General features: G+C 46.4%; 2 protein-coding genes across 9 annotated transcripts in view; both read right to left on the minus strand.

Annotated features, from left to right (window-relative positions):
- Window positions 1-18,057, minus strand: part of TYRO3 (TYRO3 protein tyrosine kinase) — a 77,251-nt gene extending 59,194 nt beyond the window's left edge. For 3 of the 8 annotated variants that reach the window (XM_032793869.2, XM_032793871.2, XM_032793870.2), the window contains exons 1-3: window positions 17,538-17,798; window positions 12,754-12,937; window positions 7,422-7,522 (exon numbers count right to left, since the gene is read on the minus strand). In XM_032793869.2, coding sequence (XP_032649760.1) covers window positions 7,422-7,522; window positions 12,754-12,937; window positions 17,538-17,631 — 379 coding nt within the window. In that variant the 5' untranslated portion in view covers window positions 17,632-17,798. Of the gene's footprint in view, window positions 1-7,421; window positions 7,523-12,753; window positions 12,938-17,537 lie in introns of those variants that run through there. The other 5 variants (XM_075065459.1, XM_032793872.2, XM_032793874.2 and 2 more) reach the window with 3 other exon arrangements.
- Window positions 18,058-26,032: 7,975 nt separating this feature from the next.
- LOC116832816 (transmembrane protein 151B-like) lies at window positions 26,033-57,721 on the minus strand. Its single transcript, XM_032793880.2, has 2 exons — window positions 56,764-57,721; window positions 26,033-29,556 (listed from the first exon to the last, which is right to left on the minus strand). The coding sequence occupies exons 1-2, from the start codon at window positions 56,854-56,856 to the stop codon at window positions 28,126-28,128; spliced, it is 1,524 nt and encodes a 507-aa protein (XP_032649771.1). The 5' UTR covers window positions 56,857-57,721; the 3' UTR covers window positions 26,033-28,125.
- Between the last annotated feature and the right edge of the window lie 14,033 nt (window positions 57,722-71,754).

A 71,754-nucleotide genomic window follows, 5' to 3' on the forward strand; every position in this document is an offset into this window, starting at 1 on the left:
TTCTCCAGGGGTCCCACTAGGTCCATGGCTATTCGCTCAAAGGAGACTTCTATGATGGGAAGGGGTACTAAAGGTGCCCTCAGGTGGGAACGGGGACTGTGCAGCTGACACTCCGGGCAGGATGCACAGTACCTCCACACTTCTTCATGTACTCCGGACCGGAAGAACCGTCATAGGACTCGTGTCCGGGTCTTCTCTACCCCCAAATGCCCCCCAAAAAGATGACTATGAGCAAGACTTAATACAGCATTCTGGTGTTTGTGAGGTACTAGGATCTGCTGTACCTTCTGCCCCTGTACTGGTGCTACCTGTTGTAAGAGATTCTTCTTCATTATGAAGTAGGGTCCTGGTCCCTGGGTTTTCCCTTTCGCGGGGACCCCATCTATTTCAGTCATCTCCTTCCTAATGTTATCGTGCCTTGGGTCTTCGGCCTAGTCTCGTCCAAAATTTCCTCTTCCGGGACTAATCTGCCCAAGATCTAGGGGCCTAGTCTCTGTTGCTACTGGTTCAGAAGCGTTAGGGTGGGGTCAGACTCAGGTGCTTCTCCTCTCCTGGGTGGCCTCCTTTTCAGCTGCTCGGTCCGCCTACCTACGAGAGCGACCCTCTGGCTTTGGTCCAGTATTCGGGTTCCAAGGCCTTAGCTGCCTCCTTTCCCTTTTCGACTTTCTACATGTCTGGGAATGGAAAATAAATCTGGGGATATTTCAGAGAAGACTGGGGGTTGACAGTCTACTGTGGATGCCTCACTAACTTCAGGGTTCCCCTCTTTCTCCAATCCTCCTACTGGGAGTAAGTCTCCAAACCCTGGGAAGTCCCTCCCTATGAGCACCAGGTATGGGAGTTTAGGGACTACACCTGCTGCTACCTCAGTAGTGTCCCCTGAATCTCGATTTTTACTGGGATGGTGGGTAATAACCAACTGTCCCATGGACGCATGTTATCCCCGTACGCTTAGCCCGCAGCAGCTGACTACACTTCACAAGCTTCCCCGAGACAAGCGTGATAGCACTCCCCGAATCAACCAGTGCTGTGGTCTCTACCCCATTTAGCTTTACTGGTCTGGTGTACATATGTGGGGTTAGTGAGACCCCACAAGGTGGATTAGGGAGCATGGGTCTGCCCAGTTCCCCAGGTTACACTGCATAGGCTCCTCAGCATTGGGACACTGTGCAGCTATATGTCCCCACTCCCCGCAGGCATAACATCTGTATGGGGCCTTAGGCATTCCCCGGTCTCTTGGTTTGGGCAGTCTAACATCATGATCCTCTCTCTCTCTCTCAGTGCTCTGACTCTTTGTGGCTTCTGGTGGGCCTTCAGCCCCTCTCTTTTTCCACCTGGGCTCTCCTGGTGGCCCAGTCACCGAGCTCTTAGGGCTTGGTGCTGCTAGTTTAACCTGGGGTGCCTCTTCCTTAACTGGTCGGGTCAGCTCCCTCGCCATCCTTCGCCTCTCTACCAGTGCAACAACCTCATCATAGGTGGAGGGTTCGTTCTGGTTTACCCAGGCACAAAGGTCTGGTGGTAGTCCCCTCATGTATCGGTCGATGACCAGAACCTCTTCTGGACTCTGGGACTCCGTTCGCAACCACTTTCGTGCGAGACGGATGAGGTCATACAATTGGGACTGTGGGGTTTTGTTTTCCTGGTACCTCTACTCGTGATACCGTTAGGCCCGCACTGCGGTCGTTACCCTAGATCTGGCCAGGATCTCTGCTTTCAGCTGTGGGTAGTCTGCTGCAGCCTCTTCAGGCAGATCATAGTAAGCCTTCTGGGCCTCCTCACACAGGAATGGGGCAAGGATGCCAGACCACTGTTTGCGAGGCCTGGCCTCCCATAGGGCTGTCCTCTCAAAGGCCAGAAGGTATGCCTCTACATCATCCTCCCGCGTAATTTTCTGCAGCCAATGGCTGGCCCGTATGATCTGCGTCCCATCATGGCCACGGTTCAGCTCTGTAAGGGTCTTTACCTGGTTTACCAGTTCCCGCAACATAGCCCGGTCTTGAGAAGCCTGGTCCATCAGCAGGTGATTACTCTCTTGCTGCAACTGCACTGCCTCCTGTTGGGCAGCTGCCTGGACACAGGTAGCCTCCTGCTGGGCTGCCACAGCTTGTATCAATGCCCACACTAAGTCATCCATTGTGGTGAAAAAAAAATAAATATAAACCCTCTACCATTTTTTTTTAAATCACCCTCCTTCTTCTGCTACGCTGTGCACACCAAATCCCACTCCTAACACCAGCTGTGACAAAGTTCCTCCTCTACCTTGGTGGGTCCTGCGCTTACTGGCAGAGTTGCTCACCTCAGTAATCTTCCCCACAGTCTGGGTCAACTTCTCCTATGTCTGATCAGGAGTTGGGAGGAACCCGGGCCCGCCCTCTACTCCGGGTTCCAGCCCAGGGCTCTGTGGATTGCAGCTGTCTATAGTGCCTCTTGTAAAAGCTGCATGACAGCTACAACTCCCTGGGCTACTTCCCCATGGCCTCCTCCAAACACCTTCTTTATCCTCACCACAGGACCTTCCTCCTGGTGTCTGATAACGCTTGTACTCCTTAGTCCTCCAGCAGCACACCCTCTCACTCTCAGCTCCTTGTGCCTCTTGCTCCCAGCTCCTCACACGCACTTCCTCTCCTCTAGCTCCTCCTCCCCTGACTGAATTGAGCTCCTTTTTAAACCCAGGTGCCCTGATTAGCCTGCCTTGATTGGCTGCAGGTGATCTAATCAGCCTGTCTGCCTTAATTGGTTCTAGCAGGTTCCTGATTACTCTAGTGCAGCCCCTGCTCTGGTCACTCAGGGAACAGAAAACTACTCATCCAGTGACCAGTATATTTGCCCTCTACCAGACTCCTGTACCCCACGGGGTCTGGGTCTGTCACACAACATTATGTGCAAAGTTAAGATATCTCCCTGGTATGATGCTATAGGCACATGTTCAAACTCAGGTAGCTCCAGCAGAACCGGTCTTAAACAAAGGTATGTGCCTTTACCTCAATTTGCGTATAAGCTGTAAACAGATAGTGAGAGGGGGAAGACGACAAAGAAAAGCTGTATTTCAGTATACATAGTTGAAAGGAAACAGCATGAAGCCCCCTTCCTCTGTCAGGCTCCATGTCACCTTGCTCTCAGCTGGAAAGAACTTTAAATAGAGGTCACGCTCAGGAAAATGTTTTCAAAAGATGACTGAGCTATAAAAATCATGTGCAAAACCACCTCAAGTTCTCTCTCCTTACACACCTTTCTCTGTTCACCTAAGGCAAGAAAAGCAGCTGTTGGACTTGGAGAGCAGATCCTGGCCTGAGAGTTTGGTCAGCAATGTATTGAAAACGTGGGGGGAAAACTTCACCTTGAACCAAATCAAATTTGTTATGTTTAGAAAGAGTGTTATCTTTATTTTTCTTGCAGCCATGGCTGACTTTAATGCCTCGTTACTTATACTCACTTAAAACCTCTCTTTTTATAATTAACTAAACTTGTTTTATTCTTTAATTAAACTAATCCAGTGTTGTGGATTGTTTGGGTAACTCCATTTAAGGCAGCAGATTGCTGTATGTTGATCCCCTTATGGGGCAAAGGATCTAATATAACTGGACTGCCCAGGAGAGGGCTGGACAGTGCAGAACACAAGTTTTTAGGGGACGATCTGGGACGGAGAGTGTGTTGGCATCACCCTGCAATTAGTAACCAGCATTGCTGGAAGCCAGAGTGTGAAGGTTTCTCGCTGACAGGCTGCTGGGGTCAGAGCTGCTGGAGCAGGGCTGTGGCTATACACAGACACTCAGGATGTGACCTGCATGCTGTTTGTAAGAAGCCCAGGTTGGAAGCTAGAGCAGCAAAGCATTGTGAGGCACCCTAGGTTGCAGGGCAAGGCTGACACAGGTCCTCACTGGTGTGGATTGCACCCTGGAATGTCATACCCACCAGAAATGATTAAGCCTCAACACAACCATCTGAGGTGGCTTTTAATGGCAATGTTAGCTCCATTTTACAGATGGAGAAACTGAGGCCCAGAGATCCCATGGCCCACATTTCTGGATGCATGCACTGAAATTTTTTATACGTATAAAAAGGTGCCTGGCCTAGGTTCTAGGTTTCTTTGTCATACATTAAAAATTCAGTTTCAACATTCTTATGGAACAACAGCTGCACTCAACCACAAACCAGAAAAGATTCAGCCAAAGATGAAATTGTCACAGTTCAGGGCAACTGCACCTGTATCCCCTCCCCGCCCACCTGACCAGGGTTTTTCCAGGCTGCACAGCTCCCTGCCTGCACTGTGAATTCCCCAGCAAGCCTGACTGCTTTGCCTCCTCAGAGGCTACAAACAGTTGTAGTTGTCCACAATTAAATTACTGCACAGCCCTTTCTAAGCAAGCACACGTATTCTTAAGGTGAAAGCATTCCAGAGAAACGTTAAAACAATAAAAGAATCTTCACACCAGCCAATAAGCTTACTAGAAACCACTCCAACCAAGGCTCTGATAGGGATCAGTACGACAAACCCACATAGGGGGTTTTCTGTGGTTACAAGTTCATAACAGCTGTTAGCTAAGAACAAGCACCCATGAATCTATAGGAGTTCCTCCTTTACACAGATTGGGCCTGGGATCACATAAATCAGCAGACTATCAATCTTTCCTCAGGATGTAGCTTTAAAGAGCTGGGATTCTGCAAAACCATAGGCAGTGAAGAGCAGGGGAATTTGCATTCACCTCCCCCATGATATTTCCCAGGAAATCCACTTCATGTGCATTGTCCCAAAAATTCATTCTTGGCTTAGACTTCATTCAATAAAGTCCTCTGATCATCCAGTGCCACTACTGTGATAATATGTAACCTTTGCATTTAATACAATGGACTCCAAAGACACTTGAACTTAACATCTCCCAAAGAGACTGCAGGAACTTGCCATATCTGTCCCAGAAATAAAACAAAAAGCAGCCCTTACTGTGCCCCTCTCCACAAGCCTGGCTGAACAGACAGCCTTGTAGCTGTCCTGAAAGACAAGAGTCAGGCTCTCTCACACCAATGGGGAAAGTCTGTCCCACAGCTGAGGGCCCCTCACGCAGACCCGCTCTGCTGTCAGCTCTCTCTCACACAGTCTGATCCAAAGCCCGTTAAAGTCAGTGGAAAGATTCCCATTAATTTTAAAAGGGCTTTGGAGCAGGCCCATACCAGCATCTCAGCGGACTGCAACTGTGTCTTTGGGTTTCATACTGCTGTCCATGATTACAGTATCTAAGTGCAAGGAGAAAGGTGGTCACCCACATACATAGGTCCCAAACCATTCAGCTTTCTAGATCCAAACCAACTAAAACTTTACCCGGGTACCAATAAGGACTCAGTGCAGATCCTGGAGCATTGGTGACACATGCTTCTAGTGAGATACACTGCTTAAAAAGATGGATGCCACATCCTGCATCAGCTTCAGTTTCCAGGTTGATTTATGATGCAGCCCAGTGTAGAGCACATTTCAGTAGTCAAATCTTGAAATTACAAGAGTCATGACAGTTGTTATGAATGGATGGGGTTGGCAAAATCTGTGTCCAAAAGGAAAGGTCACACTCTCCTAGCTGGACAAAATTGAAAAAAGGCTTCTCTGGAAGTTGCTACGGTATGATCATGTAACAGCGGTGAGGAGCCAGTGAGAGCCACAGGCAGAACTTATATGCTTAAATGAAAGCACTGAAATCTGACCTAAGTAAATGGCCTGACTGACTTCAGCAGGAGCTGCCAGTGTTCAGCATCTCAGAAAAGCAAACCATTTATTTTTGTCTAGGTGCTTAAATATGGATTGAGATGCCTAGCTTCAAACCCATGCAAGTTTGGAAATTGTGGTTTAAAGTCTTTTGACTCTAAGGGTATGTCTACCCTACAAGCGCTACAGCGGCGCAGCTATGCCCCTGGAGTGTAGACACTTACTACAGGGACGAAAGGGCTCACAGAGTCATTTCAAAGTGACAAAGTGCTAGAGGAACCTTAGCTTTTCTTTTTAAAAAACTCATGTTTACCATAGTGCACCTATCGTGTTACCTCCCCAGGTATCACCTACTGTTGTATTTTACAAAAGACGGACTCTGTTTTCTAAACTGGAACCAGTTTCAAAGTAATTTTGCTTTCTTAAATTCTTGGATAAAGAGTTTCTCAAAAGGCCACATCTTGTAATCCTAATTTAGGCAAAATCCCCACTACAGGCAATAAGATTTCTGCCTGAATATAGACTATGAGATTTTGTCTTAGATTTTAGATAAATTGATGCATAAGAACTTATTCAAGTTCACCCTGGCTAGATAATTCTAATAACCTATATCTGTATAGTGTTTTCTCCTGAAGGATGTCAAAGCTCACCAAAACTGGATATACAGGGATCACACACTCACCACTCTACTGCAGCCACTTCTGGAGTGAAACATGGTAGCCGCTGTGAACCAACAACACTACACAATTGGGGATATTTTTATCTAGAACATTTTTTCTCCAATTGAAGCTGTAGAAGAAATGTTACATTGACAAAACACTGGAATTGAGTCAGGACAGATAGCAGGATGAACACCCTATTATTGTGAAGACCGCTATGAAAGCTTTAATAACTATGAAAGACTAGGACCTTGGTTTCATATTTCCATCCAAAACACAGTATCCCCAGCAGCACAATACACCCTAGGGACACTCATTCAGCTCTGGCCTAGAGAGACAAGTACCACTTACTAAAGAAACAGTTCAACTTCTTGATGAAAATCGGTTGTTTTTGCAGATCTCCTGTTCAAATACTAAGCAGCCTTAATGCTTGATACCTAATATGATCATAACCTAAGGAGGTATGGCTGCAGGCTATACGGTGCTACCTATCCACTCTGGCTTGGGTAACTATTGAACAAATGTGTAGAAGCTTTACATTTACCAGGCCAGATTGCTGTGCAAAATGCATCAAAGATTATACACTTAACTTGAGTAAACTCTGCTCCAAAAAGCTTCCATTTGAAGCAACACTGGTCATGGAAATTCTAAAGGAAAGTGCTTCTCGTGGAACTAAGAGAATGGTACTAAAACTATGGTCTGTGGATTAGCAATGGTCCATGGAGCTCTTCTTGGTGACCTGCAGAATGAGCCATCTGAAGACTCAAGGAACGCAGGATTAGGAGGTTGGAGGGGATGTTTGTCCATGAAACGATCCTTCACTTATTTCCTGGCCTGCAGAATTTAAAACTGAGAACCCGTGAACTAATACACACGCTTCCAGTGCAGCGGCCGCCTCTATCACTTCCTATTCCTGCGCCTTAATTAGTTCACTGTGGTACTTTACAGATCCTACTACTGTCCCCAGCTGTGAAAAGACTGGAGAGCCTGGCGCAATCTCCTCTGACCAGTCCTACTAGTGTGATCCCAACATGAGAGAGCCCTAAAGGGAAGCTAGCACTCTTCCTCCTTACCTTCCACTATGAGCCACACTTGTTGTGATTCTTCCTTCTTCCCCTTGTTCTCAATCTGGCACCAGTACTTCCCAGAATCCGTCCGCTCAACAGATTTCAAACTGAAAAGAGTGAAGAACCACACTGGATATTTTACATTTATAATGCAACTTTCATCCCACAGAATCCTAAAGCACTAAGAAAACTAGATACACACACAACACCACTGATAATGTAGCCACCTCTGGGGAGGAGGGCAGTAGCTAACCAGCACAAAGCATGCGGCATAAGAGTGGATAGAAAACAGAGATACTTTGGGTCAAGCCCCACTTCTGTGAAAGGTGTTGGGGGATTTTTAGTACCCACACAGAGCAGAGAGGCCCTCATCTGAAATATCTCCCAACAGGAAACAGCATGGCACTTAATTCACCTATCTTGAAATATAAAGGGGCTACTTAACCCACTTGATTCTGAACTTGTGATTCCAGAGAGTCTACTTGAACTACTAAATCATCCCTAGCCAGCAGCGCCAATTCACACGCCTGCTGAGAATGCAAATGCTGTGCTTTTGTTAGGGACAGGATTGACTGCACAAACCCTCACGCAAGGACTGATGGATCAGAATTGGCACTCCTTCACTCTGCCCCTACTCAGCATTGTTCTTATCGGAGGAACACTTCTAGCTAACTGATCTGTTCATACTGCAAACCACCTAGGGCTAGTGTTTTCAGTGGAGCCATGCTGATTTACACCAGCTGAGGATCTGACCCTGAGAGCCCATGTCTGGTCTCACTCACTCAGGTGCAGCTCCCATTGACTTCCAAGAGAGGTGGCCCATGCAAGTGAGGGCAGAACTGGGGCCTAAGTGGTATCAGAGTTTTAGACCTCAAGGGGGGAATTCTGCCCTCAGTTATAGGGCAGAATTTGCTCCAGGAGTTGAGGTTTCAGGGTCTCAGGTACCAAAGACCTCAGAGAACGTGAGAGTGCCCTTTGATTATACAAATGCAAAATGCACCCTTGTGATGTTGCAGCCATGCATCTGCTGCCATGCAGGGACCCCGAGCAGATCTGATCCTCCCTTTTTTTAATGCCAACAGTTGGTTTTGGTGATGGGGTGAATGTGCAGGGTGGAAGAAAGGAAGGGGAGAGTGCTTGCTGAAATGCACAAAATGCTCCCACTACAGCCTGATTTTCAGAGCTGTACCTTCAGATGAAACCAGCTGTCCTGCCCATCCAGCTGCTTGTTCTGAAACACAGTGACTGTAGGAGAAAGTCATAAAACAGTGGGTGGTTGAAATGATTACTTTAGGAGGAAGAAGGAAACAGAAAAAGAAAATGGCCATATCTAGATCCAGCATCCAGAGTCAGCTCTGATGCTGTGGAGCTATTGTCAGTGGAGGAGTATGAGGGGTGAGAAAGGGCTATGGAGATCAGACCAGGAGAACAAGGGAGTGTGGTGAGACAAAAAAGTCCTTAATCTGGGGACGGGGAAGGGGTATATAATGGAGATGGTATATGATGCAGCGCTGCAGGGTGGATTACTGCACACAGATTTTTCCTATCAGAGAAAGGTTCATTGCAGCTTATTCATCTATAATTAAGTCTCATGCTTCAAAGTTTCAGACAGTTCACTGCAGGGGTCAGGAAGAAGTTCCCCCCTCCCATGCACAATTGGCTAGATGTATTCTGTTTGAGGGATTTTTAGCAACAGAGATTGACCACAGCTGAAGATGGGACCCTGGACAGGGTGGATGACTGCTGTGAAGTGGTACAGAGAATCCTGTGTCTAGATGCCTGGCTGGAGGGGTCTTGCTCAGATGCTCAGGGTCAGGCTAGTTGCCAGGTTTGGGGTCGGGAAGGAATTTTTCCCCTAGATCAGATTAATTGGGACTTTGGGGTTTTTGTTTTGCTGGCCTCTGCACCATGATGCATAGTTCACTTGCTGGGATCACCTGGGCATATCCTACCTAATCACTTCCCTGCCATTGCAGGGACATTGGTGGCATCTTGGTCTCTCCTGTTCTCTGCTTGCGGCAAACAACAACTTAGTCTCCTGAGAACTGAAATGCTTTAGCCTATTAGGCTCATTCAACATAGGGGCAACTGAGTAAAATGTGATAGCCTGTGTTATACAAGAAGTCAGACTAGATCATCTACTGGTTCCTTTTGAATGAATCTATGAAATCCCAGCGACTTGTCTATGGTTGCCAACCCTACTGATTTCACCGTGAGTCTCCCGGAATCGGGCTCTATCTCCCAGAGACTACTGAGGCCAAACTGGGAAATTTTAGGCCACTAAAAGTCCAGCCCCGAGTGCCAACTCCACAGCTCCCATTGGCCGGCAACTATGGCCAATGGGAGCAGTGCCTGCAGGCAGGGGCAGAGCTCCCTGCCCCCCGCCCAGGGGCTGCAGGGACGTGCCGCTTCTGGAGTGATGCAGGGGCAGGGCAAGCAGGGTGCCTGCCTTAGCTCCATTGTGCTGCCAACTGGGAGCCGCCCAAGGTATGTGCTGCCCAGCCAGAGACTGAACCCCTCGCCCCCTCCTACACCTCAACCCTCTGCCCCAGCCCTGAGCCCCCCTCCGAGCACCCAAACTCCCCCTGACCCCTCCAACCCTTCATCCCACACCTCACCCTCTGCCCAGCCCTGAGCCCCTCCAACACCCAAACTCCCCCCGGACCCTTTTCACCCTTTCCTACACCTCAACCCTCTGCCCCAGCCCTGAGCCCCCTCCTGCACCCAAACTCCCCCCCCAGACCCCTCACCCTCTCCCACACCTCAACCCTCTGCCCCAGCCCTGAGCCCCCTCCAACATCCAAATTCCACCCTGTACCCCGCACCCCCTCCCACACCTCAACCCCCTGCCCCAGCCCTGACCCCGCCCGCATCCTCCCCCCCCAGACCCCTCACCCTCTCCCACACCTCAACCCTCTGCCCCAGCCCTGAGCCCCCTCCAACACCCAAATTCCACCCTGTACCCCGCACCCCCTCCCACACCTCAACCCCCTGCCCCAGCCCTGACCCCCTCCTCCTGCACCCAACCCCCCCCGACCCCTCACCCTCTCCCACACCTCAACCCTCTGCCCCAGCCCTGAGTCCCCTCCAACACCCAAATTCCAGCCTGTACCCCGCACCCCCTCCTACACCTCAACCCTCTGCCCCAGCCCTGAGCCCCCTCCTGCACCCAAACTCCCCCCTAGACCCCTCACCCTCTCCCACACCTCAACCCTCTGCCCCAGCCCTGAGCCCCCTCCAACACCCAAATTCCCAGCCTGTACCCTGCATCCCCTTCCACACCTCAACTCCCTGCCCTGGCCCTGAACCCCCTCCGGGAGTCTGCACCCCTTCCTGCAGTCCAATCTCCCTCCCAGTGCCTGCACCCCCTCCTACACCCCAATCCCCTGTCCCAGCCCAGAGCCCCCTCCTGCACCCAAACTCCCTCCCAGAGCCCACACCCTGCACTCTCTCCTGCACCCCAACCCCCTGCCCCAGGCTCAGCCTGGAGCGCCCTCCCACACTTGGAATCCCTCAGCCCCAGCTCAGAGCCCACACTCTCTCCTGCACCCCAACCCCCTGCCCCAGCCCAGTGAAAGTAAGTGAGGGTGGTGGGGGAATGAGTGACAGATGGAAGGGGGATGGAGTGGGACAGGGCCTTAGAGAAGGGGCAGGACCTCGGGGCAGGGGCAGGGTGTTTGGGTTTGTGTGATTAGACAGTTGGCAACCCTATTAGTGACAGGTATTAAACCCCAAAATATGCTAATCCAAAGGAGGCGAGGAGGCTTGTGTTTGCGAATAGGTGATCCTAGACTGAGCCTGGCAGTTCCAAGTACATTCTCTCTCAGAGCATGCTGTTTGTAACAAGCTCCCTTTATGCATGGGGGAAGGATAGCTCAGAGGTTTGAGCACTGGCCTGCTAAACCCAGGGTTGTGAGCCCAACCCTTGAGGGGGTCATGAACCCAACCCTTGAGGGGGTCACTTAGGGATCTAGGGCAAAACCAGTACTTGGTCCTGCTAATGAAGGCAGGGGGCTGGACTCAGTGACCTGCCAGGGTCCCTTCCAGCTCTGTGAGATAGGTATATCTCCATATATTATATTATTATTATGCATGGAGAAAGGAGTCTGAGATGGAGCATGGGCCCTTACTTAATTCAGTACTACCTCCAGGCTCCCATGAGAGGTCACCTCCTGCTGAAGAAAACATATAAAAGACAGGCTCTTCAGGCAGCTTTTTGGGCCTCTGACAAAAGCAGGCCTGATATAAATGCTAGAGTAAATGTGCTGGAATGACTAAGGGATGGTGTATGTGACAAATCCTCCTTTCCACACAGGATTGAAATCTGGTCCCAGGAGTCTAATTTTAATTAGGACACCTAACTCTTTTAGTCAGAGAGAGGGAGAGGAAGAGAATTAATGATTGCAAGAGAGAGAACTTATTTATCCAGGTCAGAATCCAGCTGCACTTCCAGCTGCACTGCAGAGCTTATTAGAACAAACAAGGTGAAAGCATCCTACCATGCTGCTTTTTGTTTTGTTCGTTTTCCAGTGCTGGTAAAGGAGCTGGACTGAGAGCCCCATATTGATTATCCAGATACAGCATGGACAGAACCAGCAAAAGCTTCCCCTGACTACCCTGACAATGATCCTTAGCTCTGGCCTAATGGGACCCCCAGAAAGAATTTGATGAGGTAATTCAGTCTCAAGGGCTAGTCAGTCCTCTGCTGAGATTAGCAGCAAGGCTACCAACTGTAGTGGTGAAGAACTATTTACAGGTAACTGGGCTGAGACAACTAACCCATCTCTGTGACCACTGAAGAGACTTCAGATGGCAATGACCATTAGACACAACTGACTGAGGTTGGATTTGAACTGGAGATTTAAAGTCAGATTTTCCACCCCCCTTTAATAATCCTTTGAGCCATTCTGTACCCATGATATCATTCAGGTATGCATACAACACAGAATGGGAGAAAAGTTTTAAATTTCTTTTTAAAGGGAGAAGACAGAAATACAGCTAAATATCTCTTCACAATTTCAGCATAGATTCCACAGGACTGGATGGCGTAAAGAACTGCTGATAGGATAAGCAATACCTTTCACCTCTTGGTCACCTGCCTATCACAGGTATTTCCAAAGCACCCATCACCACAGTATCTAGGAGCCTTGTCAGATGCCCCCAGCTACAATCCAACCCTTCCTTAGTGACTTAAACACAGTGGCTCAAATTCCACTCTCAGTTATGCCCAGGCAAAGTATAATCACATGGTGGTCAGTGGGGTTCCACTGAGGTAACTGACAGCAGAATTTGGCTCTGTAGCTTCCATGATAGTCTCTCTCTTCCACAGCTGTTGTACCTGAGGAAACTGATCCAGTGTTCTTCATCTACTGGAATGTACACCTGGTCTACACTCTGCACCACCGCTCCATCCTTGATCCACAACATCTCTGGGTCCTCCATTGCCTCGAGGCTGCAATTTAGTTTCACCGACTGACCCTGGGACACCTTTAATTTGATTGGAGATCCTGTCAATTTCATACCTAAAAAAAAAAAAAAAATACTCCTCCTCCCCAGCCCCAAAAGAAGTGGGGGTTGGAGTACAGCAAATTAATCTAGGTTGGTGGTCTGTAAAGACATACCAAAGAAGAAAGCACTGCACAGTTTTCTAACTGCCTGGCCAGAGCCGTATTATGTTTGTTTCATGATTATAAGATGAGAACGCTGACGTTCCAATTACTTGAAAATGGCGGAAGCTTAATCTATAAAGGGCTTCTTCAAAGCCAGTGCCAATTTGGATAGCAGCAGGATGAGCGTCCACACAGCAGCACCCCGTTACAGGTAGATAGGAATGCCGTGAGCTTCTTCACAGCAGTGCTCTGACAGTGGTGATGTGTGTGTTCCCTCAGAACGGTATCATGCTGCCCCCAAGTCCTCTCTCACTTTTCAGCTGCTATGGTATGTTCCTATGCTACTAATAAGTCATACTTCTGTTCCACTGTACGCATTTGTAAAGAACTGGGATTTTAGACTCAATCACAGCAGGTTACTCAGTGTTCCACTGCATTACAAAAGCTCCAATGCAATTTATAAACCCAGTGAAAGTAAAGCCTACTTTAAAGGATTCATATCAGAGGAAAAAACTGTTTCCAGAACACATTTTTCCACAGTATGTGGTGGGAGAATACTTCAGCCAGCCACTGTGTATCTCCAGAAAAGAGACAACAGGCCTAATTTGGATCTGTTACATCAGTGTAAATCTGGAATAACTCCGCTGAAATCAGTGGACTTACTGTGACTGACATTGGTGTAAAAGTAATCAGCATTTGGTCCAAAGCGCAGTTGTGTGTGGGCAGGAAGCACTCCCCTCAAATGAGAAGTGAATGTGTGAAATATGTCACCTTGTAAAAACACAGAAACCAACTGGATAAGTACATTTTAAAAAGATGGGCATGTATATGAGGAACGGGGGGGAGTAAGGGAGATGTTGGATAAAACAGGAAGGTGGAAGACAAAGGTAAAGTATTCAGTCCTGCCGGGGAAAGTAGCCTTTTCCTTTCCATTAGCACAGGGACTGGCAGACTAGAATAGACCAGTGGCTCAGTCTAGTCTGGTATCCTACTTCTGGTAGTGGCCTATACCAGATCCTTCAGAGAAAGGTTAACCTGTCCACCACTATATTGCCCTTGACCAACCGTGCAGAATTAGGATCCTATCTCTGCTCACGTGAGGTCAGCTCTATCATCAGATGACATTCCAGCCCACCACACCCCGACAGAAAAATACCATGAAGCAGGGTGACCAGATGTCCTGATTTTATAGGGACAGTCCCGATTTTGGGGTCTTTTTCTTATATAGGCTCCTATTACCCCTCACCCCCTGTCCCGATTTTTCACACTTGCTGTCTGGTCACCCTACCATGAAGCCAAGATTGCCCTTAATTAAGCATGCAGCCATGCTGTTCTCAAACTTTTTCATAGCATGCATTGCATTTGAATACAGAAATAATCTGGTGCCCCATTTCCCATTTGCCATTACATGGCATCCCACTGGTAAAAGTGGCAAATGCTTCCATGGCATAGTGATATCAGAAAAATATTTTGTGTATTTTAAGCTGTGTTTTAGCAACTGTAAATAAAGATAAAAAGCTGTTAATTTAGCAAATTTACTGAGAGCACTGAAACTAGTAAAGTGATCATTTAATTTTCGATGCAGCTTTGGTTGAGCAAACCAAACTGAGTGAGGATGATCTAACCTCAGATTACTTAACATGAAAGTGGCATAAATTACACGTCCCAGTGGTCTCAGAAAGCATCCTCCTTCTCACCACGCAGAATATTGAAACAGAGCATTACAATTTCACAATACATCCGTTTTATATAAACCTAATGTAGCCAGGTATCCAAATGCACACACAAATTGGCAGACACTTTTTCATAATAGGTGCCTTACTGAAACAGCAAATGACTTACCGCAAAACAGACTGTAGCAAGCTAAGGGTTAATCACAATGTACGCAACAAGGTATCTGGAAGCCCTTTAAAGATTTCAGTTTCCAACCAAACTGATTATGCAAGAAATTAAAGGACAGTGCTAACTATACTCTATTTGGCTATTTTCAACAGCCCTTCTGTGTAATCCACAAGTAGAGCTGAACTGAAAGGAAAGGGAAAATAATAACATGGGGATTTTTAACAGATACACATTTCTGTCACCCATAAGATGCAGTTTAGCTGCAGCACCTTTTTCTGAAGAGAAGGGAATGGTGCACACAGGTTGGCCTGGACTTTTTGTACATTTGAGAGGTTAAGATTAATGTTTACTTCCCAGTATTCTTCCTCCTACTCTCCCACTCTCCATTTTTACCTCATTACATTTTTACTAGTGCAGGAAATAAAAACTAGCTATTTTGTTTTCCAAAATGTGATGACTGTAGAAGTAAAGATTTATAACTGATTAGGAAATAAAATCATATTAACTTCATGCTGCCCGTCAGACAGAATTGATAACAAAATGAGTGCACCAGTTGTCTCTGTGCACAGTGTATTTTACTTGTTAATTTATCATCTCTGTACCTTTTGATTACTACTGACAGAAGTTTTTTGAAGTTGTTTTTGGAGTGGAGGGAGAAACAGATAACTGCAGACTTTTACCTACTAAAGCAAAAAGATCTTCCATTCCTTTGATGCCTGAGGTCCCCAATCTAGCAATCAAAATCTACAAGGCAAACCCTTGAAACCAACAGTGCTCCACCCATGTGGATCTAAATGTAGGATTGAGACCTAAATTCCCAGTGATGTCAATAGGAAATGTGTATGTGGAAGGATTAGGCTATAAAATCAAACCTTTGTATGTCTACTTGTAGGTGAAACTAGGAAAATGTAGGCTAGAGGGAAAACAAACAAAAGCCATGTAAAAATGGATTATCACCTGGCCTTCCTATATAGCAATTTGAGCTCTGCAAATACAGGAACAATACATTTGCAAACATTCCCACTGACTCACTTAACTGGTATTCAGGACTCTATTTATTTGCCACCATCTAGGTCTTATTCACAAGAATATTCACAGCAAGCGTAAGGTTCATAAATGTGAGTGTTGAATCAGCATTCCCACAAGCATTTGCACCAGAAGTGCTCTCTTTACCATTTTGGAAAGCTCTTGTTATTAGTCACACATAGTCGAACATCGGTGGATAATTCACAAACAGAAAGGGGACGTCTTTATGTTTTTAAAGCTTATGGACAAGATTTTCAAATATGGATCCCTAAAGTTAGGCTCCTTAAACCATAGAAATGTAGGCCTGGAAGGGATCTCAAGAGGTTATCTAGTCTACCCACAAACAAACTGAGGCAGGATTATGTATATGTAGAGTCTTAGACCCTTCCCAAACACAGGCACATAAATAAGCAACCTGAATTTCAAAAGAGCTGAGCGATCAGCAGGTCCCATTGACGTCAACCTCTACTACAAAGGAAATCGTGTGTGGGAGATAGAAAACTTGAGGGCAACATTTTCAAATCTGGCTGCCTACTGTGGCTCCTCAACCCACATTTAGGCACAGATGGCCTGATCCATAAATGGTGTCATTGTCAGAGGTGTCGAGCGTCACTTTTGAAAATTAGGCCACTTATTTAGGTGTGCCTAAATATGGATTGAGGATCCTCACTTTAAGCACTCTTTATGGCCCAAGTCATCCCATCAGGGGACAGAAACATTACCATGCCAGTTGGGTGACCAATCACATGGTGCAAAGAGCAAATAAATGGTGCATCTCAACCATTTGGAGAACGTATATGCTAAAAATTGTTCACAAAAACTGTTATGCTATTGAAAATAGCCCCTAAATTCATCAAAATCAAGACCTATTTACAGGCAGTTGGGCAACAATAAAAAAGAAGCTATGTTTTGTTTTGTTTTTAAATTAGTTTGATGAAAACAATTCATGCAGAGTAACTCACAATCATAGAATGCACAGGGAGACCACAGCCCTCCAAAAATCTAATCCTCACCTTCCCTCTCCTCCCCCATAATATATAGTGTTCTTCAGCCCAGTGCAACTTGTCTCAGCTCCAGCTGCTTAGGAAGTAGGTGAGGATCTGAGCTATACACTCAAGACTAGAAGGCCTCCCTCAAATGCTGCGTACAGGTCTTGAAAGGGACTCCACATACACACACACACACACCCCGTAGGGTGATCAGACAACAAGTGTGAAAAATCGGGACAGGGGTCGGGGGGGGAACAGAAACCTATATAAGAAAAAGACCCAAAAATCAGGACTGTCCCTATAAAATCGGGACATTTGGTCACCCTACCCCTTTCCCCGCCCCGTCTCCTGCGCGCAGTCCGGACCCAGGAGTGGAGTTAGTGCAGTGTCAGCAGGAGCTTTACACACCTCTGAGGTGAGGCGGACCCAGCGCTCCGATCAGTACGAAATTGACGATCAGGGCAAAAGCCAACAGCCGCTGGCTGGGCGCCAGGTTCAATAACAAGGCAGCAGCAAAGCAGCCGAGAACTTCTGGGCCAAACATTTCCACGTTACCCCTCGGAAGATCAGCCCCTTACAGAGCCTGCCAGGGTCGGCGCTCAGCCTCCAGCCCGGGGCGAGCAGCAATTCTCCCTCCTGTGCCCCTGCAGCCTTACCTGCTTCAGCAGCGGCGTCCCGGAGCGCCAGAGCCCATAGTCCCGGCAGCAGCAACAGGAGCCCCGGGATCCCCATGCTCTGCTTCATCTCCATCTCTCCCGCATCTTCATCGTCAGCAGCATCCCCCCCAGCTCCACGCTGGCGGCTGCTTCGTGCTCCGAGAGGAGGAAGGAATCCCCCTCCCCAAAGCGGCGCCTTTCCCAAGAAGCTCCCAGGGGAGGCTGCAGTGCAAACTTCTCACGCCGCTTCTCCTGGGCTCGCCCCGCGCCAGCCCGGGGAGGAGGAGTGTGTAGGGGAAGTTTCAGGAAGCCCCCAAAATCCCGATCGCTTTCTCCTCCCTCCTCCCAGAGCGGGTCACTCTACACAAGAGGGGATGCCAGGCAGGGCGGTCTCCCTCTGCTGGCCTCGGGCTGCATGGAGTCCCCGCAGCCACGGCTGCTTCTCTCGTTCTGGGCACCCTCTGCTGTTGCTGCTGCTAATTCCTTCGGCTCTTCTTATTCCTGTTCTTCCTCCTCTTCCTCCAGGAAATGGCGCTGTCAGGCAGTCACAGAGCTGGTTTGCACACACTTACCTATGACATCACTCCTCATGAATATTTATAGAATCTATTTATTATCCAAGCTTCCTGAACTTTTAATAAAGTGGAAAATAACAGATCAGCAGAGTCAGTGTCTCCCCCAGGAATTTCCTGAGGGAGAGGAATATTCGAGGTTGCATCAGTCAAAATGTAACCTACCTTCCTGGCAAGAGTTTATTTGCAAGATTCAGGTAATTCTTTATATGGCTTCCCCCCCCCCCCGGAAATGCTTTGGTGCTATTTATTATTTTAAATAAATGTCAGCAGGCCAATTCTCTGTTGAGCAACCCTACAACGCTTGTGGGGTGGAGGAAAACCATTTTGTGGTTAGCTTGTCCACTACACAGGGGGGGAAAACATTTAGGAGAAGGAGATTAAAAGCAAAAAATATTAAAATTTGGGTGCTCATTAGGGTCCTAATCCCATATATACACTCCTAAATAAGTGGCCTGATTTTCAGAGGTGTTGAGCACTCATACCTCTTAATGAAATCAGTGAGAGTCACTGGGGGCTTAGTCAGTGCATGTGAAAATCAGGCCATTAATTTTGGTGTCTAACTATGGCTTTAGGAGACTAATTTTACTGGGTAACTTTGTCTGAAAGTTTTGGCCTCGGTTTCCTCCTGCAAAAGTGCCTCTGACTTGCACTCTCTGGGAGCGAGGGAATGGATTGTGCGGACACAAACACAACTAGGTGGGTCAGACCAAAGCCCAGAAGATCTCCCAAACACTGAAGAGGCCTGGTCATCTACACTGTGCATTTGTGCTTCTGCACTACTTTTGGGATCTGCATCTCCTCATAGCAAAGCCCTCAACTTTCCCCTCTAGGAGTGCCTGCAGGAAGGTAATGCTGACTGATGAGGCATGTGCTAGAGAGGTATTTCCAGTGATGAGCTGCCAAAATCTTAACAACCAGTTCCCTATAAAAAGTTCTTATTTAAGGGGAGAGGAGTGGGGGAGGAGTTGGGGTGAGGGGAGACATACTCGTGGGGCCGGGGGCCCCTGCAGGGCCTGGGCCAGTTGCCCCACTTGCCCCCTCCTCTCCCCTCTGGCCAGCCCTGGAGCTTGCAGCAGCCCCCCCTTGCCGGGCCACTCAAAAAATGGCAGCAGGACAGCTCCCAAGCTCAGTTGAGCTGCCCAGCTGGTGCCAGCTGGCCATGCTGCAGCTGGGGGGAAGTGGGGGAGGGGCCCGGGGAGCCTCAGCCTCCCCAGCTGGGAATCCTGGGAGCAACAGGATGATCCGGCCCACGGACTCGAGTTCTTTGCCCACCTCCTGGCCCTTTAACAACCTGTTCTCCACAGAGGTCTAATTTTAGCAACCAGTTCTTGAGAACCTGTGGGAACTGGCTCCGGCTCACCACTGGATATTTCCCCACAAGGCTTATAGTGGGGAAATGATACCAAGGCCAACCTCCTCCCAATATGTGAAGCCTAGTCCCTGCATCTCATCTGCAGAGGAGCTTTGGCACAGTTGGGGGATATTCTGTGTCCCCCAGTTCCAGTCTGCCTGATTAGGGCCCCCTTTGCTTGTCAAAATGTAAGGGATGATGTAGCCTATGAAAAGAGAACAGATTTTAGCTTCCAGTTTCCATGGATCTATTTTTGTGAGGGGGAAAAGAACCCTGTAAAGGTTATAGCAAATAGCCTGACACATAGGTGCTGGAACTAGGGATGCTGCCTCACCCTGTGGCTTGAAGTGGTTTCCATCCTATCCGGGGTTTACAGTTTGGTTCAATGGCTTCCCGGACTCCCACTCTACAAATTGTTCCAGCACCCCTGCCCTGACACTGTACTTTCATCATAATCACCCTGCGAACCATAGCTGAAAGGCACCATAAGTATCATTATAGCACAATGCAATTTTCAATTTGTAATCATAGTTAATATGTGTGGCATTTATATGGTGCCTTCCATCTCAGGCTTCCCCAGCAAGCATTTGTGAATTAAGTCCCCTGTGAGGAAGGGAGGTATTGCTATCCCCATTCTACAGATGAGGAAACTGAGGCACAACAGAGTTAGATAACTTACGTCAGTGTTTCCCAAGCCCCGGGCTCTCGTCTTTGCACTGATACTAATCCTCATTCATTTGCATTTCTGTTAGGAATCCCTAAGGTGTTGGAAGAATGCCAAGTGGGGTTGTATGACTGGAATGAAAATGTGTTTTCTCTCCCTCCTCTGTTTCTACAATCTGAAATGAAAAGGCAAGCAGGAGACACTGACAAATCAGGTATATCAAACAGCTAGCAGGGAGCCATGGGTGCTCTTGGGGTGAGAAATCTATAGCAGATCCTTTGCGGGGACTATGGTGCTCTTGTCAGTTCTTGGGCTATGATGCTCAGTGTATATGATTGCTAAAAGCATAAAGCATTTCCAGTATAATCACTGCAGCTAATCTCTGTCTCTCCCTTAAATCCATATGTACAGATCTAGCTATATATGGTGTATATTGATGCACACATTTATGGGGGTTATTGCTTATAGAAAGTAACTATATTCTCAAGGTGTAGCAGCCTTGTGTGAAGAGTAATGGGCATTATATGAACTCTATTTCTACGGCATCTTTCATCTAAGGATTTCAACTGTTGAGGTTTACAAATGTCACAATATCCCTCTGATGTGGGTATAAATATTCCCAATTTAGAGAAGGGGGAATTGAGGCAGTGATAAATGGGAAATTCAGATATAGATAAATGAAGTGAGTTGATCAAAGTTACACAGAGAGTCAGTGGCATAGTTGAGGTCCGACTCATTTTTCCTGATTCCCAGTCCCATGCTGTAATTATTAGACAATATTTCACATACAAGTGTGCTCAGGGCCAAGATAATTGAAACAAACTGCAGCTGAACAGAGAACAAGATGGAATAATAGAAAAACTGACACACAGAAAAAGAGATCTGCTGCCCAAGAGATTTATTTATATGAGAGAGAAACAATTGTACATACAGATTTTTATCTGATGTGCTATCTTACACACAGCCCTGTCTCCTCATCTTGGCAGTGAGTTCAGGTAAAGGCAAGGAAACTATAGAGAATGCACGTAAGAACTGCTGGGTCCCTAAAATGAGCTACAGGAGCAGCTTTTTCTCCAAACGTGAGTATGTGGTATGAACTTTTTGTTAAGGACCATAGGCCTGACTCTGAGCTGGAATAATTTGGCATAGCTCTATTGAATTCAACAGAACTACTCTGACTTACACCAGCTGAGCATCTGGCTTAATATCGTCTCAAAAGTCAGTTATATCCACAATGATAAGGAGGAAGAACTGTGTGAAAATTGGACTGAAATCCTGGATGCTTTGCCAGTTGGACTGCAGACTGCTGTGGGAAAACTTACAGGGGAGTGCTATATTACCATGAAGAAATCAAAAAGAACTGGTGACTTTAGAATGCTTTTAAGATTCAAAGGATCATGAACAAATGTTCCTTGCTTTTCAGCATCAATGATTTTGGGTACTGGTGCCCTTGTAGTATTGGCTCTAGACTACCAATGACAATGTTCATTACACATCAATTTATAAAGCACACACCACAATGACTCATAATTAATCTATCTCCTTCCTTCCTCTATTTTGATATTGTGGTGTTATGTTTCACCTGACCCATTGGATGCTTTATATGCATTTTGGCAAAGGCAGAAAGAGCTCAGCCCTACAAAGGGTCACGTGCCAATAGAGCATGTTGAAATTTTTTTAATTTAAAAATGTTGGTGAAAAATTTAGTGATGAAATTTTCATGATCCCCCCCTCACTCCTTTTTTTGGGCAACTACAGAGCTGGTCAAAGTGTTAACAAATTTCTAAAAATAAGGGGAAATTTTTTCTTTTAAATATTGGCCAGATTTTTTTGCTCTGTTTTTCAACCAGCTCTGATTACAAGGGTTGCTGAAAAATTAGCCTACAAAAGAAGAACTGGCCATCAAAAGACAAAGCAGTTTTGTCTTCATTACCATTGCAGCCTTTCTCTGATGGCTTCAAAATAAAGACCTCGCTATAGTGTCACACAGTGTCCCTGTTGTGTGTCAAAAGGGATCAAGTTCTGCAAAGACTACTAGATTACATCCATCTGTGTCGTTGCTGCCATTATCCCCCTGCAGTTGTACGCACATTCCCCGTGTTTTAAATGAGGTGGTCTCCAAACAGCTGACATAGTTCACACTCAGATGTGAATGTCCAGTTCTTTCCATTCTCTGACTTTAGCTTCAAAGGGCACAAGTTGTTCCCACAGTCATTAGAAGACAGGCCTATCATCCTGCATTAGTAAATTGAAGTGCTGGCAAGAGTGACAGTGAAGTGACATTCAAGTAGCAGGAGTAGCTTTGCTCTGTGGGGAAGGAGATACAGGATGACTGTTCAGATATTTCCTGAGCTGGCTGAACCAGCATGTTCAGCCCCAGGTCAGAATGGGAGCTGCATCGGGCTTTTTGTTTTGTCAAATAGCATGAATGAGCGCTGAACCTAGCCCACCTGTGTGGGCCTGCTAAGCTAAGGTATAGCTTCCTCGATTATGCCCCAAAGCATGTTCAAAGAGGGGGAGGAAAACTTGGTGGGAATCCTTAGGGCTTTTCAAGCCCTGCCAAGGATATAACCAAGGAGATGGGGGGCATGCTGATGGAGGTAGTGCATACACCTAGTGAACATATCACTGAAAAGATTAAATTCATTGGTTTGGCAACAGTTGTCTCCCATGTTCTGCCCAACCCATCAAAATAATGGATTTGTTACAGCTTGTTTACATCATATAACAACTTTGCACAGTAATAACCACGTCTAGGGACCCACTTACAATATGGCTGTCCCTTGACATAGCTGAAACACGGGTCAGTCTCAGTCTTGCACATAAATATCCTTTTAACCATGTCCCCAAACTGACTGCGCTAGAGCCTTGGACGTGACAGGCTCTCACACAGTTCAGAGACATAGGCTCCAGCTACGCTCCAAGACTGAACCTCATTTTAACTGTGTTGGGGGTACTCACACTGTTACCATGTTATCTGACATGGCTGTGATTGCAGGCTGAGAGCTATCCTTATCCACATCTGAGCCCCTTCCTTTCACTTAGGGTAAGTCTACACGACAGGATTAGTCCGATTTTACATAAACTGGTTTTGTAAAACAGATTGTATAAGGTCGAGTGCACGCGGCCACACTAAGCACATTAATTTGGCAGTGTGCGTCCATGGTCTGAGGGTAGCGTCGATTTCTGGAGTGTTGCACTGTGGGTAGCTATTCCGTAGCTATCCCAAAGTTCCTGCAGTCTCCCCCATCTCTTGGAATTCTGGGTTGAGATCCCAGTGGCTGATGGGGCAAAAATCATTGTCGCGGGTGGTTCTGGGTAAATGTCGTCACTCATTCCTTCCTCCGGGAAAACAATGGCAGACAGTCATTTCGCGCCCTTTTTCCCCTGGATTGCCCTGGCAGACGCCATAGCACAGCAACCATGGAGCCCGTTCACCTTTTTTTTTACTGTCACCATATGTGTACTAGATGCTGCTGACAGAGGCGTTACTGCAGTGCTACACAGCAGCATTCATTTGCTTTTGCATGATAGCAGAGATGGTTATCAGTTTGTTCTGTAACTGGCTGCTACCATTGGTAAATTGGCAATAAGATGATGTTATCTGTCGTTCTGTACTGTCTGCTGCTATCATAAGGTGCCCCTGGTGAGGTGGCCGGGGGCGTAAGGGCAAAAGTGGAAATGACTCCCTGAGTCATCCCTCCTTTTGGTATCTAAAAATAGAGTCAGTCCAGCTCTCTAGAATATGGGGCAAGTGTACTAGAGAGACCAGTGTATCCGTGAGCACAGCTGCTCCATGTCAGATCCTACAGAAATGATGAGCTGCATGCCATTCACAGGGGTCCCTGCAACAACCCCTACCATTGCTTCCCTCCTCTCCCAACTTTCCTGGGCTACCGTGGCAGTGTACCCCCATTTGTGTCAGAAGTTATAAAGAATGCAGGAATAAGAACAGTGACTTGTTAGTGGGATAAAATGAGGGGGAGGCAGCCTCCTGCTGCTATGACAGTCCAGGCAGGCCATTAAGCAGTGCGGGAAGAGTGAGCCAAGCATCCTGCTGCTATGATAGTCAGGCAGTACGAATCTTTCTTACACAGGAAAGGAGGGGGCTGATGGAGCTCAGCCCCGTTGCTATGATGAGGACGTTACCAGCCATTCTGTACCCATCTACTGGGAACGACCAGGATCATTCCTATTTTTTTACCTCAGGCGGCCCCCAGCTGGCTCACTGAGGCCAGCCAGGAGGCACTCCACGGGCTGATGGTGATGACAGATAACGTCATATTGTACCATCTGCCACCGTGGAGGGGAAAAGAGCAGATACTGCTCTTACATGTGCGCATCGTGTCTCACCCAGCATTTAGTAGATATAGGGTGACATGAAAAAAGTCAAGAAACGATTTCTTTTTCCCTTTGTCTTTCAACGTGGTGGAGAGGGGAGAAATTGATGCAGCTATACCCTGAACCACCCGGACAATGTGTTTGAACCTACAGCACTGGAACTCAGCAAGAATGCAAAGACTTTTCGGAGACTGCTGTGGACTGTGGATAGCGGGAGGTCCCTCAGTTCCCCCTCCTCCCTCCATGAGCGTCCATTTGATTCTTTGGCTTTCCGTTACCGCTTGTCACACAGCACTGTGTAACCTGGGATTTTTTGAAGACGCTTGGCATTTCGTCTTCTGTTAACGGAGCTCCGATATGAAACAGATTTTGTCTCCCCATACAGCGATCAGATCCAATGTCCCTGTACGCGTCCATGCTGAGCTCTTTTGGATTGAAGACTGCAATCGCCACCTGTGCTTGATCAGAGCTCCACGCTGGGCAAACAGGAAATGTAATAAAGTTTTCGCGGCGGCTTTTCCTGTTTACCTGCCACTGCATTCAAGTTCAAGATTGCATGTCAGAGCAGTCACAGTGGTGCATGTGGGATACCGCCGGCAGGCCAATACCTGAGTTGTCGATTATTTTTTGCCAACTACCTAATCCGATATTGGTATACGATTTGCGCTACTCCTCTCATTGCGGCAAGAGTACAGAAACCATTTAAAGAGCCTTTTATATGATTAGAACGGGCCTCGTAGTGTGGACGGGTGTGCCATTAAATCGGTTTAACGCTGCTAAAATCAGTTTAAACGCGTAGTGTAGACCAGGCCTCAGTGTGTATGCCTCTAGCAGCTCTTTTCTGTCTCCTTTTGTGTTCCCTTCTCCCTCTCCTCTACCTCTCCATCACTTCTTCTAGTAGGAAATAATGCTGAAATGTGTCCAGTTCCTGTATTTGTGGAAGCTGCAGCCTCCTCCAGTTCTTAAGTCTTTCATACGCTCTCAGTTTAACTCTGTGCGTGTATGTATGTAAAGGACAAAGGGAATCATATTAAACAGTCTCAACTACTCCATCTAAAAATAATTAGAGATGAGCTCAAGCTATAGAGCTCAGATCTGACTCTTGATCTGGATTTAAAATCTCCCCGTTCTGAGTGGTGGTGGAGTATGCCGTTGTTCAGATCTGAGGTTTGGGTGGCTCATTATAGTGTGAATCTGGGTCTGAATTCTTCCTAGGTTTGAGGTTTATCACAATTGAGATTTTGGGTTGAGTCCATCTCTAAAAACTCCCCCAAACCTAGATCTGGCTCTTCAAAGCATTGGGGCAGGTAACTCTATGCACTTTTTTTTAAGGTACTAAACTAAAAGCATCAAGTATGTTTCCTAACTTTTGTAATTAGTGCCTAGCTGTCAAAGTGGCAGGCATTTACATAAAATATTTATAGAAATAGATAAATTCCTGTAGACTGAGACAACCTTTTGATTGCAGTCACCATCATTTACAGATTAACTTTGTGTTGCATATGTGAAAGCAATTCCTATCTCTCTTGTGTTGAAATAAATGCAATATTACAAAACAGAATAATTAAACCAAAAGGATTTTTACATGATGCAATAGTCAATGCCACAAGAAATCACTGTATATGTATAGATACAGATCTGATCTACACATACCAAACAGACAGTACAGATTTCAAAATTACAAGTAGATATATAAGAAACTGATTTGGGAGTAAGCATTTTTAACAATTCCTTAGTGGACAGTGCTTCTTATTTATTTGCCATGTGGACCTTGTTTCTGAAAAATACCGTATTGCATTCTAATCTCCACTGTAAGCCACTGATAATCATGATGTCCGTGATCCACTCAACAACATTTCTAGGTCTTGTTCAGTGTTAGACGATCACTCATTGGATGCAGGTTTGCATTCTGAGATAAATCCTTTGCAGTTCCTGAGAATGGCCAGCCGCCTTGATTTGTTCAAATCTTGGAGCTAGGAAATGTTTAAAAAAGCCTGACTCCCCAGATGGGAAAGCAGGAATGCCACTGATAGAGCCTAGAGCCTTGTCTAGTGTTGCTAACCGCAGTTCAGCTCCATGGGTAGTAGAGTACCCTGTTGTAAATGTGTCATGGGGTGCCACCGCCGTTTTAACCAGTGTGTCATTTAGACCTGCTCTGAGCAGGATTAGATGACACAGGGCCAATCTGGCATTACACTAAGGCACCTTTACCATAGTCTAGCAGCATAAAGGGGCCTGATGGGGAGGAGAAACAGCACCCCAAGGATACCCCTGCAAAATGGGTGTCTTAGCCAGCACAGAACTAGCCTGATACAGCTGTGCTCCCAGCCCCTGATGTTGGGGTCATGGAGTGGGATGCTGAGAATGGGGCAGGGGATGTAGCTTAGTAAACACAGCTGCAGCTGTTCTTTGTTTCCCAGGGCTCACAAAAGGCATGGGAAGCAGAGTTTAAGTTAGAGCAGCTCTGAATATGGGGAGCACAAAGGTGAGAAAAGACCACCTTTGCCTCTTGGCCACCCCATTCCTGTGCCAGGTGTGGGAATGGAGTAACTGGGAAACAGGGTCACAATGCTAAAAATGGTGGTGCCAACCAGCACTCAGTCTACATTAGTGCCCCCAACATTGCTAACTCTGAAGAGTGGAAATGGGGCTAGGAACAGGAGGAAATTTTATTGACAAGGCCCAGGATCATGATGGGGTAGGAGGAAAGGTGGGATGGAGCCTGTTCTTTCCTTTTACTGGGAATCTTCAGTATTTTGGGGCTTGACCCTTCAGCGAAAGTGCTGGGTGTGCAGCATCTTTCAGTATCAGGTCCTTTGTTTATACAAATGGACCATTAAACTTGTGCTGTGTAGATATAATTTCTTATCAGTACTAAATGGCTGTACCCAGAAAGCAAGGAAGACACTTTGATTAGGCAAGATCCAGCTCTCTAAGACCCTGGGAAGGAAGGATGAGAACTTAGGGAGCAGAACTGAGACAGCCGAAAGAAAGACAGGCGTGAACAGAGCAGAACAGGAGACAGTGAAAGACGGAGGGAGTAAATGAGAGAAGAAGGAGGGAAAGATAAGCCTGGTCTGGTGGTAACAGCAGGTGACTGGGAGTCTGCATATTTGAAGTCTGCTTCTGGCTCTGCCACTGACTTGCTGTGTGATCTTGGGCAAATCACTTAACCTCTCTGTGCCTCAGTTTCCTGCCGTAAAAGAGAGTTGAGAGGCTAAATGCATCAGTGTTTGCAAAGCACTTTGAGATCCTCAGGTGAAAATTGCTGTTGTGGTGCAAAGTATTGTGACTGAAATGTGAGGGGAAGATGGAGATGGGAATGAGAGAGGAGACAGAAACAGGGGACGAAAGGAAAAGGATGACTGATGAGCGGAAGAAGGGGAGGAAAGAGGAAAAAAGAGAGGGGACACCCAGTGATGGGGAAGTAATGGAAAGTGTGAGGAAGAGAAATGAGTAGCTGCTTGTCAGATCGGATATATTTTCTTGCATTGTCAGTGAGAGGAATTAGAATTGGAGAGTTTGCCCTGTGGAGCTAGTGTGTGGTGGCACAGTCTTGAAGTTAACGGTTTCCCTGCTGATAGCATCTCTGTCAAACAGCACTAGTGCAGTGGAGCTGTCCTGAGGAGGGAGGAGCCATAGAACCATAAGGCCTGATCACAGAGCCGTCTCTAAGCAGGATGAGCGCCGGATGTAGAAGCGTCTCCCCTCGTGCCCTTCAGGCCTGTGCACAATTAACACTGGGAAAAAGCGGGCATCCTGGTAGGTGGGTGGGTTTTCACTGATAGCTAGCTGGCTAGAGTAAGAGCAACACTGTTCATCCTGGCAGCCACGGTCCGCAATGCTGCTGCTGCAGCTCCTTCCAAGGCCTGTCCTGTGGGAGCCATGAACCCGGCACAAAGAGAAGCGGCTGGTGTTGAGGGAGAGGCGTGAGTTTCCGCTGCCACTGTGGAAGGCGTAGCGGGAGAAGATGGAGGAGTTGCTGGAGGCCTGGTTGCAGCGCTCACAGCCATGAGCTATTTCACTGTACCCACACCTGGAGTAGCCATTGTACACAGGGGAGTCTGTCAGGTCCAGGAGCATGGCCTCTGAGTAGCTGGGGATCAGCTGTCGGTTGGTACAGATGTGCCATTCCAGTTCAGTGCTGTCCTGAGTGTTATCCCGGGGCATGCAGTACCTATACAGGGGCTCCTCTGATACACCAGGCACTGTGTACTCTAGGCCTAGGAGCTTCTCAACATGGTAGTGCACGTATGCAGTCCGATACTCTATGAGCACCCGGAGTGGCCAGGAAATCATCAAGACAGCTGCCACCCAGAAAGTATAGTGGGACACATACCATGGGAGATGCTCTGGGTCCCCATAGGCCATCATAAGCTCTTTGAAGTCTATGTTTTTAAGCTGCATGCCTTCCCTGACCTCCATGTAGTCATCCAGTCCCTCAATCTCTGTGAAAAAGTGAGTCCTCTGGGTCAGGTAGGAGTTCTCTGACTCTGTGTTGGCAAAGCTGAAGCACTTGGTGAACTTCAGCTTCGTGGCTGTGTAGCATTCTAGGCCTAGCAGCTCCTTGGAGATGTCTTTGAATCCACAGTGAGAGTAGTCAAACTCAGCTTCAGCCACGTGTGTGTTGACCCGCTCCTGGTAGACCTGTGTGGTGGTATAAGCATCACCATTGCGGTACCGGGTCACCTGCCGGGTGCGTCGCACAAAGTGGTAGCTGATGGCCTTCCACCAGATACAGGGAGTGGCTTGCTGCATGCGGTTGATACGGTCATAGACGCTGTCCACATCTGCCTTGTACTGGAGTTCGCTTTTGGCATGGCAGTGCCAACACTCCACCAGGTAGGCCACGTACAGCATGGTGAGGAAGGCTAGGGGGATGTAGACATAGCCATCAGAGCACGGGCTATCATGGTAGATCATAGACTTGCCTTTGAAGGAGCTATCAAAGCTGAGCTTGGTGACTCGGGCTAGCTGACACCAGGCCACAGCACCCAGGCAGCCATACATAAGGATGGAAAGGAGGAGGCATTTCCAGTGAGATTCTCTGCACATGGAGGCACTCAAGGACCGCTTGACAGGGCGTTGCTGAGAAGCATGAGAAAGAGTAATTTATGTCAGCGGCGTCATTTTACATAATACATGACTCTTACTTTCAAGATTGTGTTTGGCTTAGCTGCTGAATGCCTTAGGGCTAGCTTGGGCCTATAGGCAGAGCCCTCAGTAAAGTGTGGTTTATAAACTGCAGTCACAGGAGTAGCCCCAGGAGGCACTGTGCCTCAGAAACATCTCTCCAAGGCACACCACCTTCCCTTTTCTCTCCTTGCTTCAGAATGGGAGTAACATGGTGCTGGTCTGTACCGACAGCAAATCTACTCCAGACCTCTCTCCTTCTGGTCAAACTAAAATCACAGCCTGTTTCTCTGACATCTCCTTGTGGATGTCTACCCTTCAGCTCAGGCCAAATATGGTTAAAACAGATCTTTCTTCCAAAATTCTCCCCGCTACCTCCTTTCACAGTCCCTGAGGACACCACCATTCTTCCTGTCACTCATGCCTATAGCCCAGATGTCATCTTCGATTCAGACTTCTATTTAGGTCCTATATCCAGGTTTGTACATTCTTTCTGCTTAACATCTCTTAAGATATGGCCATTCCTATCCATACACACAGCTAAAACTCTCATCCAGTCTTCTTATCTCGCGTCCCAATTACCACCACATCCTTTTCTCTGGCCTTGACAAAGGCAATTGTGCCCTTTTCATATCCATTCAGAAGACAAAGTTAATTTGCTAGCCTGTCTCTTTGACCATGTCACCCCTCTCTTCATATCCTTTCATGGACTCTCTCTTCTCTGTTGTATCAAATGCAAGCTGCTTGTCTTCGCTTTCAGGACCTTCATGACAGAGCCCTACCTAGGGTTTAATTTGTAATGAAAGAGGTGCTGTGGCTCAAGCAATTTTTTTACATTCACAACAGATGCAGCAACCCCAGAGGCACAGAGGCTATGAACTGCCAAGCCTAGAGGTGCCAGAGCTCAGCCCTGGCACAAATTAAGCACCCTACCTATCATCTCTTATTCAGTATGGAAAAGTCATCTCCTGTCTCTGACCAGCCCAAGGCCAGCCTCCATCACCCATGTGTTACATTTCAAAAAAGCACCTTTTGTGCTTTCTCCCCTGTTGCCCCTCATGCCTGGGAGGTGCTCTCTGTAACCATCTGCAACCTCTTCCTTAAAACTTTACTGTGCTGTGATGCCTGCAAAAGACATGACAACAGTTAGGCTGCCAGTGTGCCCAGGCCAGCGTCAAGCATGCTGACCAATACTGTCTTACTGTGTTCTTGTACTATCCTCATGTGTTAGGGGCAGAGCCAATGCTTCACACATTCTCACCTCGCCCATGTGCTCAGGGGTGAGGATAAGCACCTGCTCACTCCTATGTGCCTGAGCCCCAGATCCAATAGCACACACAGGGTTCTTATTCTGTTACACCCCTATAAGGACACATAGTCCAACCTCTGCCTTCATGTACATCCTGTGCAATCCCACTGAAATCAATAGGGTTCCACAGTGTACGAATGAAAGGACAATTTGGCTGCTGTCTCGGCCCTTACATTCTGCAACTGCTAAATTTCTGAATCCATGCTCTGTTGCTGAGATGCCTTGGGAGCACTCTTCTTTAGTGGTTTTGCACCCACTCATTCTGGCCATGCCCCAGAGTCGGCAGAGAACTGCCAGAGCAGCATGAAGCTGGAGGAATGTAAACCAGAACCAGGGCCTGCGCCTCCAGCAGCACGGAGCTGACTCAGAGGTAAGAACGACACCTACCAAATTATCAACACCATGTGTGCGGCAGCGTTGTCTTGGAGGTCTCCCATCCAGAAACTGCCTAGATTCAACCATGTTTACTTTCAGTTCTGACAGAATCACAGTTCCAGGTGGCATGGTAACAAGCTGAAAACAACAATATTGGCTAGAAGCAAAAAAAGGGCTTAAGCTATGTAGCTAATGGTATATATGTGAATAGTTCAAATCCAGCAGATCCCCCTGCTTTTGGGGCTCAAAAGGCAGGACACATATCACAAGTGTTTACAATTTACATTCGTACACTCCCACCTGTATTCCCTGAGAGGACAGGATTAGCATCCTCACCCTGATGATGTTGCAATGAATCTGTTGCATGTCATGCTGTGCTGCGCTGTAATAAGAAACAAATCAAGCCAAGTAGCCAGAAACTGTAGCAACTGAGCTGTTTCTTTATAAAGAGCAGCAGCAGCGAGAGTTCCAGTACTGGCTGGTTCCAGTGCACAGGCTGGGAGGAGCACACTCAGCAAGAGCCTTACACCTGATGTGTCTCTGTCCTGGCCTCCCTCTTGCTACTGATGCCACTTGGCCCCACTTTATAGTAAGAGTGTTGCAGCACTAAAAACAGTGAAACATACCAAGACACATACGCCATCTCTCTGCTTTTCCACCTCTGATGCAAAAATAGAACCAATTTATCTCCCAAGGGGCCCCCTCTAACATTCCAAACTTCTTAACAGCTTCCAACAGATGCCATGTTTTTGTTTCCCCCTAATATTGGTTGCCTGAGGCCCACAACAGGCAAGATTCAGTTCTGGACCAGTGATGGGTTTAAGGTCCAATGCTTCATGACCCTGCAGAGCTAGAAATGGGAGCTTTATGCCATTTGAAAAAAGAGTTTGCCCTTTTCCCAGTGGGACAGCAGCATTTGTTTTTAACGTTGCAAGGCTGAGGTTTGACTTTAAAGTCATTCATTTTTAGGCATGAAAGAGCTATTTTAGGTCATTTTTAGAGGTCTTTATTGCTTCCTTTGAGGCTGAGTCCTGTACAGTTGGACTCATGGGGCTAGATTCTAATTTCATAGATTCTCATTTCACTCTGGTGTAAACTCAGAGTAACTCCAGTGATTTCAGTGGAATTACACCAGTGTAAATCTAGAGTATCTGAGATCAGAATGCTTCCAGGAGGAAATTATGACAACCACTGACAGTGTAAAGGGACCAAATTTATAAAAATGTAATTTACATCCACTTTAAGGCCCTGTTATGCTGCCATAGTAGTGTAAAGGGACTTTATTACAAATGTAAATCAGGCCCATTTTTCCTTATCTCCTTTAGGGAACTCTGAAGAGAGCAGCAAAATGGTTACAACCAGCACCCAGAACTCTGAACAATAACTGCAAAACAGTAGGAGCCATATAGGTATATGGTTGAGTCCAGATCCAACCCCTGAAGGTATATCTACACTGCAATGTAAGCCCAGGCTCTGACTCAGGTTCAAGCCTTAAGCCCCTTTCCATCTACACTCAAATCTCTCAGGCTTGGACCCAGGGTCCTAGGAGCCTGTGAAGGTAGAGGGTCTGAGCCCAAGTCAAAGTAGGACCCAGGGTTTGAGTACTATCATTTTGCAGTGTAGATGCAACCCCCCTGCACTCAGGTTCTTGGAGTCCACCAAAAGTCTCCACACTGCTGTGGGCAGACTTCATTTGTCCTCTCTCTCCCAGGAATCATCAGTTGACTCCAGGGAAAAGGAAGCACCCCACCTTGTTCTAATACAACAGCTTAGCATTTTATTCTGACAGCCAACCTGCAAACAAACCATCCGAGAACCTACAGTGCTTGCCATGGATACTGACCAGAAGAAGTCCTTTCCAAGGCATGCTGCATTGTGGTTACAGGAGCACAGTCTGATTTTGGTTAATCTATTGTGTGAGGCCATGAGAGATAACCAAACAATTAATTTTATTAGTAAGAGTACCAGAAATGACCATGCATACAAGCAAAGGGCAAAGAAGCTGGTGGTGCTGGAAATTTACCATAGGGGTGATCAGTGCAGGGAATGGATTAAGTGGATCAAGACCAAGTACCAGAAAACCAATAATCACAAATGTGCCTCTGGCAACTCACCAGCATCATACCTGTTTTATGATGAGTTTGACCCAGTGCTGGGGATTGCATTGAGCACTGGACCATCAGCGGTGCATGATGACCTGGTCAGCTGGAATGGTGTCCTGCTGGCCCCTGTAGCCAGCATGGGAATTGATGGGAGCCAGTAGCAGGCACCGAATGAGGCAAATGAAGTGACTCTGCTAATGAAACCAGTCCCAGAGGAGCTTTTGCTGCAGGAGCTACTCACCCTGGGGCCATACTCAGAGGAGCTTTTTGATGCTCTCCTGGCCCAGAGATACAGCCAACGGTGGATCCGGCAGCAGAAATGGAAGAGGGAGAAGCCACCCTGGAGCCTGGTAAGTTTCTGACTCTATTTGTATATTTCTTACTGTAGGAATGAGATGGATTTTGGCTCTATGAACCAATCCAAACCCTGGGAAGCAGCGTATATCTGCTAATGTCTCCCCCCTCCGCTACCCTGTGGAATTCAAAATGGAGACAGGGAAACACAAACAGTAAAACAAGCATGTAAAAATGAGGTTTTACTGGGAAGCAGAGGTGGATTACAGTTTGTGGGGCCCTGGGCCAGGACAAGTGGGGGCCCCTTCCCCACCCCTTCCGCCTGCAGTCCCCCCCATCCCTTGGTGCTCCTTCCAGGGAGCAGGGTCAGGGGGCAGTGGCTTGCCCTGCTCTGCCCCCCTGCCTGGCGCTCCTGCCAGGGAGCAGGATCAGGGCGTGGGGACTTGCCTTGCTCTCCCTGCCCGGCGCTCCTGCTGGGGAGAGGGATTGAGGCACGAGGACTTGCCCTCCTTTGCCTGCCTGCCCGGCACTCCCACTGCAGAGCAGGGTTGGAGCAAGGGGGCTTGCCTGGCCATGTCTATGGAGCATCAGTGGTGTGAAGCAGCCCTCTGCCAATACACTGAAGTTCAGCAAGAAACATTTTCTGTCCTTGAAATTCCAAGATGATGTTGTCTGGGTCCTGCACTGAGCTATTTGAGACAGTAACCCTCTGAGTCTCATCCTATTCCAAGAGGAAAGACAAGCTGAAATGCAAGCAGCCAGGCTCCGTCTGGCTGCGCAGCTTGAGGACAGGCTAGTGGTGCAGGAGCAGGCATTTGCTTCACAGTTCCTGGAACAGAAAAGGCAGTGAAAGGAGGACAACTGAGCACAACACAGAGAACTGTTTGAGCAGCAGCTGTCTCGAATGGCTGCAAAAGTAAAGGCTCCACTGGCTTGCATCCCCTTTATGGTATCCTGCATTCCAGGAACAGCCTGGACAACTCCATGGCTGGGTGGGCCATGCAGTTTTGCCCTATCAGTGGCTGGGCTGTGCAAATGTGCCCTGTGCAGGCTTCAGTGCTGAACCCCTCCCCCGTGGATGCCTCCACATCCATGCCCTGGCACCAAGTGCATGGCAAAAGTGAAAGGAGAATCGTGCGCCAGGGGAAACACAATAGTGTGTATATAGGGTGTCTTGTACATCGGTTCACTGTTTGCATATGTTTATGCTCCTGGACACTTTCAAAGCTTTTGGTGTTGTTGGTGGACTAATGGCAGCTGGCCTGCCAGGCAGTGGTTGAATATTGTACTTTTCCACTAACTGTGTAAAAATTAAGGTTTTTATTTCATAAAGAAGATGTATTGCCATCACTGCAACATGTCATGTAATGTATATTTTAAAATAATAAAGATAAAAAGAGGAGCAGGGACAAGTGGGAGGTTGTATGCAAAACCCATGTCTCACCAAAGTATATACATACATCAGCTCTTAACATCAATCCATTCTGGTTTCTCCACCCCACCCCATTACATAAACAGTCACATCATTCAAAACTACAATGCAGGGCAATCAATGTCCCACAAGCACACAGAGGTACTATTCTCCCTCTTCAGTTGGCCCATGGAAGTCTATAATGTGGGAGCACAAAGCATCTCTGACTTCTGTTGCCTGGGTGCATCCAGCTCCAGCTATGGTAGATGCACTCTCTGGCTGAGTGTATAGGGTGGCCAGACAGCAAATGTGAAAAATCAGAACAGAGGGTGGGGACTGATAGGAGCCTATATAAGAAAAAGACCCAAAAATTGGGACTGTCCCTATAAAATCGGAACATCTGGTCACCCTATGAGTGTACCAGTTCAGGGGGCCTTGCAGTCACAGGTTCATTCAGGGGAAAATGGCTCACCATTGGCTTCACATTGATGACACTAGCATCCAAATAGGTCTATAGATACCATCCGCGGGATTTCAGTCTGCCATATGCACATTCAGCCACCATTCTACACTTGATAAGAGTGTAATTAAACCTTCTTTTGCTGGGGCATCTGAGATCAGAATATGGTTTCATAAGCCAAGGCAAAAGGGGGTACACAGCATCCCCCAGAATAACTTTGGGGATGGAACTTCATATGCAATAATGTCATGAGGTGGAAATCATGTCCCAGCCTGTCCATGAATATAGACTCTCTCAATCAGCAGAAAACCCTGGCATCATGAACTTTTCCAGTGCAGCCAACACTGATGTTCACAAATCGACCTCTGTGGTCCATGAGGGCCTGCATAACAATGGAGTAGTACCCTTTGTGGTTTATGTACTCATGTGCTCCATGATGAGGGTAAACTATGGGCACATGGGTCCCATCAGTGGCCCTGGCACAGTTTGGAAACCCCATTCTCTGAAAGCCAGCAATTACCTCAGGAATATCTTTTATACCTACCATCTTTTGGTAAACCACATGCCTGATTGCCTCAGAAACCTTCACTGCCACTTACCCACAGTCGACCTTCCATTACCAAACTGATTGGCTACAGACCTGTAGCGGGTTGGGGTAGCCATCTTCCAGATGATTATAGCAAGCTGCTTGTGGACTGTCATGGCCAGGCTCATGCATGTATCTTTATGCTGTAAGGTCAGGTCAAGCTGCTCAGAAAGTTCCAGAAATACAGGGTTTTTTGTATGAAAGTTCTTCTGGTCATCCCAGGGCTGCATGACAATGTGATCCTACCCAGGGGCGGCTCTAGGTTGTTTCCACCCCAAGCATGGGGTCACGCGGATTCGGCGGCATTTCTGCGGGTGATCTCCCAGTCCCACACCTTCAGCATAGCCGCCACCAAATTGCCGCCGAAAGTGCGGGACCGGTGGACCTCCTGCAGGCATGCCCCCGAAGGCTGCTGCCCTCATGGGGACCAGCAGGCCTCCACCCATGGCTTGCCGCCCTAGGCATGTGGTTGCTGTGCTGGTGCCTGGAGCCGCCCCGATTGTGCTTGTTGCCTTGCTCTAGAAGTGCTGGTGTATGGAAGGGATATCAGTGGCTATACCGAGTGTCATAAGCAGCATCAGCTAGTTCAAGTCTGTTATGTCTGTGTCCTACTCCTTGTCTGTCATTATCTCTGTCAGGTACCTTTCGTGGGTCAAAAAACACTGCCGAGCTGCCAACCAGTGCCTAACATTTTGGGAGGGCACTAGGAAGCCTGAGATACAATTGGTTGGATTCATGTCTGTGTACTCCAGTGTGGATGCCAGAGCTTCAGGTCTGGGCCTGGGTTAAAAATTCTTAACCTAAATCTGGCAATCATTGTGTATGCTCAAGCCCTGAGTTCTCAAACCCAGAGTCCGCTGACTCAAGTCCCACTAACCCTGGGCTTACGTTGTAGTGCAGATGTACCCTGAGTGGGTGGAACAGTCCTGTGAAACTCCCTCTAGCACCTCTCTCTGAACCCTAATCCCATTATCACTCTGCTGTGCATTTCTGCACAGCCCAGCCTTTGGGCCCAGCAAAGCCCACAGCCTTAGGCTCTCCCGATATGTGGGAACTGTGGTGGGAACCTCATGAAGAATCTCAGATGTCTTTTCTATATTTTAAAATAAGTTTCTAGCCCTCTTCTTTGTGAGGGGACTGTATCTATAAACCACTCTCTAGGCTTGGACTGAAGCAGCAGCTGGGCTTTCCTTCTACAGCAGAAGGCCATGATGGAACTTCAAATCCACACTCACATGCACACAAGGGCACTTTTTGTGTAAAATGAGGCAGTTGTGTGTGAATTTTGGAGGAGATTTTCAAAGCAGTGCAGGGGCTCCAGCCATCTGTTGTAATGGAAGATGTGTAGCTAAATCCCCTGCACAGCTTTGAAAATCTCAGCCCTCCTCAGTAGTCCCAACACCTCTCCAAATCCCCAGGCTGGGCTTGAGCACAGTGTACGGGTGGAACTGGATTGTTTAAGGCTGGCTATGATACCTGAATGCCTAATATGTTCCCAGTGATACTGGAAATACCAGAATCACCAAAAAATGGCAGATATTCATGCTGTTTGGCAAGCTGATTTCACCCATCCCTACACCCTGTCACTGTCTCTGTCCCATTGCCCATACATGCCAATGCTTCCACAGCAGCTCAGCTGTAATCCCCAATCACGCCTCCATCTCTTCCCTTGATTGTCTACAATTCTGCTCTCGAGGGCCCATTCTCCACACACCAGCAGGTACAGAATGCTGCTGCCCTCCTCCCCCCATCCTCACAGGCACAAAGAAGTGCAACTATATCACTCCCATCCTCAAACAGCTCCCCCGACTCCTCATTCACTTCAGAATCCAGTTCAAAATGGTCTTTGTGTTCAAAACTCTCCATGGAACTGCTCAGGGAACCTTGTCATTACTTCTCTCCTTTTGTTCACTTATTCCTTCTTTTTGTCCCAATTCTCTCTGCAGCTCCCTTGTATCTTTCTATCTCCTCAGCTGTTCATTTTATCTCAAATCCCAAATATATTTGCCCTGGCCTATACATTTTCATTTCTCCCTTCCTTTGGTATTACAATTATTTAATGTTGTAATTCTATTGGCATATGAGCATTTTGGTTCAGTGTGTACGAAAGATGCCAGCTATAATAAAGAATAAAAACAACAAGTCATAAAGTATCACCCACTCTCAAAATCTAATAAAGAAACACACCCTTCTTTCATGCAAATTCATTATATATTAAATTACAATCTATGAGCTTCATATGCTGTCATGGCTTGTTTACTATCTGTTGGTGTGAAGCCATTGGACCATTGCTTTACGGAATAGATGTTATTTAATTTATTCCTGTGGTTATTAGAAAATAGTCTGGAAAGTCAATCTGCAGATTAAGAACTGGAACTTCTGCTACATTTACCAAACAGGTGTTTCTAGGTTGGCACTTGAAGAGATTACCAGAGGTGGGGCAGGTGTGTGAATCTACAATTATGTTAATTTTCTGCTTCAGGACAGACCTAGAGAATCCTGTGTGCAGTTTCATTTTTAAATCATAAGTATCAAAGCCCTGACTTGATGGGCAGTTGCCTTCAAAGACTCTGTGGGATGGCAGGTGCCAAAAATAAAGAGCAGCTATGGAATGGTTTCGGTTTACCAGGCACACCCAGTGCTTCATGTTCCTTGCTGAACTGCAACTACAACATGTTAGTCCTTTTGCTTCTGCAGCAGTAACTTAATATGTGCCCCCAGCTCCACCCCTTTTTAAACAATATTTTGTGTTGTAACAAGCTTGGGATTAGACTTTGGCTTTTACTCCTAGATACCAGTGACAGACGAAGGAAAAGCAGAGTCTGAATATACAAGCTGGCATATTCTTCCATTTGCCTATCAGGGATGGAATGTATTCTGTTGGCCAGAGCAAGGAACTGGGTACCAGGGCATCTGGATTCTTTTCTTGATGTCTATTGTCCTTGAGTAAGTCGTTAGGAGCCTGTTAAGGTGTGCATTGTTACACTCATTCTGAATGTCTTCAGCAGAAATGTCTCTAGCATGGCCAAGAATTCCAAAAGTATAGCTGTTGTCTCTTTAAAAGATACAGTCCAAAGATGAGATGGAAGTTAGAGGTTCAGAAAAAATATTTATTCCAGTCAGGAAGTGTCTTTGTAATTCTGCTTCCTGACAGTCTCATGAGAGGTAAAGAGTTTTAATGGAGCTGTGTGATAGCCCAGAAGGATGCGCTTATTTTCATATGCTAGCTGAGTGGTCAGAATCATTGACTTCTGAGGAAAAAAGTAAAAATGTAGGATATTTTCAAAAGCTTCCACTGATTTTGAGATCCTCACTTTTTGGGTGCTCAACTTGAAACATTTTGGGCCTGGTTTTCAGAGGTACTGAGGATCCACAGCTGCCATTAACTTCACTTTGGAGGTAGGAGCACACAGTACCTTGTAAACAAGGTCCACTGTGTGTCAAGTTCGTCATCCAAAATTAGCAAACAACTGAAAATGTTGGCTGATGTGAAAATGTTGACCAAATGACCACATGACAGGTCCCAGCTAACACTGAGCTAGGATTTTTATCATGTAAGTAATAATCAAGGATATTCTCAGTTATTCTTGGATATTTAAGGATGTTCTTAAGCATCTAAAATATTTATGAATATTCCTGGTTTTGTAGGGATATTCTGGACCAGGGAGCTTCAGCCTCCATTAAAACTAAAAGCAGATTCATAGAGTTTAAGGCCAGAAAGGATCTTTAGATCACCTAGACTAACCTCCTATATATCACAGGCCATTAAATTTCATCCAGTTATGTCTGTACTGAGCCCAATTGTGTTTGACTAAAGCATAACTTCCAAAAAGGCATCCAGCCTTGATTCAAAGACATTAAGTGATGGTGAATCCACCTCTTCTTCGTAATTTGTTCCAACAGTTAATCACCCTCACTGTTAACAATTGTGCATAATTTCTAACTGGAATGTGTCTGGCTTCATCTTCCAGCCATTAGTTTTCGTTACACCCTTCTCCTCTAGATTAAAGAGCCCTTTAGTATTGTCTCGCCATGAAGCTTCATATCCACTGTAATCAAATGTCTTTTCCATCTTCTTTTTGACAAGCAACCCAGATGGAGCTCTTTAAGTATCTCACTGTAAGGCATTTTCTCCAACTCTTGAATCATTCTTGTGGGTCTCCTCGGCCCCCTCTCCAATACCTCAACATCATTCTTAAAATGAGGACACCAGACCTTTTCAGAATCACCGCTTTCCAGGATGCAGTCCCCCACTCTGTAGGTATGGCCTTCACTCATTGTTTCTAGATGTATGAGGAGGGAGTGTGTGCTCAGGGGAGGGGATGGAACTGGGTGGAGCAGGGGCAGGAAGAGGCAGGGCGAGGGTGAGAAGAGGTGGGGCTGGGAGGAAGGGGTAGAGTGGGGGCAGAGCCTGGGGAGAAGCAGGGGGTCAAGCACCCCCTGGTAACTCAAAGATGGAGCCTATGTTTAATTGAATAACTTATTTACTTTCTGTTCTAAACTGTTATTTAATGTTGCTGTATGCTGTTAGACAGAAGTAGTGTTCTACTCCAGAAACGATTACATTTTGGTGATGCATGAAGCAATCCTTCTCTGTATATCTTTTTCTAGCTAAGTGCAGCTTATAGAGAGAGGATAGCTAAGGTTGCAAGCAGCTTCCATTATAAGCCTTATATTTAGTCCAGTTGTAACTCTGGCTGGCAAAATAAATTTGACCTGAAATTACGATTCTTACTCTGAAGACTGGGGAGACATTTTCTGCAAAATTCAAAGGAAACTGATCAAACTGTTTTTGAATTACAGGTCAATAAATAGGTTACCCTAACGTGAAATGATGACCTATGTTTATTTTTTTCTCTCTCTAGTTAAAAACTGCCTTGTTACTACCACTTCAAGTTTTCCACATATTAAATCTTGAAAACTCTTGCAGTGGGTCTATTTGCAGAAAATGTGTTGCAGGTAAATTCAATGATCCATTACATTTCTTTTGTGGATAGTTTGGGGCCCAGTGCTGACTGTGCTGTACCTGACTCCAAGCCACCTCTGTTGGTTCCCCACTTTCCAAAGCATTAAAATTCACACTTAATAAAAAAAATCACTGCAAAAGCATTTCTAAAATAGACCTCTGTCCCTTTTAAAAAACCATGCATGCCTTTGATGGCTGACCTCAAGAGCTGTAATTTTGCTGAAGCAAACTGCTATTGTGTCTAAAATGAAAGACTGAGGGAAAAAAACATAGGGTAACCCAGATGTGGCCTGAATGGAAATAGCAAAAATGACAGGGAAACGGAGAAGAAAGGAGAGAGAGGGAAGTGAGCGAGAGGAGGGAGAAAGGATAACCCAGACATGGGCAGAATGTAAATGGAACAAAGGCAGGGAAATAGCAAAGACAGACAGTGGAGAGAGAGAGCAACTAACCTGCACAGGAAGAGACTGGAATATAGCACAGAGTTGGGGCGCAGGTAAGAATTAATTGGATGGCAATGAAGATTACACCACTAAAGCATGATATACTGCAGTGATCCTCAATGTGTAGCTGTAATGTTGCATGTTGCCTTTCCAGGTACCACATATGGTTCCTGTGGAATTTGCTGGATAAGAGCTTTGAAAGAAAGAAAAAAAGGAACTCTTTCCTACAAATTCCATTTTAGCAGACGTGAGGAGTGGGGAGAGATTGTGGCAAATGGAGTCAGAGAGCCTCATAACAATCAGTCATGCTGGGATGCCTCTGCATTCCACTGTGATGTTTGCATCACAGCGCTGCAGAAATATGGATTGATTGTGTGTCCACATCCCCTTCCGAGCCTCTTGCAAAGTCAGGATATCGCTCCACAGTGCCTTTATGATGCCATTCAATGGTAAAACAACTCAGCAAGGCTAAGGATTACTCATGTGAGCAGTGATCCAATGTTACTGTTTACATGGGGGAGCCTTTTTGTTTTTATATATCGGATAAGGGGCAAATAAGTAAAAGATTGAGGACACAAAGGAAATCAGAGAAGAGGAAACAGAGCTAGACAGGGAAAAAGCAAATAAAGAAAAATATGATGGGCTAAATTAATCCCAGGTGTAATTCCACTGACTTTAGTGGGTGTACATCTGGGATGAATGTGGCCCAGAGGATGAGGGCAGTGAGATGAGGAAAGGACACTGGATTACCAAACGTTACACACCATCCTGCTGTAGAGTGTGACATGCCTGAGTGGAGATGGATTTTTGCTATAATTCTGTGAGTCTTTTCACCTTGATCTAGAGAGGGCTCTGGAAACGCTTTACCTGAGAAGAGAAATGTTATGCAAGGCTACCTGTTGGATGACCAGGGTGTTAATAAAATGATATTGTCCAGCACAGTGGCACTGTACATGCAGCAAGGTGCTGCAGTCTTCCAAAGCGTCCCACCCTTTAGAGAAATATTCTCAGCTTGCTTCAGTTGGGCTTTGGAAAAGAGACAGAAAACTCCCTGTGAAGCTGCCAATGAGAATTGCATTACAATCCACTTTTCTTCTGACCATTTGGGAGTTGGCATAACTGGGTCTAATGCTGTGGAGGTGGGGTTGTCTAGAGAAGAAAGTTAACTGACTGTGAACCATTCAAAATCAGTGCACATGCTCCTTTTTCAATCTAGTTCCAGCTGAACCCCTATATCAGGTCTAATTTGTCATCCATATAACTAGAAAAGGTCCTGAACCAAAATTCTAGCTCCCAACAATCCTGAATTAGGAAGCTGACCACTCCTGAATTTCAAGGTGTGGACCTATATGTCATGGCCTTCAGCCAACAGGAAGTGCTGAAAGCATAGCTGCCAAAGTGTAGAGAGGAAAATACAAGGGGAGAATTTAATGGAAAGAGTCATATAGCATCCAGGATGATTTCCCCACAGCACTTGTTTGTTATTGGGTATATGTTAAAAATGCACTGTTTGCTCTTCTGGGATGGAATTCCAATCAAAGTGAAATCTTTGTTCAATAACTCTCCTTTTAAAAGCTATGGTGTCAAATGCTGCTCAGAAATGTTCTTTCCTTTGATCTAAAAAAAAGTCTTCACACACTCCGTGCCTTTGTAGTGTCAAACCTAGAGGTATTTATTTCTGCAGAAGATTTAATCCTTATCACTCCCATCTGCTTCTTGTGCTCCTGAATCTCTTTTGGTTTTAAATGTCTGCAGCTTCTGTTTTCCTCTCATTAAATCAAGTTATCAGTCCAAATGTTTAGAGAGAGAAGGCCATGAAAAATGAAGGGGGGCAAATTCTCTCCTCAGTAATAGCCTGAAACAAGAGGGCAGGTTATAGTACCCAGCAGAGAGAGGCAGAACTCTTCAGCTGATTGGTACAAGTGGCAGGCTCTAGAACCTTCCATAAATGCACAAAGCTGTTCTACTGACTCACACTGGCCACCATCCCAGATGGGGGCTATTGACTTTAACCTAGTTTATAAAAACATTTGAGCCTCCCTCTGAAGAAGAGGGAACCAGAGGCAAGGACAGAAGGAGCCTCCAACCCTGAAAACAGTCAAGTTAACGGGCAAGCTCTTGTGCGGTGCTTGTTTGTTCTTCAAGTTAGAAGTAAAGGAAAACCCAAGAGAAGTAAATTTGGATCTTAGCCAGTGTATGTAATATATTTAGAACAGGTGGGAATGCCTCCTATTTCAACACCAATGCCATGAAGAAAATAATTTGGCCCAAAATCCATTTTTGAGTTTAAGGCATTCACATTCTACAGTGGTGAGGGCCAAAAAATTAGGTAGCTGTCTAAGCAGAGGATCCTGATCAATAAGGTGACTGATTTTTCAGAATTTTATAAAAGGCCCACTTCTGTGGTAGCTTTTTACATGGTCACAAACATGAATGCACAGAAAAGTACCACCTTTCAAAATGTGTGCCGATGTTGCTGCTGCTGCATTCCGACTCAGCAGCAACTCAACATGTATATTTCTAGGAGAGGAGGACTTTTTCCAGTAATTTTGTATTCCGAATGAGTTCATCATCCAGTGCTGAATAACTGTTAAAGCTACTTTTTTACTCAAAGTAGATGCTGATAGTGACGACACTCACTTAAATTTTCAGTCCAAATTCTGCTCATCAGACTGAACTCTCATTCCATGGGACTGTTTGTTATCTCTGATAAGGACAGAGCAAGTTTTATTATTCATACAGCACTGTGTCTTGAACATAGATTTTGCATTAAAAGAGATTTGATTGATGAAATGAAAAAACAAACAGGAAATGTAAGATGATCTGAAAGAAATTCCTGAGACACCAGGATGTTATATGAAAAATGAGGACTGTACCAGTAAAACTGGGATGCATAGTCTCTACACCTGCCAGTGTCATACATATCTGTTCAAGACTGTCACTATAGCTTTCAAAGGAAGCAAAATTGGCTTGTGGGTTTCACAGGGGTGTGGAAACTACAACTGCAAGGCTCTGTGCCTGACCTTACCATAAATTCACTATCCTTAGACCAGTCATTTGACTTCTTATGCCTCAATTTACCTAGACACTTAGAATAAAAAAATAATCATAATAATCCCTTTCTACATCATGGGGATCCTGTAGGACTTAATTTGTGAATATAAAGCTCTGTGAAATCCTCAAAAGAAGTATTCTATGGGACTGATCCACACCCCTCTGAAGTCAATGTTAGTATGTGTATTCATTTCAGTAAACTTTGGCTCAGGCCCTATAAAAATAATTGTTCTGTTCTCATACCTCTGCAGTTTTTTTCTCTTTTTAACTAGACAGTTTTCAATTTTTACCCTATGTTATGACTCTCTGGTTAGACTCCACACGCACCTGCCTTGTGAATCCATGTAACAGCTTCCTCACAGTAATAATCTGTTTGTGGCAGCTAACGCTACTGTAAGGAAACTTCTATCACTGAAGTGTCTTCAAGGGTCAGGCATCAGCTGTGGTAGCTTCCTCGCAGTGCTAGCAGTGTGTGATCCTCACAGTAGTGTCCAGCCATTGTTACAGCATCAGCAATGCTGCCACAGAAAAGTGGGGTTTGAGTATGGTTCCTTGCATCCACACCTTGTCAAATGTAGCAAGGACCCTGGCAATGTGGTAATTATAATAGTGCCCCTATTAATACCAGCTAGAATCTCTGCAGTCAACACTTCTCTGGGAGAAGAGAGACTTGAAGGTAAATATTGCCTCCTAAAAGGAAGGTCACACAGACAAGTTCTGCCAAAGATTCTGACAGCATAGCAGTTAGAGGACTTCAGCTGAGGCACATCCACTTAGCAGTTTAATTTTATCCAGTGTGTCCGAGCCAGGAGTCTTGGGTTTTGTTGCCACTGACTCATTGTGTCCTCAATTAATCTTGCTGTGACTGAATATACCCATCCATAATAGAAAACACACCACCTGCCTCAAAGGGACATTGAGAATTCATGTTTGTGAAGCGATTTTAAATCACCATATTAAAGGCACCCTGAAAATGCAAAGCAGCAGCCTGGGAGCTGGGTATGAAGAGAAGGCCAGGCAGCTTGGGAGTAGTCATATCCTGCAATGGCGTCAGTTACAAACTTGTGGTAGCTATGGGATTCCAACCCACACCCCCAAAGCCACAGGACTTTGTGGTGAGGCCAGCAGACTGTTATAAACCATCTTTCTTTGGTGTTGAAATCCCAGTAGGGTAGTAGGGTCCACTCTATTGTACACCTTGAGCACAGAGGTAGGGTGTCATTCTCCCCCTCCTACGACACACCTACTGTTAACCTGTTGTCTCATTTCATCCAAAGAACAGTCCTCTGGATGTTTGCTTCCTGCACCTGGTACTTGCACTTCTGGCCAGCCATTCAACCTCTTGCCAATTGGAAGGGTTTCTTCTCCTCTCTTTTGAGCTATTGGTGGGATCCCAGTGCTTTCACCAGTTTGTTGAGGATACATCAGCTCCTAGATGGCTGGTTCCACATGGTCAGGGGCAAGTGCTGTAGGTGCTCCAGGCATTAGACTTTTCCAGCTCTAACCCCTAGAACACTGATGGCTTTGGTAACAGAGGATTTCTTTACTAGAGCTGCTGGAAATGGGATGCAGATTACCTAGGCACCATTGCTTTAAGTTACAGCACAAAAGGGATGGTACTCCACAGGTCCTAATGCAGCCCCTAGATGTAGTCCAGTGGTGTCAAAGTGGGGCTTCTCATGCCAGGAGTAATCACTCCAGCCCTCCCCTTTCCTGGAGATAAGCACACACTGACCTTCACATCATCCAGCCAGAGTCCAGTCCCCTTGTTCAGCACCTGTGGTCTCATTCAGGCCACTCCACATAGTTACCCCAATCTGCAGGCTCTTTCTGGCTGGCCACCAGCTGTAGATACCACTTGTCCCTTTGCCTGCAACTGGCTGCTTCCCAGCTTGGTTCTCAGCCCTTCAGTCCCAGTTCCCAGGCTGCTTCCAGCCCACTGCTCTAGTTACCATGCAGCCTCTGCTCCCTCCTCTCTGAACTCAGATGTCACTTCCCTTTCCTGTGCTTTGTAGATTATGGAGCCCTCAGAGGGCTGGATGTTGAACTGGGGATTAACATAGTGCTCTGTAATGAGCCAGCAGGTATTATATTAGTACCCAGAACCACAACATTGTGTGGTAGTTAGGTTGCTCTGTACATAACATACCTAATCCAAAAATCACAAAAGCAAAGAAATAAAAAGTTAAGGCACTTAATAGTACACCCCCTCTACTTCTCCTCCCAGACATCCACACACCAATGGAATCACCACCATACACCACAGACAACGTCACAACCGTAACTCTGCCCCAGTAGGGATGCCAGCCTTCCAGCACTCCCTTCCCCAAACCCATCACCAGCTTTCTGCCAGCCCTCACGCCTTACTACATTTTGCATGTTCCTGGAACATCAGACTCATGTTTGGGGAACGGAGGGCTGGGATCTCTACTGGGATGGAGTGAAGGTTGTGATGTATGTTGTCTGTGGTGCATAGTGATTGTTCCAAAGGTGGGGGGGGGTTGTATCTCTGGGTGGAGGAAGAGGAGTAGAGGTGTGTACTATTGGGTACCTTCACTTTTCATTTCTATGCTTTTGTGGCTTTATGTTAGGTATGTTATGTACAGAACAACCTTGATCGATGCACAAAAGTGTGTATTAATTTCCCAGGGATATTGAGATTGAAAGTAGCCATTGCTCAGTTACATAGTGCCCAGACGATTTGGTGACTCCAGAACTGGATGACCACTGTGACAGAGCTCCTGATCCAAGATGAACCAACAGCTACTGCTTGATAGAAGGTCCAGGTCATCATAAACTACAGGCTCACTCAGCTCATGACCATGTAAATCAACAGTTTTAATATAAGCCACATTTCTTTTTAAATTAATAAAATAATTACATAACCCAGAGACCTCACTGAACTCTATGTACATTATTTTTAAATTTACTTTCTGCAGATTGGCAGGTTTCAGGGTGGTAGCTGTATTAGTCTGTGTCAGCAAAACGAGGAGTCCTTGTGGCACCTTAGAGACTAACATTTATTTGGGCATAAGCTTTGGTGGGCTAAAACCCACTTCATCAGATACAGAGTGAAAAATACAGAGGCAGGTATAAATATACAGCATATGTATCTTTCCATCTTTTCATGTGCTATGTATTTATACCTGCCTCTGTATTTTTCACCCCTTGCATCTGATGAAGTGGGTTTTAGCCCATGAAAGCTTATGCCCAAATAAGTGTGTTAGTCTCTAAGGTGCCACAAGGACTCCTCGTTTTTTCTACAGGTTGTAATTTTTAAGCTCAAAGGGCCTGAAAAACCACAAGACTCAGCACACTCTTTTGTGGGCCAATTTTTCATTTATTAGACTTTGGAAACTAATTAGCTGATTTTCTAGAAACTCCAAGTTTTCCTCAGAGATTATATACATAAAATTTGGGGAAGATGCACTGGCTTGTTCATCAAAAGCAAAGTGCTTGAATTCCTTATTTAAGTGAACACAATCTTAGTTATGGCACTGTAACCGTGTTGTCATAATGACTCAAACCTTTCAATGGTTATTGTTTCAATTGTTGTCTAACATTTGCCAGTGAGAATGTGCTACAGTATACTAGAAACTCCCCTAAAGACTCATGCTACTCACTAGGTGCTACTTCAGAGCTTCTCAGTCTTTTTGCCTCCATTTTTCAGAACATCTCCTGATGAGATAAAAACATAGCTACCATCTTTTGCAAAGAGGCAGAAGGAGATGGCAAGAAAAGGAATATCAGGCACAGATACAGAGTCTCAAATTGTACTGGCTGGAAGGATTAAGATAAGGAAATGATTGATACACTCTTATTCAGAGGACCCAAGGTGGGTCCCTTGCACTGAAGCAAGCAAAGGCTGGGATCCCAGCAGAGGCAGCATGCTCTGTTCCCAGGGAAAAGATGTACGTTACACCACTTTCTAGCAAAAACTTCCACTGGCTGAAAAGCAGCCTTTGTGAGCATCAGAGGGAGACTGGTCCAACTGTTCTCTGCCAGAGAGAGGTTAGCCACAGTATGAGGCCCCTGATGAAGCAGGGGAAAGTAAAGAGAAAAACAAGTAGTGTTCTTGGGGTTTCAAGCATGGAGAGCTTTCTCCATCTGAAGTGGTGGGAGAAGAGGGGTTAGCAGGGCATAATATTGTCTTCACTTTTGTTTATTGCGATTCCATTTCTCCTTCAGGGATATAGTCCAAGATCACTCATGACTGGGAAAACCAGGCCTTCCACAAGAGTTGTATTGATGCTGCATTGTTGGATATGGCCCAGTAAGAGAATTTACTGCTCCTTTGAGTATCCAATAAGTAGCAGTTATTCCTATACATTGTCACACAGTGGTTACAATCAATTTGATTCAGTCCCATACCATTTAAATTCATGAGCCCGATCTTCAGCTTGTTTAAACTGGCCTAGATCCATTGAAGTCAATGTAGCTACCCCATTTACACCAGCTGAAGATTTGACCACATGTATTTAAGGACCCACCTTATATGTTTCTTTGAGTCTTAGGATATGTCTACACTTAAAATGCAACAGCTACACAGCTGCAACACTGTAATGCTTCAGTGTAGACAATTACTACAGTGACAGGAGGGGTTCTCCATCACTGTAGGTAATCCATTTCCTTGATGGGTGGTAGCTAATTCTTCCATCCATTTAGTGCTGTCTACACCAGGGATTAGTTTGGCTATACTACATCGCTCTGGGGTGTGGATTTTTTCACACTCCTGAGAGATGTTGCTATGCCGATGTAATTTTTCAGTGTACACCAGCCTGTAACCAGGCATGACTCACCCCCACAGTGCCTCCTGCGGGTCACTCCTGGGAATTAGCTCAAACTTGCAGCTGGAGCACCCTCTGCAGGCCAGCAATCCGCCTTCTGGCTTCTGCTACTGGCCCCATGTCCCTCCCTGGACCCCAGTGCCCCTTTTACATGGGGTTCTGCCCCCCCAGCAGTAACCCCTTCCTCTTTGGGGTTTCCCCTCCCTGGGAACCCCCCATCCTCTATCCCCATATTGCTTCAGTGTCTTGGCTACTGCCAGTCATTGTCTAGCCCCATGCCCTGGGGCAGACTGCAGTATCAGCCACTCATCATCAGCAAAGGGGTTTGGACCTGCTGCCTTGGCCTACCCCTGGGTTGCACCCTACAACCCCAGTACCTCCTGGCGTAATTCTAGGCCACAGCCTGGGGCTTTCCAGGCAGGAGCTCCTCTACCTTTCCCCAGCCCTGTTTCACCCTAGGTACCTTATCTCAGCTTCTAGCAGCCAGGCCCTTCTCTCTTTGTGTTCAGAGAGAGACTCTCTGGGCTCCTAGCTTCTCTGCCCTTTTATAAGGGCCTGTGGCTCAGTTTGGGGCAGAGCCCCAGCTGCTGCCACTTCCCCCAATGAGCCCAGCTCAAAAGGCTGCTTGCTCCAGCCCCAGCCCCTTTCCTGGGCTGTTTTTAACCCCTTCAGCGCCGGAGCAGAGAGCCACTCTGCTACACAGCCCTTATTTTGTACTTTATATTTTAATGCTTGGAAGAATGTGGAGAGTCAATTAGAAGAGCAGGATGAACTTTAGTCCTAAATAAACCAGACAGATGAAGCAATGAAGGTTGTTTATTACATTAATGAGGTTTTCAGGGGCTAGTGCAATTTTGATCATGTAGTTCCATCAGATGGTTTCTCATGTTTTTTTCTTCTGAGTGGTATCAATAGCAGAGCATTACTGAAAGGAAATCCAAACTGATGGAATTTCATAGGTACTAAAAAACACTCTGCTAGGAGGAAGCCCACACTGCTAGAGTCCTGTGGCAGGACACTACTGTTAAAATGCACATGTTGCTGGAGTTATAGCTGCCATTTGAAGCTCAGACTCAGGCAAGTGCAGTTTCTTGGCTATTTTTTTCACTATCATAAACTTTTGGTGAGGAGGACAGAGTCCAGAGCCAACCCCAGAACCCAGAGCACAGACACATGATTACAAAACAAAGCAGGACAAAAATACAGGACATAAGAAAAGTTAAAAAAAAAACCAAGAAACTCTGAGTGAGGATGTGAAAAGACACAATGGCAAAGCTAGGACTAGCCGTTGACAGGATATGCAGTGCAAATATTCCCTTGAACTACAAGAACTGTAAAGAAGGGTGTTCCATTTTCCTGCGTTGCTGCTATGGTTGGCACTTTGAACTGCATTTACAGTAAGGTTATCCGTATCAATAAAGCAAGTTTATTCCTTGCATTATGTTTGCTTGGGGAATAGAGGTGGGGAGGGGAAGGGATCTTTCCTCTTCCGTCCTGATTCAAAAGCATTTGAATGAGTGAGGTGATTGGGCCAGCAGGCAGCAAATACACTTCAGTGTCGGAAAATGTAGAATTAGTATATGATTGTCAAGGTTGCTTCCCTACTCTGAACTCTAGGGTACAGATGTGGGGACCCACATGAAAGCCCCCTAAGCGTATTTCTACCAGCTTAGGTTAAAACCTGGTACTCTGCCACCACCAAGAGTTTTAACAAGAAACAGGGAAAGGACCACTCGGAGTTTCTCTTCCCCCAAAATATCCCCACAAGCCCTTACACTCCTTTTCCTAGGTAGGCTTGAGAAATATCACCCCAAACCCCTACACCCCTTTCCCTGGGAAGGCTTGGTAATCCCCTTACCAATTAGTCCTGGTGAACACAGATCCAAACTCTTGGATCTTAAAACATTGAAAAATTAATCAGGTTCTTAAAAGAAGAATTTTATTAAAAGAAAATGTAAACTTCATCTCTATAAAATCAGGATGCAAAATAACTTTTCAGGATAATCAGATTCAAAGAGCCCAGAGCAACCCCCTCTACCCTTACGTTCAAAGTTACAGCAAACAGAAGTAAACCCTCTAGCAAAACAACATTTACAAATTGACAAAACAAAGATAAAAACTAACACGCCTTGCCTGGTTGTTACTTACAAGTTTGAAATATGAGAGAGTTGTGCAAAAAGATTTGGAGAATATGGATTGATGTCCGATCCCTCTTAGTCCCAAGAGCGAACACACTCAAAACCAAAGAACATACAAACAAAAGCCTTCCTTCCCGCCCCCACTAGGTTTGAAAGTATCTTGTCCCCTTATTGGTCCTTTGGATCTGGTGTCAGCCAGGTTACCTGAGCTTCTTAACCCTTTATAGGTAAAAGGATTTTGGTGCCTCTGGCCAGGAGGGATTTTACAGTGTTGCCTACAGGAGGGTTGTTACCCTTCCCTTTCTAGTTATGACAGTGATCAAAGCAGCAGTATAAGGATTATGTGCTAACATGGGACAGTCTTCTGGCAAAGCAATCAGGTAAGGGAATTGGAGAGGTGGAAATATCAGCCTAGTCTGTAGCAGCTGTGTTTATATAAATAAAACAAAAATGAACCAGTTACTAGGACACATTACCAAAGTGACAGAATATGAAACAAAGGGTGATGCTGTTGCTGTATGATGCTCTGGTGAGGCCCCTGCTAGTATCTTGGATGTTACTTTGGTAGATCTTGCCAGTGGGATTCAGAAGGGGCCAGGGAGGGAATGGTGCTTCTCTGGCATCATCACCTCCTGCCCCTGATCTGGGAACCCCCAAAAGCTCCTCTGCCAGAACTCTGTGGGGATGGTGCTTTTTGGAATTTTGGAGGGGGCAAAGATGAGAAAGATACCAACTGCCCTCTGCAAGATTGTCACCTACTGACCCTCGTGATACATGATTGGGAGCAGCACAAATCTTCCCTCCTCCCTCACCATTGTTTCTACTGAGCAGAGAAAGGAGAGAATGTAGCACAGCTCCTTCCTTTAAGTTTAGAAGGAGGAGGACAAGAAGGTAGCATGGAGGAAATGTCCCTCTGTGGGACTAAGGGGGTTCCCATTCCTGCATATTCTGAAGATCTACAGCGTTGGGGGGCTGTACTCCCTGTTTACAGAGTCCATAAACCTTTCTCTGAAAGGGAAGATTTGATGAAAATGCCATGAATTTCCTGGGCCTCTTGTCACCTTCCCTTGATTATGATTCAGTCCACAAACAGGGTACAATTTAGAACATGAGAATATTGGGTTTAAATCTAAGTCATAAAGAAAGGTAAAGGGAGTTGATCCAATTCTTAGCATTTCCAAGACTGAGAAATGGGATTGTTAACATTAACACTATACATGACTGAAAATTTAGGGCATTCAACCTAAAATTTATTAAATGGCATAAATTAGGATACACAAGGGACTATGATATGACAAGGAGAGAGTGGGCAAATGAATATTATAAGTGCATTTGAGATGCCTAGAGTTATGTCAGAGAGGGGAGTATGGTGAAAAATCAGGATGCTGTGATTAAAATAAACCCCAAAATGGAAAATGCATTGTGTTGTCTGGCCTTTTATGTGTGAGAGAGAAAAGAGTCACACAACATGCTGGCTGCTCTAGAGAGAGACAGAAGCTCACACATAAGCAATATTTTAAAAAGTTGTAATACCGTATTTTTAAAGGTAGCAATACTAAATGGTGCTGTCATGACCATAAATGGCACTCTTTGATGTTATAAGAAATAAGCTCTCCATGTGCCTGCACTGGCACCAGGAGATGGATGAGATGACTTAAGCAGTCTCTTATCTGTAATGTTATGATCATGTCACACAGCCTCGAGTCTGCGGATTTCAGTAATGTCTGCCTATGGCTTCTTGTAGTTTTCTCTGTCACCTGGAGAGCTTAACTGATTACACTGTATCACACTCAATTAAAGTTTTTTAATACAAAGGACAAGTTAAAAGCAGCAATGGACAAGCACTATTTAAATCTGCAGGAATGGATGAGACAAATATTTCAAAATGCCACTTCCTGCTGGTATCCTGATTCCTCGGCAATTATTTAGCTATGGAAGGTTATAAATGACTTTTTATTCATGAAGTTTAATTGGCTAAAATAAAACTTCCAACTGAGCTTTTAAAATTACGATATTTAAGGCCAAATCCTGAGCTGGGGTAAATTGGCATTGCTACAGTGAAATCAATGGAAATACATTGATTTGCACCAAGTATGTGTCTGGATCTCACACTAATTTCCTATCTGGGAAACCTGGCCAGCCAGCAGTTAAAACATAACAATGGAGGAGGGTGGGTTAGAGCAGAAAAGGCGGTCAAGAAAGAAAGTAAATGAGAAGGAAAATATTTCTGGAGAATCCATGTAGATATAGAAACGCTTTCTGAAATACCTGGAAAATCATTTCTCCTTTCCTTCCCTACCAAAACCTTTGTTAATGAGTCTGTGTTTCTTCTGCAACAGCTGATGGCATTATGCAGAGGCCAATTCTAGGTCATGCTTTAATTGTCAATACCATTCAGGTAAACCACCACAGAATATTGGTCTTAAGTCCTAGGGCTTGTTTCTACACTCATTGAAGTCAATGGTGAAGATCCACTGACTTAAATAATGCAGGATCAGGGTCACAGTAGGTAACTGAGAACACATTATTCTTCAAAGGGTCTGTTTTAAATGGTATTTGTTTAGACTCAGCTGTTTCAAACATCTATTACTAGCTTGGGAACTTTCAGTTTTGTTTTGTCTTTTCAATTAAAAGCTTTTCTAGTCACCGTAAGATTTTCTTCCATGATTTATAAAGAAACGGGAACACACAAATTATGTGAATAATAGATAAGCACCCATGTTATACCAGACACTTAAGAGGCTGTGGGGGACCTAAGAACATTACACAGAAACTGTCTGTGCAGGCAGAAGAGGGAGGAAAGGACTCATTACATAAGGCTAAAATAATGAGACAAGGAGTTAGTGTAAACTTAAACACAGAATGTTTGTATTGGACTAGAGGAAAAATTTAAGAGTGGGGATCATTTAAGCATAAGTGTGGAGATCAAGTACTCTCATCTTCAGAAATGTCCACTAAGAGTCTAGACATTTTTGTGGTGGGATTAATACAGTGAAAACCCTCTGTGGTTCAGGAGCACAGACCGGCTAAATCAAGAATTCCTTCCCAGCTCTACCCAGTTATTGACCTCCTATTAGGCTGTCATTACATTGGGGAGTTCTAGTGATATCAGCAATTGTAGAATGATAATAGTTGAAGTTTACAGTTGTGAACTATGCCTCACAAGTTTAAAAGTGACTCACTATGGGGATAAAATACTAGAAGTCACTGACTGATGACATTATTGTCCTGTAGTAACTTTTTCAACCTAAGCTGAAAGGTCAGTTTTATACTCTTTAGAAATGTTTGGTTTTTTGTTGGTGATGGTTTACTCTAAATATACCTGAACTTAATGTAGGGTTTGCTGAGGCTGCTCTATTTAAACTTACAAGATCATGTGGCCCTCTGAATCAGGGACAGAGCCCCAGCTATCCTGAATAACAGTGGAGAGGTTCCTTGATTGATAGTGTATGCCCCTCATATTCATTTCCTTTGGGGAGAAGGTAGCACTTAAATTTGTTGTTAACTTCAGACTACTTTAAAACTTCCTCTCCCTCCTATAATTCAGGCCCCATAATGGGGATGACAAGCCTATGAGACTGCAGAAGAGCAAAGAAGTATACACCAAATGCTGCACTAAGTGTGACAAAAAGTTTAAATGTATTCTAACATAGGATTATGGTCTGGTGCTTATATTTACAATCATTGAGTCATGTGACTCTGTCTCAGCCAATGGGTTATGGGTCAATATGTTTTATGTCAATGTTCAAATAGACAACACAAGTTGATTAGAGGTGATCATCCTGGAGAGCAATCGTACAAAGCTATTTTAAGTCACTTGAGGCCTCAGCCAGTTGGATTCTTGCTTGGAAATTGAAAAAGGTGTGAGGGGAAAGTATGTTTTTGTAGGCCAAATCTTGAAATCCTTACTTAGGCAAAATTCCCATTGAACTCGGTGAGTTTTGCCATAATAAAAACTTCAGGATTTGGTTCTATATTATATTGCTAGATATTTAAACACAAAGCTTAAATGTTTCTATTTGAAACCTTCTGGTTTGCATTCCACATACCCAGTACATTACATTGCATCACTGCAATGTTATAACAATAATCATGTGAAAGTGTAGTATGAGTATGGGTTTTGATATTGTTTGATCTTTAGGAATTTTTTAGAACACTCATATTTTTAGTACTTGCCTAAAGGTGCCGTGTATTGTAATTGTGTAGAGGCCAATGAAAAATGCAAATGTTAGTGGTTAGGGTCAGCAGGCATTAAAGTTAACCACTGCTTGTTCTGCAGGGTATCCATGTTTCAGAGAGATCACAGCAAGAGACACTGAAACGTCTGGAGACAGTTTCATGATTCTGTCTGGAGACAGTGATTTCTTCAGGACAGTCTATAAATCTGCAGCAGCCAATGGTTAGGGGGGAAAAAAAGAAACTGTAATGTCAGCCAGACAACAGTAGAGCTATTCTTGTGACTCCCTTATAGGAGAAGCAGGGCGAGACTCCAATCCCTTCTCGGGACCTGGTGCTTGGGTCTGCAAAGGAGCACTGGGTGATCCTGCCTTGTCTTTTGGGGCGGATGGTGGGGAAAGCACTGCCCCTTACTCAGTTCTCTCGTCCTGCAGGGTGTGGTGGAGGGTAAATCCGATGCTGTCATAGGGAGAACCCCAGCACCGTGGAGAGCTCCCGGAGCCTGCTGGGGGCATGGGAGGATATTCTCTACTGTGTAGGGTGGGATTAAATCTCCCTGCACCGGCTTGTCCACTGATACCGGCTGACTGGTTAGTGCCTCAGTAAAGGGGCTGCAAGAAGCCCAGCGAGGCTGCATTACGATCACTTATTTTTCTCTCCTTTGCATTACAAACCACATACAGGTCCCCAAATGCCCGTCTAGTTGGCTAGACTTAAGCGGCGACAGCTCTTTCCGCTCGCTCCCTGAGACTGTTTTTCTTGCACTGAAATTCCCCCATTGCCGCCCGCCGTTTCATTTGTTTAATCCAATTCGGGCGAAGAAACACCAAACCCCCCAAGTGATCGAGCCCTGCCCGCAGTCCGGGTTTTCCTGCCGAGTTCAGGAACCAAGACCAATTACCGATCACTTTTCTCTTGGGTTTGCATACAATGCATACGTGTGTCTCCATCCGCCCAGCTGGGGCTGTCACATACACGCATATATATCCACACACTGCATACAGGTACACCGATGATACCCTCACCCCACCCCCGGCACAGATATGCCCTGGGTTGCTCACCTCCTCTCGAACATCTGCATGTGCTGCTGTTCTTCCCCCTGGGCTGCTCGAAGTTGTTTCAGCAGCTGGTTCTGTTTCCACCTCCGAAGACATTCTTTGCCATTCCTGTCTCCCAGCCCCCCTCACCTCAAATAAACCCGGGGGCCGCAGGGTTTCCAAGTTCCTCCTCCCAGCAGGACAGTCGGATTTTACCAGTAAGAAAGCTCTGGGACAGCAGGTTTCTCCCCATCGCCAACGCAGAGTCCTGCTCCTGCAGAATCCACACGATTCAGAGCCGGGTCCCCACACACGCACCAGCCGCCACAATCCGAATGAAGAGGGGAGGGGGAATGTGTCTGTGTGTAAGTCACTCTCAGTCCCTTGGCGTTGCAATCATGGTCACTTTATCAGTCAACGCCAGAAGCCGCATTTAGGGAAGTGCCTCCCACCAACCGGCGTGAGAAGTCCGCCTGGCAATCCAGTACAGCCCCGGATCGTTAACCCGAGGGATCAAAAGCCAGGACAACGCTGGCCGCTCTCGGAGCTGGAGAGGTTGCTTTGCAGGCAGGCAGTGTCTCCTTTCCCTTCCGGGGGTGCAGCTTCCCCGCCTGCGCTCCGGGTCAGTGCATCGCCTCAGCGTGTGCAGCCCCGGAGTGTGCAGTGGAGCTAGTCCCTGCCAACTTCGGAGCGTCCTTTCCAAAGCCCATCCTTGGCTTCCCTGAGACGAGCCGTCACGTTCCTCCCCGGGCCGCTGGCTGGCCAGCAGGAGGGATGTCGCGCTTGGGCAGCCGCCCTGGTTTTAAAAACAACCTTCTGCATGTGTCGCCACCTGGATAAACAAGCCACAGCTCCTGTTTGCCGGGAGTACAGTGCGCAGGAATCTTCCCCGCGCCCAGAAATCCCAGTGTCCTGCTAGCGCCTCTCTGTGCACGGGGCCAGCCAGCCGCGAGTGGCCCGGGAATATCCTGGGCCGCCTTGGTCCGAGCACAGCACAGCTCCAGCCCGTTTGGGTGAGTTGCTCCCTCCTGCCCCGAGGCACGGGGCTCTCAGCGCTGCGCGAGGGCTTTGCTGTTTGGAGCGGTATTAACACGCCCCACGAAAGATCCCATGCATAACTCTGGGATCACACACCTGCGCCCCCTGCAATAACCAACCCAGCCCTGGGCTTGTTCTCCGCCTTCTCCCCACGGCGGTGGCCTTGATTGTTCTGCAGCACGAGCGCTTTCATTCAGCTGCACCACACTCCGGCGCCCATCACCTCTGCCTCCTCTCACTTGACATGCGAGCCTGCAAGGAAAGGCCCCTAGGCTCGCTTCTGCCTCCTCCCTTCCCCCACCACACACCTCACTGCTTCCTTAGCCTCTTTTGTTCGCATTAGTTTCCAACAGATCCCCGGTCCCCCATTCCCCTCCATACAACTGCAGCCTCCTGCAAACTGGGTGCCGCTGTCCATATTTCTTCCTGCTCCCTGCAGCCGGAGCTCAGAGCGTTCATTCCGTACAGTACTTCCCTCAGTCTGACCAGGGATGTCATGCTGCATCCCTGCATGTTTGCAGTATGTTTCATTATGCTCTGCGCCTGTGAGACTCATCTCCTGGGATCCCTTTCTCCCTTTGTGCCCTGGAAGTGTATATTTTTTTAAATGCCTTTTAAAGTCTCACAAGCAGGCAAGTGAGCAAACATAAAGCATCTCTGTTGGCTTTAGTATCCCCACAGCCAGTCCCACCATATAATGTTACTTTTTTAAAGCTGGCTCCCTTTCTGATAAACTCTAGTCCGGTTTAAAGAAGCTGGTGGGTCCATCAGGTGGTCGGCCAGGGCCAGGAGGGTTCTGGAGCAGAGAGGGGTGCTTGGTGGGTGAGTTCACTTGCACAACCGAAAGCAGTGAGTGGTGCTGGGATTTCCTAGAAGAGTGGATCTGAATGAACTAAATGGGTTAAGGGTACTTGTTCATTCAGTGTGGGTCAAGCACTAGCTGCACACTCCTTGCATATCTAACAAGAGTCTGTTACAAGGGCAAGTGTGAGGCACAGAACTGCTCCAGCTAACTGGAGACCTGACTATGGAGGGTTGTTTCAAGATCATAGAATCATAGTACCGGAAAGGACCTTGAGAGGTCATTTAGTCCAGTCTGCTGCACTCAAGGCAGGACTAAGTATTATCTAGATCAGTGGTTCTTAACCTGGGGTGCATGCACCCCCTGTGGGTGCGAGATGCCCTTTCTGGAGGTGCAAGACGTCAGATTTTTTTAGAAGGTAGATTATCAAAAGCACAAATTAAGCACAGGCATGTAAGTACAACTACTTTGTTTCATCAAAACTATGTATTTATTAACATTATAAATTTTTTAATGATTACTGCTGTGACAAAGTTCCTCCTCTACCTTGGTGGGTCCTGCGCTTGTTGGCGGATTTGTTCACCTCAGTGATCTTCCCCTCTTGTGGGAAGGGTCAGCTCCTCCTGTGTCTGATCAGGAGTTGGGAGGTTTAGGGGGGAACCCGGGCCCGCCCTCTACTCCGGGTTCCAGCCCAGGGCCCTATGGATCGCAGCTGTCTATAGTGCCTCCTGTAACAGCTGCATGACAGCTACAACTCCCTGGGCTACTTTCCCATGGCCTCCTCAAAACACCTTCTTTATTCCTACCACAGGACCTTCCTCCTGGTGTCTGATAACGCTTTCCTCCTCAAATCCTCCAGCAGTACACTCTCTCACATCTCAGCTTCTTGCTCCCAGCTCCTCACACACGCTCCTTCTCCTGGCTCCTCCCTGCCTGACTGGAGTGAGCTCCTTTTTAAACCAGGTGCCTGATTAGCCTGCCTTGATTGGCTGCAGGTGTCTAATTAAAGTAGCTATCTCTACTGCCTTCTAGAAAGATCTTAATTGGCTCCAGGTGCCTTGATTAACCTGGGCAACTGCCATTTGGGTCCTATGGCATTCAGCGGGGGTGGGCGGGCAAAGCCCGCCCACTTCTAAAGGACCTCCCCCCAGCCTAAGGGAGAGACCCACAGTCTGGGACACCAAGCAATTACGTGGACAACTAATGAAAAAACAGGATCGGGAGGAGGTCATAGGGCTAAACTAAGGGAACCTAATGGGGACACCGAGCAGAGAACCCCGGACAACGCCCACTGCTCCTCAAAGGCGTCAAGGGAGCCAGGGGACGCCGCCCCCAGAGGAACTCCGCCGGATTGCAGTGAACAGACGGAGGACGAAATAGGCCCTACAGTCGCAGAAATCCCATCAGCCAACCTCCTCTCCCTGGTGTTGTAGATGGCTAGTTTGGCCAGGGCTAAGAGGAGGTTGATAAGGAGATCCCGCGACTTTGTAGGGCCATGGATGGGAGTGGGCGTAGATGAAAAGGTGAGGGGAAAAGTGCAACCAAAAATGCAATAGGAGGTCCAAAAGGAGCCGGAACAGGGCTGCAACCTGGCACACTCCAAATAAATGTGCGCCAAGGTCTCTTCTCACCACAAAAAGGGCAGGTGTTGGGGACGGTGAACCGCACCAAGTACACGCCCGTGCTCACGGCCCCCTGAAGGAGCCGCCAACTGACATCCCCGGCGAGCCTCGAGACCAGGCAGAGTACAAGCTGGCCCACGGGCTTCTCACCCCCGAGAGATGCAGAGGGTCCCGCCATTTGGTATCGGGGCGGACACGAGGGTGAGGCAGTGAAGGAGTGGAGCACAAGCGTGTACAGATGTTTCCGTGGCGCGGTCTGGAACAGAACCGGCTGCAGAATCGTGCAGCCGGCTGGCAGTGAAAGGGTGAGGGGCCGATTAGGTCCACGGAGCAGGGCCCAATAAAAATGTCCATGGGGCCTGGGGTGGAGGGTGGGGGGCGTGCCCTCTCGCAGGGACCTGGTCGAGGTAAGCCCGAGCAGCAGGCAGTAAAAGCGGCCCTCACCTCCTGAAGTACGCACCGGGGATACAAGGTCTGGAGAGCCCCATGCGCTGAGCGAGCATCAGGGATCCAGCCAGCTCCCGGTTGTAGTCTAGGAGGTCTCCAACCCTGGTGACTCCTGCCAAGACAGCCCTCTGCACACCGCAGGGACTCCGCCGCCTGCACACGAAGCTGGGGATTGTGTACAGGGGCTCCGCGAGGAGGTCAGCCCCCATGGTGGCCGCCACGGACCTGGTCGTTGAAAAGAGCTTCCAGGTCCGGAGGAGATCTTGGTATAAGACCTGCAGCCCAGAAAGGTCTCGCGGAAGACCTCTCGTGAGAGGTAAAGAGCTACCAGTCTATCGGAGCCCTCGGAAGCAGCGGAGGAAGGTGTGCGCCAATACGCTCCACGCCGGACTACCTGCACCATACAGAGCTCTGCAGGGCCTGGAGCGGGAAGACATGGACCTGAGTGCGTAGGCACTTCAGGCCCTGCCCCCCCTCCTCCAGGGGCAGGTGGAGGACCCCTGCAGAGACCCAGGCATCCCTGGCCAAAAGAACTCCAGAATCGCCGTCCGGAGGTTGGCCAGGAAATCCAGGGCCGGGACCAGGGTGTTGAGCCTGGTACCAGAGCATGGACAGGACCAGTTGATTAAGCACCAGCCCTCCCCCGAAGGAGAGGCACCGGAGTAGTCCTGTCCATTTCCAGAGCTGCTCCGTCACCCTGCCCTCCAAACCGTGCCAGTTCTCAGACGGAGACGGATGCGTGGCAGAAGGTAAACACCGAGATAGAGCCAGCGGGCCGCGCTCCACCGGATGGCCTGAAGCGTGGGTGGGAGGGAGCTCGCCTGCCACCCGTCCCGACCACCAGGCCAGAGCTCTTGACCCAGTTGACCTGGGCGGAGGAGGCCGCCGAGTACACAGCCTGGCAAGCCTCCACCCGCGTCAAGTCGCCCGGGTCCTGGACCACGAGGAGCACATCGTCGGCGTACGCCGACAGGACCAGCCGCAGCTCCGGCTCCCGAAGCACAACCCGTCAACCTCTTGCAGAGGAGACAGAGGAAGGGCTCGATCGCCAGAGCGTACAGCTGGCCCGGAGAGGGGGCACCCCTGCCCGCAACTCCCCGCCCGAAGCTGACCGGCTCGGTCAGGGTCCAGTTGAGCCTGACCAGACACTCCGCAGAAGCGTACAGCACCTGGAGAAACCCACAAAGCGCGGGTCTGAAGCCGAACGTCGCAGAGTGCCCAGGAGGTACTATGATCCATCCTGTCGAACGCCTTCTCCTGATCCAGGGACAAGGGGCGAACGACAGACCATCCCTACACCTAATTCCAGAAGGTCCTGGACCAGATACAAGTTATCAAAGATCGTGTGGCCCGGGACGCCATTTGGGTCCTAGGATTTGTTTAGCCTGGGGCTAACATACCGTTTCTCAGTATTTTACTTAGCCATCTGGCCTTGCCCATCACACTGCGTTAAATTTAACTGCAAAATTGAAATGAATATATAATTCTCTCTCTGTCATTCTATAGTTTTGATAATCTAGGTTTAATAACTGACCTATTTCAATGATTTTTTATAAGGGGTGCGAGAACATATTTTGAGAACAGAGGCTGCAGTAAAGGTTAAGAACCACTGATTAGACCATCCCTGAAAAGTTTGTCCAACCTGCTTTTAAAAATCCCCAATGATAGAGATTCTAGAATCTTCCTAGGAAATTTATTCTAGTGCTTAACCACTCTGACAGGAAGTTTTTCCTAATGTCCACCCTAAACCTCCTTTGCTGCAATTTAAGCCCATTGCTTCTTGTCTTATCCTCAGAGGTTAAGAGGAACATTTTTTCTCCTCCTCCATGTAACAACCTTTTATGCACTTGAAAACTTATGTACCTTCTCAGTCTTCTCTTTTCCAGACTAAACAAACCCAGTTTTTTCAATCGTCCCTCATAGGTCATGTTTTCAAGACCTTTAAATCATTTTTGTTGCTCTTCTCTGGACTTTATACGATTTGTCCACAACTTTCCTGAAATGTGGCACCCAGAGCTAGACCCAATACTCCAGTTGAGGCCTAATCAGCATGGAGTAAAGTGGAAGAATTACTTCTCGTGTCTTGCTTACAACACTCCTGCTAATACATCCCAGAATGATGTTTGCTTTTTTTGCAACAATGTTACACTGTTGACTCATATTTAGCTTGTGATCCACTATGACCCCCAGATCCCTTACCACAGTACTCCTTCCTGGGCAGTCATTTTCCATTTTGTATGTGTGCAACTGATTGTTTCTTTCTAAGTGGAGTACTTTGCATTTGTCCTTATTGAATTTCATCCGATTTACTTCAGAGCATTTCTCCAGTTTGTCCAGATCATTTTAAATTTTAATCCTTGTGATGTTGTACCCCATAATGCTTTATAGAAATATGTGTATGAATGTAAATATGGCATAACTGGAATATGTTTTATGCTAGATATGCCACGTAACATATATTTGCAAAGTTTATGTTCTACTGCATGTATTCATCCTATTCGTATGCATGTATCATTTTTATATCTGAAGTTATGAGCGTTGGCTCTATGCTTGTATTTAAAGTGTTTGCTGTAGAAAGCACCTAATGCAGATTTGATCAACATAGTGTGAAGGGGTTATTCAAGTAAATGGAAGTACCTGACGAACAATGGACCTTGATAGACACCAATCCACATCTGAGCTTTCCTGGGAACATCCCTGTAGAGAACTAAGTCATGCATGAACATGTGACTTGCCCATGTGACTCTAAGACTCCATCTTGTAGCGGGGATTCTAGACAGGGGGAGGGAGGGATTTCCACCCCAAGAGAGAAACTATATGAAGTCCCGGGAGACCCCCTCAAATTTGTCTTCAGCTGGCTCAAGAGGTAGCCTCTCCACCCACAAAGGGTACCTGAAAGAAACTGGAACAAAGGACAGTAACTACAGAGATATGAGTGATTGCTGGACCCAGACTAGAAGGAGGCTAGTCTGTAAAAGAAGCTTACTGAAACATCTCTGAGGGTGAGATTTCAACTGTAATCACATTCTTACTGTATGAATTCACTTTGTTCTGTCTGTTATTACATAAACCACTTAAATCCTACTTTTTGTATTTAATAAAATAATTTTTCCTTATTAATTAATCCAGAGTATGTATTAATATCTGGGAGTCGGGGGGCAAACAGCTGTGCATATCTATCAGTGTTATAGAGGGTGAACAATTTATGAGTTTACCCAGTATAAGCTTTATACAGGGTAAAACAGATTTATTTGGGGTTTGGACCCCATTGGGAGTTGGGTATCTGATTGCTACAGACAGGAGCACTTCTTAAGCTGTTTTCAGCTAAGCCTACAGCTTTTGGGGGATGTAGTTCAGACCTGGGTCTGTGTTTGTAGCAGGCTAGTGTGTCTGGCTCAAATCAGGCAGGGCACTAAAGTTCCAAGATGGCAGGGAAAAAAGGCTCAGAGATAGTCTAGGCACATCAGATGGCAGTCTCAAAAGGGTTTCTGTGATTCAACCCATCACAATCCTATCCTCCAAAGCACTTGCAAACCCTCCCAGCTTGGTATTGTCCACAAACTTTGTAAGTGTACTCTCTATGCCATTATCTAAATCATTGATGAAGATATTGAACAGAAGCAGACCCAGAACCAATTCCTGTGGGACCCAACTCGTTATGTCCTTCCAGCATGACTGTGAAGTAGCTCCATCTAGGGGTACGTCTACACTACGGGATTAATCCGATTTTACATAAACTGGTTTTGTATAACAGATTGTATAAAGTCGAGGGCATGCGGCCACACTAAGCACATTAATTCGATGGTGTGCGTCCATGGTCCGAGGCTAGCGTCGATTTCTGGAGCGTTGCACTGTGGGTAGCTATCCCATAGTTCCTGCAGTCTCCCCCGCTCCTTGTAATTCTGGGTTGAGAGCCCAGTGCCTGATGGGGCAAAAATCATTGTCGCGGGTGATTCTGGGTATAGCCTCAGCCCTCCCTTCGTGAAAGCAGCAGACAACCATTTTGCGCCTTTTTTCCTGCTTGAACTGTGCAAACGCCATAGCACAGCAAGCGTGGACCCTGCTCAGATCAATACCGCAATCGTGGACGTTGTAAACACCTCGCGCATTCTCGTGCAGTCTATGCTGAACCGGGACCTGTAAAGCCAGGCGAGGAGGAGGCGCCGGCTACGGCAGCGTGGCAATGAGAGTGATGAGGACATGGACACAGAATTATCTCAAACCGCAGGCCCCTGTGCTTTGGAGCATCTGCTGGTATGGGGCAGGTTCTATCCATTGAACGCCGATTTTGGCCCGGAAACAAGCACAGACTGGTGGGACCGCGATTGTTTTGCAGGTGTGGGACGATTCCCAGTGGCTGCGAAACTTTCGCATGCGTAAGGGGACTTTCATGGAACTTTGTGACTTGCTTTCCCCTGCCCTGAATGCCATAATACCTAGATGAGCAGGCAGCTCACAGCGGAGCAGCGAGTGGCAATAGTTCGGAAGCTTGCAATGCCAGACAGCTACCGTCATCGGGCATCAATTGCAATGTGGGGAAATCTACTGTGGCGGGCATGCTGATGCAAGGAGCCAAAGCAATCATTAAGCTCTTGCTATGAAGGTGTGACTTGGGAACGTGCAGGTCTATGGATGCTTTTGCTGCAATGGGATCCCTAATTGGGGGCGCTAGATGGAAACCCTATTCCCATCTTTGCACCGGAGCACAGGGCAACCCACTACATAAACCGAAGGGTACTTTCCAATGGACTGCTGCAAAGATGGTGGACACAAGGGACATTTTCACCAACATCCACGTGGGGATGGCAGGAAGGCTTCATGACCGCTCGCTGCGTTCAGAAACACTACTCTGTTTAAACGGCTGCAGCAAGGATTATCCCAGACCAGAAAATAACAGTTGGGGATGTTGAAATGCCTATAGTATCCTGGGGACCAGCCACCCTCTTTGATGCCATGGCTCATGAGCCATAACAGGCCGCTGGACGTAGTCAGGAGCGTTTCACTACAGGCTGAGCCAGTGTCAGAAAGGTGGTAGATAATGTGCTTTGGCTTTTAAAGGCGCCCTGGTGCAACATTACTGCTTTCACTCAACCTCAGCCAAACCAATATCCCTCTTGTTTGCTGTTGCTGGTGTGCTTCCACAATCTGTTTTGGAGTAAGGGTGAGGCCTTTGCGTGGGTGAAGGAGGCAAATCAACCTGGCCGCTGATTACGCGCAGCAGACACAAGGGCGATTAGAAGAATCAACTACAAAGCGGCATATGCGTCAGAGAGCTTTGAAAACGGTTCATCCACAGGCGGGTACGTGTGACTGCTGTGTTTGTTTCCCTTCATGAACCCCTCGCCCTTTGTGACTCCTTCCTATAGCAACCCCCTCCCCCTTCGATTTCAGCTTGTTAAAGAAATAAGCACTATCATATTAAAAAATCATCGTATGCTTTATTAAAGTCATTCCCTGTAAGCAACCACACCTCCCTTCGATTACAAGCTTGCTTAAGGAAATAAAGTCACTATCGTTTAAAATCATGTATTTCAATTATTAAATAGTTATCAAAGAGACAGAGAAGTGACAAGGTACTCGGGATGTTGTTTGGGAGAGGAGGATCAGGAGGGAAGGAAAAGGCATTAAAACATTTCATGTATGACAGCCTTTGGTTGGGAACTGTCCACGGGGGTCGAGTGCGGTTGCGTGCACGAAGCCTTCCCCACACGTTCTTACATGTCTGGGGGAGGAAGATATGAACATGGTGATGGTGAGGGTGGTTACACAGGGGCTGCAGCAGCACTCTGTGCCCCCGCTGCTCTTCCTGAAGATCCACCAGATGTTGGAGGATATCAGTTTGATCACGCAGCAGCTCCCAGCGTTGCATCCCACCCCGCTGATCTTCCTGCCTACACCTCTGATCTTCCTGCCGCCACCTCTCATCCGAGCGTCTCTCTATCTCACGTCGTCCCTCTATCCTCACGTTGTCCCTCCTGTCCTCATGTTCACTGCATCTTTCCTGTACTTTGCTCCATGCCTTCCACTCACTCAGAATGAGCTCTTCATTGCGGGTTACTTCCATGATTTCTGAGACTTTCGTCTCACGTCTTCTTTTCCTCCACCTTATCTGAGATAGCCTTCAGGATGGAGTAGGAGACTTGAAAATGTTGCAGCTGCATGAGGGAGGGAAAAAAGGGAGAGAAGTATTTAAAAAGATACTTTACAGAACAATGGTTATACTCTTTCACAGTGAACAACACTATTCACCTTACATGCACATGTGATTTCACTACAAGGTCGCTTTTTGCATCTTAATATTGAGTGCCTGCGGCTCTGGTGTTACAGATCTCACAGACGCAGGTCCGTGGCATCAGAATTCAGTTTGCATGCGGCCATGGTAACCATTCTTTTCGGCTTCTCCAGCCTTCATATACACAGTGCCCTCTGATGCTTCTTTCCTGTTAACATGCAGCAGCAGAAGCCAACCCTCCCCCCATCCAATTCTCTAGGATGTGCTTTACCTCTCCCCCACCGCATGGCTGGTTCATGGAAGCATACTGCTAATCACCCCCCTTTTTCCCCTGCACCGTGTGGCTGGTAGCGGAAGATTCCTGGCTAGCCAAACGCAAAAAGCTCAGCGCTATCCTTCCTCCCGTCCCCCCACTTTGGCTACGTGCAAGGAAGGATTTCTTTTAATCAACAGCCCAGTAGGAAAATGGCCATCTCTGTCCCCTTAATTAAATTCCTGAATTCAACAGGTTACCATGAACGATATCACTCTGCTGAGGATAACAGAGCGAGATAAAGAAACGATGTTTCTTGAATGCCAGCAATCACCGGGACCATACGCAACTATGCTTTGTCATGCAATGATACCCGATTACTTGCTACATGCATGGTGTGGTAAAGTGTCCTACCATGGTGGAGTAACAAGGCTGCTTGCCCAGAAACCTTCTGCAAAGCTTTTGGAGTACCTCCAGGAGCGCTTCATGGAGATGTCCCTGGAGGATTTCCGCTCCATCCCAAGACATGTTAACAAACTTTTCCAGTAACTTTACTGGCCGCAAATGCATCCCAAGCCCCTCATGGCAAATCAATCATTAAAAAACGCTTGCTTTTAAACCATGTTTTATTTTCAAAGGTACACTCACCAGAGGTCGCTTCCATGCTTCACTGTCTGGGCTAGTGGCTTGGGAGGGCTGGGAGGGTAATTCCGTCTGGGTCACAAAAAGCTCCTGGCTGTTGGGGCTAACGGAGTGCTGTGTGCTCGCTGCAAGGTCCTCCTCCTCTCCCTCCTCCTCCTCCTTATCTCCCTCTCCGCAGAATCATCAGCCATGGTTGAGATTACAACCCCCACTCGGATCCACGGACAGGGGTGGGTAGTGGTGGTGCAGTCCCTAAAATTGCATGCAGCTCAGCGTAGAAGCGGATGTTTCAGCCCTGACCCGGACTTCCGTTTGCTTGCTTTGTTTTCTGTAGGTTGTCTGAGCTCCTTAACTTTCACTTTGCACTGCACTGAGTCCCTGTGTGGCCTTTTTCCATCATAGCCTTGGAAATTTTTTCAAATATTTTTTCATTTGTCTTTTTTGAATGGAGTTCTGTTAGCACAGAATCCTCTCCCACCTAGCGATCAGATCCAGTACTCCCGTGCGGTCCATGCTGGAGCTGTTTTTCGATTCTCAGGAGACTGCATTGCTACCTGTGCTGATAAGCTCTGTGCGGTCACCTGTGCTAATCAGAGCTCCTGCTGGCCAAATAGGAAATGAAATTCAAAAGTTCGCAGGGCTTTCCTGTATACCTGGCCACCGCATCGAGTTCAGATTGCTGTCCAGAGTGGTCACAGTGGTGCACTGTGGGATACCGCCGGAGGCCAATACGGTTGATTTGCGCCACACTAACCTAATCCGATATGGTAATACTGATTTTAGCGCTACTCCTCTCGTCGAGGAGGAGTACAGAAACCGATTTAAGAGCCCTTTATATCGATATAAAGGGCCTCGGTGTGGACGGGTACAGCGTTAATCGGTTTAACGCTGCTAAAATCGGTTTAAACGCGTAGTGTAGACCAGGCCTAGGTTGTCTTTCCCTAGTTTGTTTATGAGAAGGTCATGCGAGACAGTATCAAAAGCTTTACTAAAGTCAAGATATACCACTCTACCACTTCCCCCCATCCCAAGGCTTGTTACCCTGTCAAAGAAAGTTATCAGGTTGGTTTGACATGATTTGTTCTTGAATTCATGCTGACTGTTAGTTATCACTTCATTATCTTCTAGGTGTTTGCAAATTGATTTCTTAATTATTTGCTCCATTTCTTTCCGGGTACAGAACTGAAGCTGACTGTAATTCCTCAGGAAAATAATATCCTTATTAATCACTAATTTATATAGAAGAGCTTATTATATACACACATATATATACAGATCATATATTGGCGTCTCCCATCTTCCATGACTTTTCAAAGATAATTGCTAATGGCTCAGATATCTCCTCAGTCAGCTCCTTGAGTATTCTAGGTTGCATTTCATCAGGCCCTGGTGATTTGAAGACTTGTTCTTTCTCTATTTTAGACTCTGATCCTACCTCATTTTCACTGGCATTCACGATGTTAGATGTCCAATTGCCACCAACCTTCTTGATGAAAACCAAAATAAAGAAGTCATTAAGCACCTCTGCCATTTCCACATTTTCTGTTATTGTCTTTTCCCCCTCATTGAGTAACGGGCCTACTCTGTCCTTAGCCTTCCTCTTGCTTCTAATGTATTTGTAGAATATTTTCTTTTACGTTTTATGTCCCTAGCTAATTTGATCTCATTTTATGCCTTGGCCTTTCTAATTTTGTCCCTATATATTTGTGTTATTTGTTTCTATTCATCCTTTGTAATTTGATTCGAGTTTTCACTTTTTGTAGAACTCTATTTTGAGTTTTAGATCATTGAAGATCTCCTGGTTAAGCCATGGGTGGTCTCTTGCCATACTTCCTATCTTTCCTATGCAGTGGGATAATTTGCTCTTGTGCCCTTAATAATGTCTCTTTGAAAAATTGCCAACTGTCTTCAATTGTTTTTCCCTTTAGACTTGCTTTCCATGGGATTTTACCTACCAACTCCCGAAGTTTGCTAATGTCTACTTTCCGGAAATCCATTGTCTTTATTGTGCTGTTCTCCCTCCTACCATTCGTTAGAATCATGAACTCTACCATTTCATGATCACTTTCACTCAAGTTGCCTTCCACTTTCAAATTCTCAACCAGTTCCTCTCTATATGTCAAAATCAAATCTAGAATAGCCTCCACCCAGTAGCTTTCTCCACCTTCTGACATAAAAAAATTGTCTCCAATTCATTCCAAGAACTTGTTAGGTAATCTGTGCCCTGCTGTGTTATTTTTATCAACAGATATCTGAATAGCTGAAGTCTTGTGCTTTGGAGGATTTTGTTAGTTGTTTAAAAGAAGCCTCATCCACCTCTTCTTCCTTGTTTGGTGGTCTCTAGTAGACTCCTACCATGACATCATCCTTGGTTTTTACCCCTTTTATCCTTAATCAGAGACTTTCAACAAGTCTGTCTCTTATTTCTATCTCAACATCAGTCCAAGTGTGTACATTTTTAATATTTAAGGCAATACCTCCTCCCCTTTTTCTTTTTCTGTCCTTCCTGAGCAAGCTGTGCCCTTCTATACCAATATTCCAGTCATGCGTATTATCCCACCAAGATGGGGAGCTCCACCTGGTTTCAGGTCTGATCAAAGCCCAGGGAAGTCAGGGGAAGGACTCTTCTTGAGTTCTATGGACTTTGGATCAGAGCTGCAGTGCACACACCCCTGACATACTTGAAAGGCATCAACCCAGGTGGGCCAAGCAGCACAGGGGAGAGCTACCTCTGAGTTGAAAGCTGAGTCAGACTGGAAGGAAAAACAAGGACCTTGCTGAATTCTGAATATAAGATATATATCCCCCCAACTTATTGAATATTCATTCACCTGTACTAAGCAAGAACCTATCCAATGAGGGTTGGGGCAGCCTGGGACAGTGGTATGAAGCACAGTAATTTGCTTTCATTTCCATAGATTCTTTCGTATAGTTTTGTATGTTGAATAAACTTTGATTTGCTTAAATTAACCTGGCGGTTCTAGGATTATTGCTGCCAGCTGACCCCAAGGGCTGGTAAGTGAAGGAATCGGGTGCAAAAGAGGTAGAGATTCTGCGCCTAAGCCCAGCTGGGGTTCTTGGTCTGAGGCACAGATGTGGGCATCCTGGCATACTGTCAGTGCTCTGGCTGCAGTTGAAGTAAAGCATAGAAAAAGCCTAAAGACAAGAGAAGAACTGAGACTAGGGAGAGGAAGGAGGGGTGGAAGGAATGGCTGTTACTGTCCCTGATCATTAAGATTCAAAAAGTGGTCACATCACACTTGTTATTTCTTCAGTCTTGCTAGCTGCAGATTCAGTCCATCAGTTTGTTATCAAGGTTGTCTTCACAACCAGAAGGGACAAAAAAAAACCCCAAAAGCTTAAATTCTAGAGAGAACAGCAAAATCCATGCAAAGAAGCTCATTCTGCAATTCCATAAATCAGAGGATCAGTGTCACTGGAGCTATCTGCCTGAAGGGGCTATTTTTTCCCTTTATAAGCCTTTCTCTCTATTCTAACAGACATTAAATATGCACAGTTATGTATATAGCGCCAAAGTATGATAAGCGCTTTACCGGCAGACACACAAAACTCACATGCCCTACCCTAATGTTTGCCCCCTCTATCTGGGCTTGATGCCTACTCTCTTTCTCTTTATATGGCTAGCAAAACAAGGAACAAAATGCATTCTCAGTAACACCTCCTCTCTGGAGAGAAATAAGAAGTGGGTGCAGTCAGTATCTGCTGCTACTGTAAAGTTAGAATCAACCACTCAAGAGTGGGAACACAGAGCACATGTTAATTAAAGTTTTGATGACCCTTCCTCCAAGATTAGCCAGAGGCCATTTCACAATTTAGTAGGTAGCATGTTGTTCTATATTTTAGTTAGAGAATTTTGGGGCTATATTTGCAGCGCTATATCACTGTCTTAAGTCTCTTTGAGCATGCGTGGTTATTTTCTGCCTTTCAGATGAGACAGAAAACAGAGGTCCTGACCACT

The sequence above is a fragment of the Chelonoidis abingdonii genome, chromosome 4 (assembly GCF_003597395.2).
Source record: "Chelonoidis abingdonii isolate Lonesome George chromosome 4, CheloAbing_2.0, whole genome shotgun sequence".
Classification (NCBI taxonomy): domain Eukaryota; kingdom Metazoa; phylum Chordata; order Testudines; family Testudinidae; genus Chelonoidis; species Chelonoidis abingdonii.

Coding starts and splice junctions, on each gene's coding strand:
- LOC116832816 (XM_032793880.2), bottom strand. CDS start 56,856: ATGTCTTCGGAGGTGGAAACAGAACCAGCTGCTGAAACAACTTCGAGC. Junction 29,557..56,763: donor ATGCAGATGTTCGAGAGGAG/GTGAGCAACCCA, acceptor CATGCTTCTCAG/CAACGCCCTGTCAAGCGGTC.